General features: G+C 38.4%; 2 protein-coding genes and 2 long non-coding RNA genes across 9 annotated transcripts; 3 read left to right on the top strand and 1 right to left on the bottom strand.

Moving 5' to 3' along the window:
- The first annotated feature begins 8,072 nt into the window (after positions 1-8,072).
- On the top strand, positions 8,073-9,835 carry LOC149090849 (uncharacterized). The gene is made up of 2 exons (XR_016197461.1): positions 8,073-8,358; positions 9,755-9,835. It is a non-coding gene; the product is annotated as an uncharacterized LOC149090849 (long non-coding RNA).
- Positions 9,836-9,996: 161 nt separating this feature from the next.
- Positions 9,997-11,199, top strand: LOC149090848 (uncharacterized). The gene is made up of 2 exons (XR_016197469.1): positions 9,997-10,067; positions 10,820-11,199. It is a non-coding gene; the product is annotated as an uncharacterized LOC149090848 (long non-coding RNA).
- A 9,024-nt stretch (positions 11,200-20,223) lies between these two features.
- Positions 20,224-52,684, top strand: Nadsyn (NAD synthetase). Of its 2 annotated transcripts, XM_089264636.1 has the most exons (5): positions 20,224-20,346; positions 49,474-49,633; positions 49,703-49,792; positions 49,861-51,294; positions 51,371-52,684. In XM_089264636.1, exons 2-5 carry the CDS (start codon positions 49,488-49,490, stop codon positions 52,053-52,055), a joined length of 2,355 nt encoding a protein of 784 aa, XP_089120762.1. In that variant the 5' UTR covers positions 20,224-20,346; positions 49,474-49,487; the 3' UTR covers positions 52,056-52,684. The 2 variants fall into 2 exon arrangements, with proteins under 2 accessions (XP_089120762.1, XP_089120763.1); XM_089264637.1 differs by lacking the exons at positions 20,224-20,346; positions 51,371-52,684 and having other exon boundaries at positions 49,474-49,628; positions 49,861-49,961.
- Positions 20,532-48,719, bottom strand: Nna1 (Nna1 carboxypeptidase). 5 transcript variants are annotated; one of them, XM_089264585.1, is made up of 18 exons: positions 48,401-48,719; positions 30,002-30,183; positions 29,084-29,236; positions 28,101-28,923; positions 27,105-27,774; positions 26,916-27,048; positions 26,721-26,858; positions 26,383-26,663; positions 26,171-26,330; positions 25,945-26,103; positions 25,708-25,873; positions 24,859-24,976; positions 23,292-23,427; positions 22,739-23,215; positions 22,095-22,606; positions 21,672-22,037; positions 21,326-21,618; positions 20,532-21,265 (listed from the first exon to the last, which is right to left on the bottom strand). In XM_089264585.1, exons 1-18 carry the CDS (start codon positions 48,480-48,482, stop codon positions 20,904-20,906), a joined length of 5,211 nt encoding a protein of 1,736 aa, XP_089120711.1. In that variant the 5' UTR covers positions 48,483-48,719; the 3' UTR covers positions 20,532-20,903. The 5 variants fall into 5 exon arrangements, with proteins under 5 accessions (XP_089120711.1, XP_089120710.1, XP_089120714.1 ...); XM_089264584.1 differs by having other exon boundaries at positions 20,532-21,618; XM_089264588.1 differs by lacking the exon at positions 48,401-48,719 and adding an exon at positions 38,216-38,302 and having other exon boundaries at positions 20,532-21,618.
- Positions 52,685-54,589: the final 1,905 nt, after the last annotated feature.

The following is a 54,589-nucleotide window of genomic DNA, read 5'->3' as shown; positions in this document are numbered from 1 at the left end:
GGGCATCTTTTCCCATTATGCCCCCTTGACCTGATGGCCTGCCGCTGCCAATGCCCACGCCGGGCGCTGCTGCAAAACTCGCCTGTCGGTTTTGCAGCCCCCGGTGGCATTGGCGCATGTGCGCGCGGCCATGGCCATTTCACCCATTTGGCGCATGATGTTCCTCGCCGCTGGAGATGCTTTTCTGCTGGTTGCTGCTGCTCCTTGGACCCTTGGGGATGCTCCGGTGGGGCACTGCGGTCATTTCATGCGCTGCTGCTAGGAGATCGGGCCACAGACGTCGTTCGCAAATTGGACACCGGTATCGCGTCTTTGGTGTCGGTACGCTTGTTGGTCGATCCTCTTTCGCGCACAGCTCGCAGCGAAGTCGCTGGCCAGTGCGCGAGGACCGGTTGCCAAGCTTCGTCGACACCCAAAGTTCGGAGCCGGTGGAGCCAGTTGCGTGGCAGGCGTCTGCCGCCATGCTCTCCCAGCAAGCAGCCACATGCCCGACTGCATGCCCCGCGTCCATGATTTGCCGCCGCTGCCTCTGCCCACGCCGGGCGCTCCTACAAAACTCACCTGTTGAGCTGTAGTCCCCGGTGGCGTTGGCACTCGTGCGGCGGCCACCTGCCTTCCGACATCCCTCGCCGTCCTCTCCGTTGCTGAAGGCGTCCACAACAGCAGCTGCTTTTCCAAATTCGTACTGTGTCTCTCTGCGGCGCCGCCGACCCAATTGTGGATTGCTGTTGGGAGTTGGCCACATCGATGTCGTTCGCAACTACCCCCTGGTGTCGAACTTTGACGCCGGCTGGCATTTTGCGGCCACTCCTCATTCGCGCACAGCTCGCAGCAAAATCGCTGGCCAGTGCGCGAGGATTCGGCCAACAAAACGCGCCTACGCCCAAGCACGGACAACCGGATGACTTCGTCGCGTGGCAGGCATCGATGGTGGCCAGGACTCCCAACTGGCAACCCAACTTATGGCTGCGTGCTCCTCGTCTCCACTCGGACACTTGATGGCATGTGGACGGCGCACTCGAGCGCCGTCGGTCCTCTCTGGTAACTCATCCAAAAGAAAAAACCCCGGCCCGATGCCCACATGCCCATTTTATACCCTATGCTGCCGCGCGCCGCTGCTTAGGCGACAGCACATAACGGGTCCTGTATCCTATGCTCAGCCCACTCTAGGCTTCGCTGCCTTATGGCTGAATTCCAGGCAGGCTACGGTACTGCCCAGATACCGTTTTTCCCACACTCCCATTGGCACACGCATACATAGCCCTCCTAGCCGAACATCCAATGCAAGCTCTTCTGCCGCGTTGCATTGTTGTTGGCATCTCTTCGCTAGCGATCGTTTTATATGCCGCCGTGTGTTTTGTTGTTGGCGATTTCGTGCGCTAGCGATCGCTGAGCTTGCTCTCGCTCGCTCTCGCTCTCTCTCGCTCGCTCTCGCTTCGCTGTGGGTGTGGGTGTGCAATTTTCGCCTGGAATGCGTGCGGTTTGTTTTTGTTTTCCGCTTTTGCTTCGCTTAGAAATACATATAATTTCGGCTGCGCGCGCGCTGTTGCTAAGGGCGCCTACACTGCAGGTGGGTACTGCTTGCACTTGCACTGCTTTGTTGTTGTATCTGTGCATAGTGCATTGCACACGCACTGGCAGCTAAGTTTTTCAGTGCAGTACTGTACACTGCTTGCTGTCGTGCGCGCGCAGTTCAAACAAATTGTTGTTGCGCACCCAATCTACCGTAATTATCCCGATGGCAACTGTAGTTTTCCAGCCACAGATGCATTTCGCAGCCGAAATTATGCATTTTTAGCAAAATTTTTGCTGTGTTTTTTTTTCTTCTTCTTCTGCTCGCAAATTAGAAGCAATACACTTCGCTGTGTATTCACTCCCTTTTTTTTTTTGAAAAAAAAAAAAATAGCTTTAATGCTCACCCGTGTCTCCTCTCCACGGCTTGAGATCCGCCACATGCGCCGTACTGGTCCGCTTATCGGCCTCCGACCTGATCCGGCAGATTACAGGCGACACAAAACTGGCCACGATATAAGGGCCTCCATAGCGTGGTGCTAGTTTTGCTGCAAAACCCTCTGCGGCATTCGACAAGCGGCGTTCCTTTGCCCACACCTTGTCACCTATGGCCGGCTTCCACTGCCGCCTCCGTAGGTTGTAATGCCGCGCCTGATCCTGTCCAGCTCTCTCCAGGTTTCGACGCCCTATCTCAAACACAGCAGCTTGCAGCTGACTGGACTTATATCGCTGACACACTTCGCAGCGCTGTAGGTATGCTCTCGCATCACGGTACATACCTGGCCAGTAATACCGCGCTGCCACCCGAGCGATCGTTTTTCGGCTCCCAAGGTGGCTAGCGGTGGCTGCGTCGTGGTTCTCCTCCAGAACTTGTTTGCGCCGGTCCGCCGGCACGCACAACTTCCATGCAGCCACATCCTCGTGGCCGCCTTGATGCGGGATGTGCCGATATAAGTTTCCAGACTCTTCCATATAGTCTGGAAACTTATGTGGCGCCTTCTTGATGTCCTGCCGAAGCTTGGTGAGCCAGCGACATCCTGTCCCAGCTGGCATCTCCTTGCTCTTGACCAAACGGCACGCCTCCTCTCCCAGAGGCTGCCGTGAGAGCGCATCCGCTACCACATTCCGCTTGCCCTTCCTGTAGCGCTGCTTTATGGGCCTTATTGTCCTGCCTCCTGATTCGGTGCTCCGTGATCCTGGTGGTGCCTTTCACATGCTGGAACTTCTCCAGCTCATGCCTCAGAAAAGCATCCACCTCTGGGTCTTTGTGCATAGGCGTTGGCTGCTCCATGTTCGCCTCCACTGGCGTCTCTGGACTCGCCTCCACGCTGGCCACAGCCACAGACAGCTTCTCCTCTGACTGTCCGCTCGACTGTGGAATTCTTGGCTTGATCCTCAGCGTCAAGCCACCGCACTCCAGTGTGGTGCCCATGCTGGCCAAGAAATCCCAGCCCAGCACCAGATCGTCGATCACTCCTGGCAGAATCAGCAACGGGATTTGGCTCTGCTGATTCCCCAGGCTGATCGTCGTCTCCAGCTGCGAGTCCACATGACTGCAACTGCCGTCCGCTAAGCGTATGCGCCGCCGTGTTGCACGCACCACGCCCACTCCTCTGAGCCTGTCAGCAAGCTTTTCGCTTATAAAGCTGCTTGTGGCTCCAGTGTCGATTGTGGCTTTTTGTTGGGTGGCTCCAATGGCCACAATCGCTGTCATCTGGCTGCCGTCATTCTGAAGACGGCCTACTAGCGCCTGGGGGCTCCTGGCCGCTGCTCCCGCTCGCCCCTGGATGGCGGGTGCCGCTGCTCGTTTCCCGACTGGCAACAGGCAAACGTTCTCACTCCAATGCGCCCGCACTGCCAGCAGAATTCCAGTGCCTTGTTGCGGCACGTAAAAGCGCGGTGCCCCTCCTGGCCACACACTCGGCATGCCCTGGCTGGATTCGGGATGTGAGTCCTTGCTCCGGTGGCGCCTGTCCTTGGCGCAGGTGAAGGCTTCGCCTCATCCTCCATGCGGCGATACTCCACATCGCCTCCAGCGTCGTCCATGGCCATAAATCGAGTCCGGCCCGGCCGTGGCTGCTGCCGCAACCTCTCACGGTCTCTTTCCAGCTCCTCGAACTCGTCTGCGAGGTGCATCAATTCCACCAGACTATGGAACTGATACGGGCGGGCGTATGCACGCAGATCGGGCAGGCTGTTGTTGTAAATGAGCTTCATCTCGCGGTCTGCTCCATAGCGCAGAGGCCGCATGAGAGTCTGCATCTCAACCATGTAGACCTTGAAGCTCTCATCTACCATTTGCCTCCGGCGTTTGACGTCGTCCTCCAGCTTCTCCAGATAGCCTCTGGGCAAGAAGAACTCCTGGAAGCTGCGCACAAACGTCGCCCACGCCGTCCAGTGCCTGTTGTTGGCCACATACCACTTTAATGCCATGCCCTTCAGCAGCTCTGGCATTGCGCGCGGGATCATATCCAGATCCAGGCCATATGTGTCCGCCGACCACTCCACCTGCTCCAAGAACTCCAAAGGCTTTGTGGTGCCATCAAAGCGGAAGCTCCACTCTCGCACTTGTTTGGCCACCTTTGGATATTCTTGGGCTGTGCTGCCGAGTCCTGGTGGCCTGATTTCTGGTTGCGGGGTGGATGTGGCCCTTATCTCACCCTGTCGCGTGTCCTGCAGCCGTGCCGCTGCACTCGTAGAAGGCACACAGAGCCGCGCCACATGCGCCAGCTCTGTCTCCAAGTCGTCGTCAACTACGGCGGTCGTTGCCTCATCTCTCAGCGAGGCACGGCGTCCATGCAGTCGCCTCAGCTCGGCGATCCTCAGTGAGTAAGGAATGCTACCTTCATTCCTCTCAACCCACTCGCCAAACTGCCTCCGCATAGCGTCCAGTGTGCCTGACAAGCTCACTCCGACCTCGTCACCATAACTCAACACTTCATCCTTTTTCAAGTTATATACCCACGCTCGCAGTCACAAATTTCTAATTAAACTCTTATCGCAGGGCCCCACGTTGGGCGCCAGTTGTAACGAACCTTCGGTTTATCCCGAGTCTAAGCTGGGCTAGTTTCAGCTGACTGTGGATTCGTGCCAACAAATTTATTTGTTGAAGCCCCTGCGATAATAATTAGTCACTTGTGAATTTAGGTTTATAGCGTAAATATATATTCTCTTGAATAAGTTTAAAATGTACACGTCACTTAAAGTTATGCTGACTCGCTGGTTGGCTTTAGCGAAGCACACCTACCGAGCGCTGGTTCAACGCACTCCGGCTGCGAGAGTATTGTGCTAAAAACACGCTAGTTACCGGGACGATTCGGGAAACGCCAGGACTTCGGTCTGAACAAAACTCTGGCGGTTCGCTCAGATATGCAGGCCTCGCCTACTATCCCACTCGCTCACAGCACAACACTAGCTTCGTTTTCACTCACACACACTTCTCTAGCGCACGGCTACGTGAACTTACTCAGATGTGCAGGCCTCGCTTAAGCCGCTGATATGCACCGATGTCCTGATCGGTGCCGCTGATGCTGCTGATTGCCTCTTTTGTTGTCGCAAGGATTCCCACTGGATGTCCTTGCTGTTCCCACGATGTCCTTGCTGTCCTTTGAAGTCCTGGGAGTCCTGATTTACCACTCGCGCTGACTTTCACTAATCACTTTAATCACCAAACTTTTCATAAGCCTCTCACTTTTCTCAAACGTATCAGCCTCTCAAACATTTCAAGCCTTTCAAGCCCCGTATGGAGCCGCCGGTGGCCTTTTATAGCCCAGCCACAGGCCTTGTTTCGGGTGATAACGGGGCCCGTTCGGCTCTGGAGCGGGGCCTTTCAGCCGCTCGTGCCCATACAAACGGTAAAGTGGCGTGATCCGGGTGACGCCACTTTCCCGCCAAATTGCGTGGCAGCCTCCCATTGGCCGAAGTACCGTTGGTGCCCTGCGAGTGAAAGTGATCACTACTATCACCCGGCACGAACGGCACCTCGGCTCCACAGCAACGGTAAAGTGGCGTGATTCGGGTGACGCCACTTGCCCGCCAAATTGCGTGACCGCCTCCCATTGGCCGAAGTACCGTTGGTGCCCTGCGAGTGAAAGTGATCACTACTATCACCCGGCACGAACGGCACCTCGGCTAACGGTCCCCGATGATCGTCGTGCGTGCGACGCGAACCCATTGCTGAATCTGTAGGAGCGAAAGAGACCGCCTCTAACAGGACTTTGACCCCCCCTTTCCAGTGCGAGGGTCGCTCCTACAGTATTCGCGTCGCTGTGTGGAGCAACATATACATGCACGTATATGCATATAAACGCACAGCAAATACGTACGTTCATATACATTAATACGTGCATACCTATATTGCTCCTCACACAAAGATGGAGCTCTGATGGTTTAGATTTTATTTAGCTTTGAGGTTGAGTGTAAAGGGGGGCGCTAATCTGATGACGCGCAGTGTATAAAAGAGAGTTATGAAAAGCTTTCCAGCACTTATAGCTCGAGATCTGCTGGACAAATTTTCATGGTTTTGCATTTGTTGGATTTGTCTCTGCTACGAGTAAGATAGCAGATCTTACAAATACTGAAAACATTTCACGAATACTTGAAAAACGCGGTTTTTCCCTAAAGATTCAAATTTTCATTGATACTCAGTAGGCTTTTTAACAGTGACAGTTTTCGGTCCTGCTCTCATATTATACAATAGTATAGAAGTAAATAAATAAATGTAGTCAGTCAGTCGACGGCACAGCCTCAAGCGAACCTGACTATTCATAAAAAAAAGCACATTTGGTAAAAATAATACGCGTGCATACAGAAGCTAAATATCTCGAAAGTTCAGTTATTTGTTTGTCTCAAACCTAAATTTGTGTAAATTATTTATATTTATATTTCTCGATTGTTTTATGTGGTTTTGTGCGAGGGCATATTCAGTATTACTATTAATAAAAATGCCGCGTCCTAGAAGATCTAATCTTTCCCGGCGGACCCATGATGCAATTAGGCAACGGAATAACGCGAGTCAATTATCTGACGAAGAACGAGAAATCGCCTGAGAAAGGCGCCGCGTTAGTACCCAGCAGGGAAGGGCCTTAATTCGTGCTTCTTAAAGAGAGGCAACCCGTGAAACGGCAATAAGAAATGGTTCAAGGATTTTATTATCTGACGATTTCCGACAAACACTACCAGTAATTCCAAGATCTACTGCTGCCGACGAAATAAACGCTTGCCTCAAAACATCAAATGTAATCAAATGTAACCAAACTTCAACTGTCTGTAGATATGAGAGTTGCATTGTTGAAAGATCTATCTGCTGATGATTTCTCGAAGCAATTGCTGAATATCGGTAATAGCCGTATTCCTGTTGACGAATCGAGTGGCTTGATTTCATTTCCTCAAAATTTTTGCAATTTCGTCCCATTAAAATATGAGCTTATCAACAAAGTATTTCCGAATATCATTGCTTTCCACAAAAATACTAAATGGTTAAGTGAGCGAGCATTTGTGGCGGCTAAAAATAAAGGTGTGGATGACCTTAATTATATAATTCAAAATAAAATCGTTGGTACTCTGTATTCATTCAAATCTATCGACTGTGTAACAAAAGAAGAAGAAGCCACTAATTATCCAACTGAATTTTTGAACTCCTTGGATGTGCCTGGTTTACCACCGCACAATTTACAACTGAAGGTTGGCTCGGTAGTTATCATGCTTAGAAATTAAAACCAACCAAAACTGTGCAATGGAACGCGTTTGGTGATAACAAAGCTGATGAGCAATGTGATTAACGCGTCGATACTCAAAGGAAATTTTAAAGATGAAGTTCTTATTCCTAGGATTCCGATGATCCCAACAGATATGCTCTTTGAGTTTAAACGAATTCAATTCCCGACTCGTCTTGCCTTCGCCATGACGATCAACAAATCACAGGGCCAATCCTTGAATTTTTGTGGCCTCAATCTACAAAATGTGTGTTTTTCTCATGGTCAATTGTACGAGGCAAACCATCCGCATTATTTGTTCTTGCACCTGACCAAAAACCAAAGAATGTCGTTTACCACAAGGTGCTTGATGAAAATCCGATTAAATTAATCAGAATGTTTCCCAAGCTGAACAACATAGCTTTCAACAATTTTTTACCTAGAAATAATGGATGGGGCAATGCAACGTTTGCCGGGCCAACTAGTATATATATATATATATATATATATATATATATATATATATATATATATATATATATATATATATATATATATATATATATATATATATATATATATATATATATAGGAGATACCCTGAACCCTCCATTCTGCATGCATAAGCCCGCGCTCTGCTAACTGCGCAGTAAGCAGCGACTGCGCTTGGGCTGCGCTGAAGTGTGGGCAATGGTATGAGAATTTACTTGGTGAATAACTTCTTTTGTCAACACACGATCTTAATGAAATTTTGAGGGCGTAATTATATATATATATATATATATATATATATATATATATATATATATATATATATATGAGTGAGCATGAGTACATATAAGTTAAGGCTAAGGAGGCTGGAGAGTCCGGTCAGACATTCAAGGGGAGAACCCAATCATTAGAACTGATTTGGGCCAGTTTATATTCGGACCAGAGAGAGTTTAGATCTTTTGTTACTAAATTATATTAAATATATTATTTCATTGAACACAAAGTTGTTTATATTCACAAGAACCCACCACAGCGTCCACAATCACTAGTTTTCTAGTGTGGGAGAGCTTAACTGGCGCCCGAGCAGGGACCCAAATTCTTCACGGAAATAGAGGGAAAGGGAACGTGTCAATAATTTTATAAAAATAACTTATTAAAACAAGTAAGAAAACTCTAGTCTGACTGCTCGACTAGGAGATACCCTGAGCCCTCCAATTTGATATTCTACTCACTCTACACTTCTTTTAGGCACACATATCTACATACACACGCACGTATTAGAACACGCTCTGCTAACTGCGCAGTAAGCAGCGACTGCGCTTGGGCTGCGCTGCAGTGTGGGCAATATTTTGAGAATTTATTTGTTGAATAACTTAATTTCTAGACGTACGATCTTAATGAACGTAATCATAATGTTTAAATGTGTGTACATTCCAAAGAACAAGTCTCTAGTACTTGTAATACGCCTTTTAGAGGGTTAGGGGGTGAATTTAGGGATGGGGGGTAAATTTTAACAAAAATCGAAATTATATAAAATACACATAAGTCTACATCGATTTTTATCGATTGTTAATGATAAACTCGATATGCGCGTGATATACACGGACCTAGGAAAAACAAGTAAGAAGACTCTAGTGGAGACTGCTCGACTAGGAGATACCCTGAACCCTCCATTCTGCATGCATAAGCCCGCGCTCTGCTAACTGCGCAGTAAGCAGCGACTGCGCTTGGGCTGCGCTGAAGTGTGGGCAATGGTATGAGAATTTACTTGGTGAATAACTTCTTTTGTCAACACACGAACTTAATGAAATTTTGAGGGCGTAATTATATGGTCAAAATGTGTGTATATTCCAAAGCACAAGTCTCTAGTACTTCAAATACGTTTTTTACAAATTGGGGGCGAAGGGGGCGTGGTATCTAAAATCTGTTGATTACAAAATGTTTGTATTCATCATATGTATATACACAGTAAATCTGAAGTCTCCACGTCTAATAGTACTCTGATGAGGCTCAAAAAACAAAATCAATTTTTCGATTATTTTCGATAAAAAAGTTATCGGATGAGTTATCGAAAAAATAAAGCAAACTCGTACTGCGTATGGTATACACGAGTATGCACTCAAAATTTCAGCTCTCTAGCTCTTATATCTTCTGAGATCTCGGCGTTCATACGGACGGACGGACGGACAGACGGACTATATCGACTCAGCTCGTCGTGCTGATCAAGAAAAAAAAGTATATATTTTGTGGGGTCTGCGGTGATTCCTTCTGCCTGTTACATACTTTTACACAAAAACATTATACCCTGATTTCCCATTTTCAATGGGTTCAGGGTATAAAAATTTCAAGTCTCTAGCTCTTATATCTTCTGAGATCGACGCGTTCATACATACGGACGGACAGACAGACGGACAGGGCTAAATCGACTCAGCTCGTCGCCCTGAACAAGAATATATATACTTTGTGCGGTCTGCCACGCCTCCTTCTGCTTGTTACATAGTTTTAACAAAACCATTATACCCTGATTTCCCATTTTCATGGGTTCAGGGTATAAAAAGCAAGTACAAATAAATTGTTCCAATCCAATTGGGCAATGGTTGGCAAAATTACGAAGTACTTCTGCGATTTGCAAAGTAATGGGGTGAAAATCCTTGCCATAACATAATGCAATAAATAATAACATAATTTCTAGCAAGTGTTGGTGAACTAGACAATTCTATAAGATAAAAGAAATCATGGCTAAATGTTGGTACCTAGGTTCAAATACCAAATTCAATAAAATAATATAATTTATAAATCGCAATGTGACAATCAAAACAAAAACTGAAAATTTTTTTCATAAATCACAGTTAAGAAAATAGAAATAAACAAGTAAGAAAGCTCTCGTCGAGACTGCTCGACTACGAGATCCCCTGAACCCTACAAGCAACTGATATTTCAATAATAGTTAGCACACACACACGCACGCATACAAACAAATACACGCACACACATACACATACAATTAAACACATGCATACCCACACACACACGCATATTCAGGCGATTGCGCTTGGGTTGCGCTGCAGTGTTGGCAATATTAGGAGAACTTATTTGTTGAATAATTTAATTTCTAGACGTACGATCGTAATGAAACTTTCAAAACGTAATCATAGTGTTAAAATGTATGTGTATACCGAAGCACAAGTCTCTAGTATTTGATATATGACTTTTACAAAGATTAGGGTGAGAGGGTGGATTAAGGGGTGTGGGGTAAGTTTTAACAAAAACCGAAATTGTATAAAATTCATCTTAATATACATTTTAAATTTGGAGACTCTAGCTTGAAAGATGTAAAAGATATAATTTTTCAAGTGAGCTTCGATAAGGTTTTTTATCGATAAAAAAGTATCGGAATGAGTTATCGTTTTTTAGTGATAAACTCGATATGCGCGTAATATATACGGACATTTTAAAAAAAAGTTGAAGTCTCTAGCTCTTATATCTTCTGAATTCGACGCGTTCAAACATACGGACAGACAGACGGACAGGGCTAAATTGACTCAGCTCGTCGCCCTGATCAAGAATATATATACTTTGTGGGGTCTCCCATTTTCAATGGGTTCAGGGTATAAAAAAAGAAGGAAAATGCTCACTTAATTATATTGTAATAATCCTCTTTTAACTTCCTTAACTTTCTTAGCACCCGTAGCATCCACAGCATTTTACACGTGGTATATCCTTCCTAGCTTCGATCATTCATGGTAATAGGGATTTCCGAGATGCCAGAGGGAATGAAATAAATGCGCAACAATGTTGGATGTATCGTCATAACCACAAATGAATACTAAATGTATGGAACTATGAATGCTTTGAGTTAACTTGAAGGTGGATATTGATGGCCCTCTTTATGCTAATTTATGGACTCCGGAACTATCGACTATGGATAATAAATTTATATTGGATAAATATAATTATATTGGGCAATTTATATTGGATAAATATCATTATATTGGACAATTTATATGAATGAATATCATTATAATGAACATATGCACCCTGATCTGCGGGACGCAGATATTTAGATGGGGAAGAGTTAAGACTATCGACAATCTAAGGAGGCTGGAGAGTCCAGTCAGACATTCAAGGGGAGAACCCAATCATTAGAACCGATTTGGGACAGTTTATATTCGGACTAGAGAGAGTTTAAATCTTTTGTTACTAAATTATATAAAATATATTATTTCATCACTAACCAGAGAACACATAGACTAGACAACTAGTGGAAAGCTTTTTGCACGCTTTTTCTGGGACTTTAGCGCCCCAGACTGCTTTGAATTCGCTCGGCGAATTACTTTTAGGCTCGAGCAACGAAAATATACGAAAGCACAATCATTTCGCTTCACGCGCTCGACCTAGATGTGTGTATGCATGTGAACACAAGCAGCAGCTCACGAAAATTGAAATTTCTTCGCAGCAAGAACCCATGCCTTCCCTTCTGTGTGAAGAGTATACCGAACTCTTTAAACCGTTTGCCAAGCTCGTACAAAATATGTATATGTGTCTTCGATATTACTTGTGGGAAGGGTATGAAAGCGTTGGTGCTCATAGTGAAAATGCTTTCGCGACGAGCGTGCACACACACAGTCTCCGTTACTATATTGTATTATGAGCATTTGTGTGCCTGTGTGCGTAGCTTTTGCTGCCTGTAGCGATTTCAGAGCCCCGAATTCGCATTTGGTAGATCTTGTGAACTACTCACACATGCATACATACATATGTTTGATTGTGTGTACGCAGAAGCCGCGATGCTCACATATGATGGGGTGATCATTGTAGAAGCCTTTGACTGCCTTTGTGCCTTTATATGTGCGTGTGTGCCTACCTCAACTTAAAATTGTGCGAACGATTTTGGGTTTTGAATTGAAGAGGCGCGCTTATATTTCAGTAGCTGACTGACTACACTGACAAGTGCACTTGCATTTTTTACACTTTTTTTTACTTGCATGCACCTGTAAATGTATGTACATACAAATATGCAAGGCATCGATAATCGCATCCCATTTTGCCCACTGATCAGATACTACATTTTTATACCCTGAACCCATTGAAAATGGGAAATCAGGGTATAATGTTTTTGTGTAAAAGTATGTAACAGGCAGAAGGAATCATCGCAGACCCCATAAAGTATATATATTCTTGATCAGCACGACGAGCTGAGTCGATATAGCCCTGTCCGTCTGCCCGTCCATCCGTCCGTCCGTCCGTCTGTCCGTCCGTACGTCTGTCTGTATAAACGCCGGGATCTCAGAAGATATAAGAGCTAGAGAGCTGAAATTTTGTGTGCATACTCGTGTATACCATACGCAGTACGAGTTTGCTTTATTTTTTCGATAACTCATCCGATAACTTTTTTTATCGAGAATAATCGAAAAATGGATTTTGTTTTTTGAGTCTCATCGGAGTACTATTAGACGTGGAAACTTCAGATTTACTGTGTATATACATATGATGAATACAAACATTTTGTAATCAACAGATTTTGGATACCACGCCCCCTTCGCCCCCAACTTGTAAAAAACGTATTTCAAGTACTAGAGACTTGTGCTTTGGAATGTACACACATTTTGACCATATAGTTACGCCCTGAAAATTTCATTAAGATCGTATGCTTACAAACGAAGTGATTCACCAAGTAAATTCTCATACCATTGCCCACACTTCAGCGCAGCCCAAGCGCAGTCGCTGCTTACTGCGCAGTTAGCAGAGCGCGGGCTTATGCATGCAGAATGGAGGGTTCAGGGTATCTCCTAGTCGAGCAGTCTCGACTAGAGTCTTCTTACTTGTTTAAAAATGCATTCTGATAGGCTAACTCACGATCATTTAAATCAGGTGCTTAAATACATATATACCGCGAGTAACTTGGCTGTCCCTATACCACACACATATATGTACATACATACATACACATGTGCGTGAGTTACTCTTCGGTCACAGTGCCACAAAGTATTGGGATGTGACAAGTGACAAGTGCACTTTAGCCAGTCAGCTACTGATATATGAGCGCGCCTCTTCAATTCAAAACCCAAAATCGTTCGCACAATTTTAAGTTGAGGTAGGCACACGCCAATGCTAATGTCCCATGCTTACACACATGCACATACACACACGCACATATAAAGGCACAAAGGCAGTCAAAGGCTTCTACAATGATCACCCCATCATATGTGAGCATCGCGGCTTCTGCGTACACACAATCAAACATATGTATGTATGCATGTGTGAGTAGTTCACAAGATCTACCAAATGCGAATTCGGGGCTCTGAAATCGCTACAGGCACACAAATGCTCATAATACATATAGTAACGGAGACTGTGTGTGTGCACGCTCGTCGCGAAAGCATTTTCACTATGAGCACCAACGCTTTCATACCCTTCCCACAAGTAATATCGAAGACACATATACATATTTTGTACGAGCTTGGCAAACGGTTTAAAGAGTTCGGTATACTCTTCACACAGAAGGGAAGGCATGGGTTCTTGCTGCGAAGAAATTTCAATTTTCGTGAGCTGCTGCTTGTGTTCGCATGCATACACACATCTACACATTTGAGAGAGCATAGAGCATCGAGAGAGAGAGCAAGGGAAAGATTGAGCATAGAAGGATCTTTGGTTCAACATTAGACCATCTCGGTCGAGCGCGTGAAGCGAAATGATTGTGCTTTCGTATATTTTCGTTGCTCGAGCCTAAAAGTAATTCGCCGAGCGAATTCAAAGCAGCCTGGGGCGCTAAAGTCCCAGAAAAAGCGTGCAAAAAGCTTTCCACTAGTTGTCTAGTCTATGTGTTCTCTGGTTAGTGATTTCATTGAACATAAAGTTGTTTGTGTTCACAAGAATCCACCACAGCGTCCACAATCACTAGTGCTCTAGTGTGGGAGAGCATAACTTATATATACATATACATATATAGTAAGGTGTATATGAGAACAGATATACATATATACATATATGGGTGCACATGAACATATATGTATATGTATATGAGGGAATGTATGTATGCACGAGTAAATATACGAGAATATCTTTATATGTATGTGCGAGCAGTAGTTTATTTTTTAGTACCTGATATTTTCTCTGAGTGACAAGTCGTGTGAGCTAGAAAAGCTAGAAAAAAATAAAATTAAATTAAAACAAATATAAATATATGAAAATATAAAATAAAATAATAAATAAAATAAGTAAAAACAATAATTGAATAAAAATAATAATTGAATAAAAATAATAATTGCATAAAAATAATTAAATAAAATGATAATTTAATAAAAACTAATATATAATAACAAGTAAGAAAGCTTTACTCGAGACTGCTCGACTACGGGATCCCCTGAACCCTTCGAGCAACTAATATTTCAATAGTAATTCGCATAAACACAGGCACATACACACATACGCAGGCACACAAACAAACACAAGCATACACACACGCACACACATACAAACAATCACAATAACACACATACACACACGCATACAAACAAACACAAGCACACACACACGCACATATACAGGCGCTTGGGTTGCGCTGCAGTGTTGGCAATATTTTGAGAATTTATTTGTTGAATAATTTAATTTCTAGACGTACGATCTTAATGAAGAACTTTCAGAACGTAATCATATTGTTTAAATGTGTGTATGTTACGAAGCACAAGTCTCTAGTATTTGAAATACGCATTTAACAAATATGAGGATGAGGGGGTAGATATAGGGGTGGAGATAAATTTTAACAAAAACCGAAATTGTATAAAATACATCTTAGTATACATTTTTAATTTGGAGACTCTACCTTTAAAGATGTGGGAGATATAATTTTATAACTGATCTTCGATAAGGTTTTTTATAGATAAGCAAGTAAGAAAACTCTAGTCGAGACTGCTCGACTAGATACTACCACTGACCAAACAACACATAGACTAGACTTGTAGGGCAACGTTTTTCCACGCCGCAACATCTGTCTAGCAAGTCCCGGCCAACTTCGTATTCGCTCGGCTTGGTATTGGATGGCTCGGATAATGAAAGATAGCACGACGAAACACACAGAATATATATATTCTTGATCAGCACGACGAGCTGAGTCGATATAGCCCTGTCCGTCTGTCCGTATGAACGCCGAGATCTCAGAAGATATAAGAAATTTTGTGTGCACACTCGTGTATACCATACGCAGTACGAGTTTGCTTTATTTTTTCGATCTCATCCGATAACTTTTTTATCGAGAATAATCGAAAAATTGATTTTGTTTTTTGAGCCTCATCGGAGTACTATTAGACGCGGAGACTTCAGATTTACTGTGTATATACATATGATGAATACAAACATTTTGTAATCAACAGATTTTGGATACCACGCCCCCTTCGCCCCCAACTTGTAAAAAACGTATTTCAAGTACTAGAGACTTGTGCTTTGGAATGTACACACATTTTGACCATATAATTACGCCCTGAAAATGTCATTAAGATCGTGTGTTTACAAAAGAAGTTATTCACCAAGTAAATTCTCATACCATTGCCCACACTGCAGCGCAGCCCAAGCGCCGTCACTGCTCTTTGCGCAGTTAGCAGAGCGTGGGCGCGTGAGGGTGGATGCATATATATGTATGTGTGCGTGCATAAAAGAAGTGCAGAATGATAAGAATATCAGCTTGTAGGGTTCAGGGTATCTCCTAGTCGAGCAGTCTCGACTAGAGTCTTCTTACTTAATACTGAATATGCCCTCGCACAAAACCTCATAAAACAATCGAGAAAACACCTGAACTTTCGAGATATTTAGCTTCTGTATGCACGCGTGCTATTTTTATCAAAGGAGCTTTTTTTATGAATAGTCAGGTTCGCCTGAGGCTGTGCCGTAGACTGACTGACTACATTTGTTTATTTAATTCTATACTATTGTATAATATGAGAGCAGGACCGAAAACTGTCACTGTTAAAAAGCCTACTGAGTATCAATGGAAATTTGAATCCTTAGGGAAAAAACCGTGTTTTTCAAGTATTCGTAAAATTTTTTCAGTATATTTAAGATCTACTATCCTACTCGTAGCAGACACAAATCCAACAAATCAAAAACCATAAAAATTGGTCCAGCAGATCTCGAGTTATAAGTTATACACTTTTACACAACTTTCTTTTATATATACATACATATATAGATTATTGCTAATCATGTTTATAAATGTGTTTATATCCGTAAATAATTATATATAATTAAAATTATTTTATACACATTTTCAACCGAAAAAATTATCGTAAAACACTACTAACTTTATTAAATGCTTTGCAATATATGAAATACACATGTCATATAATACTCAAGCCTTACTCATTATTGTCAAAAATTTCTAATTAAGTCATAATGGCCTATTTGATAGTCACCCTACGATTCAAATCATACAAAATTTATAAACTACTAAATCCAGAGACAATTAGCTTGCCATCCCATATAAGCATACACATATGTACATATGTACACAAATGTATGTATGCATGTGCTCACTTCACAAGGCAGACCAACGGCAAATACCAAGCCGAGCGAATACGAAGTTGGCCGGGACTTGCTAGACAGATGTTGCAGCGTGGAATAACGTTGCTCTACATGTCTAGTCTATGTGTTGTTTGGTCAGTGATACTACCCTGAACCAAACTAATAAAAACGCACATTTGGGATGCACTATGGGTAAAAAGTCGATTTTTTTGGCATTTATTCAAAAAAAATTTTGTTTACAATTTAAAATTTTCTTTTATTTATTGAAAATATATACTTCAACTAGATTGAATAGTATTTTTTTAAAAATTTAGCGACTACCATTAATATTTTACACATACTCAAAGTCAGCTGTTGCATAGTTGCGTTTGATATATAAAAAGCGCGGGAAATTTTGTTCAACTTGCAATTAAAGTGGAGCTTTTGTGTAAACATAAACAAAAAAAAGTGTATAATGGAAAACGTACCTAATGGTATGTACAATAAGTTATTGCTATTACTTTTTGATTGTAATTGTGTTATTGTCCAGTTGTCCAGTGTGTTGTCTGTGTGTATTTTTAGCTAAAAATTAACAAATGTACTTGTGTTCCGTGGAGTATTACTTTTGTGCAGCACACCACTTCACAGAGGTTTGATATAACAGTTGTTGTGTATTATGTCCAGGTTCGGAATCTATTAACCTCGTTTGCTCCTTTTTGTTCCTTTTGGAAAAAAATTAGTTTTTGCAGTTAAAAACGAGCTTTTTCGTGCAGAGCTTGTGGAGGTATGGACCAACAACAACCGCCAAGAAGGCGCGGTAAAAACTTTATTATTGAAAAAATTAACAATTATATTAGCGAAAATATTAATAATCTAATTGATAAAAGAGTAAAGCAATTTGTATAGTATATAAAAAAGCATCTGCCAAAGTGCAACCGGAATTTGGAAAGGTTTAAAATGCATCATGCTAGGTGGCTTGAAGGCAGGGTGATAATTGATTGTGAAGGTACTTTGGAAAGTACTTCGGAAATTTTTAGAACTTCTTCTACGAATTTGCAATATGGAATTAGCCCTCTGCATGCTTGGATTCGATTCCTTGAGTTTGTATTGAAAATATCGTACAGAATCGAAATTAAAAAATGGCGTGTTAAGGATGTCGACAAACAAAAGGTATCATTGCGTAAACAAGAAATTAAGCGGAGGCTGTGGGATGAAATGGGTCTTCACGTGGATAAACCCAGGCCTAATGGAAGTGGAAATATCAATGATGTTTACAAAATTTTGGTGTATGGATACCAAATTATGGGTACTTGCATAATTCCTGTTGGCATATTAGGAGAAAACGCGTCTGAATCCCGGAACAAGCTGTATAGAAATGATAGGAAATCTCACGCCAGGAAATGTAGCCGATTAGAGAATTTAACTGATATATTTAATAGGGCTTTAGACTCATCTGATCCACTTCTCTCTTCACTCAGTTTAAAAGAACGCGAAAAGAAAAACAAGAAAAATAATTCCCAAAAGAAGTTATTGAACTTTAGGAAGATCCCAATTTTGAATTACCAGCAACATTTGAAGGCTTAATGGAGCCAACCTTAGTTGAAGAAGAAAATGAAGACGAAAATGAGGATGAAGATGAGGAAAATGAAGCTCAAAACAAAGATGATAAAAATTTAGAGTTAAATTTTGAATTAAGAGTCTTCAAATATTAATATTTGCTTGCAGTTGAATGAAATATAATAAAAATATAATTTAAAATTGCTAAAAGTGTACAAAAAAGTTATTAAAAATAATTTGAGCCCACAGGTAATGATTTTTAATTAAATATAATATGTAAAAGGGGCGGAAAATTTGAATGCCACGCCCAATTGTAAAAAAAAAAAATCCGAATTTCCTTTTTAATATTAATAATATATTCCTAAAATTTCAAGTTCCTAGCTCTTCATTTACAATTAATGCCAAAAAAATCGACTTTTTACCCATAGTGGGATGGTTAAAATTTCAATTTCGATGTACATATTTAAATATATAAATGAAATAGAAAACCCATTTAATTAAATATGTTAACATTTTGAAAAAATTAAGACAGAATCACGACGCGGCCTGGGTTTGAACCCTAGACCTATCTATCTCGCGATCAAGCGCCGCGCCTTTTACCACGACGCCACCCTACTGAACAAATTTTTAATGGCAAAACTGAAATAGATTCACTGATGCAACGCCATCTAGCAGAAATAAACGAAACTAACTGCTGATGTGATTCTAAGAATATGCTAGATGTTTGAGTGTATGTGTGCACACGTATAGGAAAACTGCTGTTGCTGCAGCACGTGCGTTTGTTAATTGGCCAAACATTTTGTTATTTTTTAACGTCGATTGACTAAACCGAATTTAATGAAACTTTCAGCATATGATCTACATATTCTATTGAATAATTGACAAATTTGAAAAAATTAAAAATCATTCGCAATTAGATACAGTGGCATCTGCCTTAATTGATAATAATTTTAATCGATAATTAAATATCGGGAATAGTTATCGATTTTTAAAGATAAACTCAACATCCGGCATATACGGTCATTTAAAAAAAAACCAAGTCTCTAGCTCTTATACCTTCTGAGATTCACACGCTCATACATAAGGACAGACGGACGGACAGACAGACAGATGGACAGGGCCAAATAGACTCAGCTCCTCGCCCTGATCAAGAATATATATACTTTGTGGGGTCCGTCAAGCCTCTTTCTGCCTGTTACATACATTTCCACAAAACCATTATACCCTGAGATCCCATTTTCAATTGGTCCAGTGTATAACAAGTAAGAAAGCTCTAGTCGAGACTGCTCGACTAGGAGATACCCTGAACCCTCCAGTCTGATATTCTAATCACTCTGCACTTTTTTAGTCACGCAATATACATACGCACGCATTAGAATGCGCTCTGCTAACTGCGCAGTGCGCAGCGACTGCGCTTGGGCTGCGCTGCAGTGTGAGCAATATTAAACGAATTTATTTGTTGAATAATATAATTTCTAGAGGTCCAATCTTAAAGAAAGTCAACTGTTTTTTATTGAAATAAATTAATGAAAAGGTTTTTATGTGACCAAATATATAATTTAAAAGATCGCATAAACACTTTTGTTTTTTGTTTTTTTTCGTTTCATTTAACCACTTTTTTATACAGTTATGTTGAAAAATCGTTGTGTACCTAAACTTATTTTGCCGACTGTATGTAAATATTCAAATTATATTTATTGTATTACTTTTGTTTTAAATAAATGTTTGTAAAGGATAAATGCATATCGTTAGTCTATTTGGATACATTTGTTTCTTTATATTATTACCGAAGGTACTTACATATACACATATGTATGTACATACATGTATGTATGTATTTAGAGCATAGAAACAACCATATGGTTAGTGATAGAACACATGCTTAGTGCTGAAAGCAATTAGTCTGGCAATGTACATATATCATATATCGATATACATCGCTTCAATTGAATAACCCTTGTTTATAAAACTTAAGGGTACTGTCATCTTTAGAGGTCACACTTAGAAAACGTTTTGTTTACTTTTACATCATATTTAAGCAGGCTTTATTCGAGGAATATTGCACAAAAATCCAGTGTAATACTCAACAAAGACGCTTAAGGTATGTTAATATACTCAATGTCTTGTTTCTCATACACTAATTCTGTATTCGTTTGTTGGATTACATTCATTGAATATAACCTCATATGGCATGTGTATATAAGTTAGCTTTCTAGATTTAGTGTCGATTCTTGTTAATGGCTAAAGCAGTGCTTTAGAGTTGCTACTAACAACATACATATGCAGTTAGTTCATAACATGAATTTTTATTGGTAATTTTAATTGAAATGACGTCCTAAAGTTTATTTCCAGATTATAAATACTATATACATACATATGTGGTCCTAGTGAATATTCAAATATATGTACGTTATACGCAAACTTTGGGGTAGTATAGTACCCCATCAATTTTGCTACATCAGTGTGCTCACATTTTGCTAATTGCTTATAATCCTTAATGCCATTTTGGCGCTTTTTTTTTTATAACTAATTCAACTAAAATTTGGCTTAATAATAAATTCACATACAAGTACAAAGAGTTCGAGAAAGGAAACTATCGATCAGGGCGTCGAGGGATGTCCGGGGATCTTAGTGTTTCGGCTTAATTACTGATAGATTTTATTTAGCTGATGTAGCGGCATCATTCGCAAGCGTGCGGGACTTCCTTTTTTTCAACTTTGTCTTAACCTTGCGTACCAGGTTGACCGTGTCTAGGGAAATTCCTGCCACTGATTTATCTTCGGTGCGGCATTGAAACATGTTTTGACTATCAGAGGCGACACTGTTGCTGCATTTCTTTATGGGCTGACCACCAGCATGGCGAATACGTGTTGAAAGATTAACACCCCCTGCATAACTGCCCACCGATTGTTGGACCGCTGTTACGACTATGCCACTAGTCTTAAACTTGCTAGCAATGCGTCCACCAGGGTTTTGAATGCCACTGACAGGGGCGTTTTGTGTGCGTTCTGACCCGCTGCCTGATTGAGTTTTTAAAATTAGCCGTTGCATTTGAGTCATTTGATGTTGCTGTAAATCACCAGTGGCAGAACCTCCAGTACTTGCATGCATTCGTGAAAAACGGGTTACAAACTGCGTCGTCTCAGCAAGTTTAATTATACTTGTCTTTCGTTTCCCCTTTCCAGTTACTCCGGCCATGTTGGAATGGGCATCATTTCCGCCGGCTGTTCTGATGACCTTTTTTGGCTTGCGACCGCGTAAAAAGATCTGCGGATTTTCTAGCTTAGTAGTCGTTCCGCCCATAAGGCGTGTACTTGACGTCTGTGCTTTTTTATGGTCTTGCTGCCACAATAACAGCTTTTCTGAACAGGCGCTACAAATGGTATGTTTACAAATCTCCTAAGATTTTGGATTTCTCAAACTTACTTAAATAAATCCACTTGCTCCAATTTGCGGGATCTACGTGGTGCACCTACATAAGCAGGTGGCAAGGTTGCTGAACCTATTGTTGACTCTACTGCCGATATCAATGGTTCCTTGTGACTAGCGGCGTTATACATGTTTCGAGCTTGTGATCCTTCAGCGCTTCGGAGAGCAGCTGTTGCCATCACGCTAGCCATGTGTGCATGTGCCTGGGATTGGTCTTTGTACCAACCCAGTGGTCGAGCATCTGAATCGCCGTGAGCTCCCGTCCAAATTTTTTTCTTAATGGATAGTTTCACATTTAGGTCTTCAGCATGACTTGAATGGACATGTCTTTGCTGATTTAGTGGGATGAAATTGTTTGGTACACTGCGGACGTAAAGATAAGACTAGAAAATTATATGTACTAACCGGCTCAAAACTTACCGCCTCGGTGGAGTTTTTTGAACCTTTATGGCTGGCTTTGATTCGTTCATGAAGAAACTATGCTTAGCACGGCCGTTATCTTGGTTGAGATTGTGCCAGGAATACGTGCGTCGAGCACCAGTACCGTTTGTCTGGGCTTGCATCTGAGCTTGTTGCTCGGGTGCTGTGCTAGGTATAAGTTTGTATACTTCCAATTTTTTAACTCCACCTGGGCCGCAGTTTTTTGAGGGTGCTGTCACGATTAATTCTGGTGGCATATTAGCCGGCTTGGGCTTTTGCACTACCAAGTCGCCAATTTCTTCAATATATCGCCGCTGCAACTCGCTCTGCAGTAGAGTGTGACGAAGTGGTGCCACTGCTCCAAATGTGGCGTTACCAGCTGGAAAAAGGTCTTCATCATCTGTGGAAAAATGTAAATCGGAGCCAGGATCGGTGGTAGGCAAGTCGAGTGGCGTTCTAATCACTTCGCCCCGTTTCTTAAGCGGCTTATTTCGGATACGTTGTCGGCGGTTCTAAATTATACAAAAAATGTAAAAGGGTATTTTAATATTTGAATATAGCAGTATGGTGTTTAAATGAGTTATTTATTTCTTTGTTGATTTATCGTTTATCTAAATATTTTTTGCGTTTATAGTTAAATGTACCTTTTTGCGACGAAAAATAAAAATGCGTCGGTTAGCCAGCCAAAGTCGCAAGTTCCGGTCAATACGCATTTTTCTGTTAGTTGCTTTAATTTTGCATTTTTCTGTAGGCATGTGCTTCTTTCTTTTGTTACGCTTACGATTTAACTGTTTTCCAGTCTGATTTATTTCGTTACTTGCATCGGTCAATAAGTCTGACGACTGAGACCCATTGCTTTCGGAGCTTTCGGATTCAGGCGACTGGCGTGTGGCTTTGATTGTTATCTGGGGGCTTTCGCTGTTTCGCTCACTGGCATTGCCATTTGGTGAACTTGGTCCACCTCCACCACCAGTGGCACGCTTTGAGCCAACCGCCTTACAACCCAATTTATGGCGGCGGCGCTTAAGACGCGCAAGAGCCTTGAATTTTCGTTGTAGAACCGGTGAAAAGTATATTTGATCCAAAACATGCATCACCTTGTGCATTCGACGTACTCGAAACTATTGGTGGCGAGTGAATATAATCGTGATGTGCTCAATGTGCTTTGAAAGGAAACAATTTGACATCCAAACCTACCTTACGAATCTCATGCAGAATCTCAGGAGAACTGGGTGGTGCTCGAATAGGCGCACAGCAAGGACCTTCAAGATCAGACGCTGTAATCGAATGTTTGCCTTCATTGTCAGAGCTAGAGCTGCAATTACCATCATCGCTAAAACAGAAAATAATAAAGGGAAATTGTGTTTTTCGATTAGGTTTGAAATTCTTAGGGGCATGTCTTTGAGTATATATTGAAAAGATCGTAAGCAGCTTCTAATTGGTTAGGGCTGGTGTATTGTTTCGCATTGTTCTGTATTGCACAAGTGATCAAAGTTTTGATCTTGTCTTCAAAATTACGTTTAAGTTTAATGGTTATAAGTTTACTGCCTTTATGGCTACATCTTGAAATGATTTACATCATGTATGTAACCACAGTTTAGAGATAGATATTTGCAAGCACGTTGTTTGTCTGTCGATCTTTATCAAGTCAAATAATTTCACCGCAACTTAATGAATATCTATATAAATTATTTATTTTAAAATTATAAACATTCCTTAAGATGCGATGAAATTACTTGGCTTAATACAGATCTAATACAATCTACCTCTAAATACATAATTGTTTACGAAACGAATAATGCTGGCATAGTCATATATTATAAACAAATTATTATATAATATATATTATTTTCGTACTGGCTCACAGATTAATCATACCTTTTAAATAGCGAACGGTAAATGTATTTAGTTTATATAGAGGTTAAATGGTTTTCGTTCATATAAAGTCAGCATTATGCAGATGTGTGGGAAAACTATTAAGTGTTTTTACATGCATTAGTACAAATAACAGTTGGTCAAGTAAATCCGGTCTTTTAATGTAATGTAACCTGAACCCATTGAAATTGGGAAATTAGGAAATAATGGTTTTGTTTGTAATGTATGTAGCAGGCAGAAGGAGATCATAAAATATATATATATTCCTGATCTGGGCGACGAGCTGAGTCGTTATAGCCTTTCCATCCGTCTGTCGCTATTAGGGCTAAATTCAGAAGATACATGTGTACTCGTATATAAAACACGCAGTACGAGTTTATCATATATTTTCGATAACCCATTTTATATCTAGAATAATCGATCAATTTATTTCGTTTTTCAGCCCAATTTGAACAGTATTATATCTATATATAGGAGTATTTTGTAAATTACAGATTTCGGATACCACGCCCCCGATTTGTAAAAAACATATCTTAAATACTAGTGACCTGTGCTTCGAAAAGTTGTTGAACAGCTTTCACATTTGAACATTATGATCACGTTCATAAAGTTTCATGAAGATCGTCCCACTACAAGAGAAATTATTCAAGAAATAAATTCCTATAATATTACCCTCTGCAGCCCAAGCGCAGGAGCTGCCAATCACGTAGTTAGCAGGGCGCTTACTTAAGCGTGCGTTTGGATGCATGCGTGTGTAGGTGTATATTTGTTTGCATATAAGAGAAGCTTAGAATCTGTTCTTTGCAGTGTTCAAGGTATCGCCAGGGACACTCTTGTTTTTTTTTTTTTTTCTTTGATACAAAGTTTAGATTAAGGTAACGAAACCTACCTGGAGTAATCGGAAAGTGGTATGTTCAATGGCTCATCAGCGCTCGATCCTTCGCGCATCAGTCTTTCGATTATTTTAGAGCGGAGTCTTTCCTGTTGTTTGAGTAAATTTAAAATCTATTGTAAATGTTAATGCATTAGGATTAGTGAAAAATTATGATAAATGCAAAATGAAAATCTTTGTGACAGTATGCATAGAGTATGAATTAAGAAGAGAATGATTACGATTTTGTTGTAAAGCTGGTTATCTATAAATATAATATACCATCTAACTGTAATAATCGTTTTATTGAGATAACAAAAAATTGTACACTGTGCTCAAAGTAATTTGCAATCTATTGCTACAAGTTCTACAATAAAAATCGTAATTGATATGTATATACTTATGTGCCATTTGGTGCTGTGTGCTTATAATAAATATATATAAATAGAAATAAATAAATAAATAAATAAATAAATAAATATATATATAGTGTATATATATATATATATATATATATATATATATATATATATATATATATATATATACGGCGATTAGCGATAGATAGCATTCAAATTCATAACTTTGGCATATTGACACATATATTTTCATTATTCGATGGTATGAGCCACCGCTTTTAAAGCATTATGATTTTAACTTTTAAAATATATTAATGAGTAATCAGCGAAACAGCAACAGAGACAACAATACAACATTTACATGTATTAAACCATTTCGAGAAAGCGGTTTACTGGCTGTATGTTTGGGGATGTGTGTCACAATATACGTGTAATGTACAAAAACATTCCTAGGAGACGGTTCTCTCCACAGAACGTTTTACTCTTAATTTTTCAGTTATACATCCCTGATCGGCCATTTTTTGTAATTTCAATGCTTTCTGTTCGCGTTTCTCGCGTTTTCTTATCTTTTTGATTTGCTTAAATAATTTAGCATGTCGCTTTACTTTGTTCGGATTTTCATCACAATAGTCCAATAAAGTTTCACAAAACGCACGTCCCATGTGCTCATAATCCTATAAATTTAATAATAAGTATTAAATTTCTTCGAACGTATGTGGAATTTAATGACCGAAATCTATTTTACCTGAATGTTGAAATGTGTGCCTTTGCGTGACCCCAGTGAAGAGCCGCCAAAAGATGCTTCAATAGTATAGCTGTTTGTAATGCCCAGCATCCAAACAACAATACGTCCTGTGCCTTCCTTGCTCCGTTGTATTTTAAACTTACAGCTCTCAAATGAGAACTGCCAATAAACAATAAAAATATTTGTTTTAAAGTAAAAGAACGTCAACTGAGAGCATATGACATACTCGATCGGCGCTGTTTTTGTGCAGCATTAACGGAAAGACTTGCTCAGTAAGCCGCTTTTCGGGATTGCGTTTGTTTTCACAGCCATAAATAAATATGTTATGCTTGCGTGAATGAGCGTGCATATCACAGTACATGGCCACTCCACATTCTTCTATCAGTCTAAGGATGGGATGAACTAAATATCAACATTTTTTGAGGGTAAGCTAGCTACCTTCTTATCATCGCTTTTGTATACCAAATAGATGGATAAGTTTCTCTAATAACAGTTCGATACTGTCGATTTAAGTCCTTTCCAGTTAAAGAGTTCCGAGTGTTACCAACTATTACACCATCTGGATTTAGCATCGGTACTAGTTTAAATATAAATTTGTGACGTAGACGCTTTGCTACTGTTGAATCTCCTGTTATGAAATCCATCAGACCCTTCATCATCCATGATGATGGCGTCTCGCTGGGATGTACGCGTGCCGATACAACAATAGATTTTTTTCGCTGCTTTAAAAATAAATTTGAGCCTTTTAGCTAGCTTAGCTATTTATAACCGTTTACCCGCATTGTATCCTCATTATTAGATGGCGCAGTAACAGTCAGATAATACACATTATTGCCTGCTAGTGTGCGGCAGAGTAGTCGCAGCTTACAAAATTTTGATTTGACAGGGTGACGCTGTATTTCCATCAAATAATCCTACAAGGAATTTTATGTTGATTTTTAATACTACTACAAATAATTTTTGTTACATACCTGCAAGTCACTATATGTGTACGGGTAGCTATGTGCAAAGAATACTGTATCATTATCATGCTCAAACTCAATGGTAAAAGTCAAGGTGTAGCTCGAATTATCGTCGTCCTCTTCATTTGTATTATTGTTGCTTCTGCGTAGAGATCTTAATAGTACAGTTTGAAATTTATAACTAGAATATATACTTACTCATCATCATTACGATAATAGGATATGTTGTTACCACATCTTCTCCAACCTTCGTGTTTTTCCTTTGCTCCTAAAGTAGAGTACATAACTGGTTGCATGCCATCGTTATAAAGGCTATCTGACTTCACTAAGTTTACAATAGAGAACCGGTAGAGCATGTTACGACGGGTGTGTCGAACGCGAAAATAAAACCACTGTTTCGATCGGCTTGTATAGAGATCGGGGCGTAGATAAAGCTCATAATAAGTGGGTGTAATCTGCACTGCTTTAGCCAAATTTCCTGATTCGAAGCGGGATTCAAATTCTAGACTTTCGTACTCCTCGGCGTTCATAGGATGACAGTTGGACACATATTTAGCGCCCCCCACTGATGAGCGACTGAACTGCATTTGGGGAATATCATATGAAATATGTTGAGATTGAAAGGTTGTCCGATCATTAACATTATTAAACTCAGGATTATGTCTATCGTTAGCTTGATCATAAGTGCTAGTGTTAATGGTAGTACTCATATGAGGTACCCCAATATTGCTGCCCAGAATCGGAATAGATTCAAAACCTCGACGACGACCCCTTGCCACAGCTGCTACTGCTGCAGCCATGGTCACGGCTCGCGTACAAAGCGGTGCTGAACCCAAAGGCAAATCCATAGGCATTTTATCCGGTGCTGCTGTGGGCAAAAAGTATGTTTCAATTTCCGCTTCAGTTAAATGGAGTTAGATTCCAGCACGAGCTTAATCTTCAGACTCAAGCAATACATGATATTATATATCCATGTGACTACATATATTATTAAATTTACTATTGCATTTTTTGACAGTGAAAACAACAGAATCGAAGGACATATTAGATATTAGAAGCTAGAAATAGTTAAAAAGTATGCGTACTAATAATGTTTGAAGCTCTATCCCTATTAATTAAAAATTTATGGATTGAGATTGAGATTTCGACTCGTACTGATGTCTAATTTGTACTTTAATATTGATTGATTATTACATGCAAGCCTGCACATGCTTTCTTCCCCAACTAGCGTTTCTGTATCCGATACAGAGCTCGAGCTAGTAGGGGGGCACCTATCAGCGCCACCGGTTAAACGACCAACTTTCCCATCGCAGCCACTTATTACGTCGTCCTTCACAATGTCATTCATTTCTATGCTGCAGTCATCACTGATGTTTATGTCTTCGTCCGTGTCACTCATCATGCTACTTTTGCGTGAATGTGAAACTTTTTGAAATGATTGCTGTGAATCGCCTTGAAAAGCAACTTCCAAGCGCGAAATATTGGTTTTGGGAAGCTTGAAGGGGGTAACTGCATATTTATTCTGTACCTTTTCTGGGGTTAGGCTGCTAGTACCAATCGATGGCTTTTCGTCGTAATCGATAATTTTTTTAATAATCGCTTTAGATACTTTTTTGCCAAACTGACTGAGAACGTAATGCGGCGAAGCGGGTTTATACTCAGAACTATTGCTCTTCCAAATATCTTCGCCCTTAACCATTCCATCTGCGTTATGCTGCAGTGTTGTAGTATCGAACCGTTTTTTCTTCGCATCACTGAGACTCTGAATAACGGGTTTCTCACGAATCTCCTGACCATCCACACTTCCATGGTAGTCATCATTATCTTCATCCTGAGAATTGCTCGTAGAGCGATCATCCAATCTATTAAATAATTTAGACACACTGTTTAGCTGTGTTTTCCCCGATTGTAGCGTCATTCTCCGATTGACAGACATGAATTCATTCCTAGAATCCGAAGAGTCATCTGAATCTTCACTTGACTTATCCTCTGTCTTGATATTTGTACGTGTGCTTTCCTGTATTATTGTTAAAATTCAATACAATATGAAAATATCCCAACAAAAAAATTTTCGTTGAAATCACCATCTTATGTCTGCCCTCCCAAGTTTGTTAAATGTGAGTGTGCTAGCTGTGCATATTTATTGTTATCACAAAAAGTAAAATTGTAGTACTCACATAGTTTACAGCACTTATAGGACAGTATGAAAAAACAACAATGCCGTTTTCCTCACCAACTGGGCGCGGCTTTAGCTCATTGCCCGTTGGCACATTAAGTGGTTCGGGTTGCACTGGCACATAAGGAATGTGTATAATTCGCTCTCCAATGACCTGAGAAATAAGTTAAATGATTTAAACCTCTCACTGTGTTATGTTTGCCTACTAGTATTCGATATATAAAGAAGTTTGCCTATGAAGGCAGCGATAATCTAATTGGAAAATACGTTTTCTGGATATCAGCAATGTAGGCATATTTGGTGCTGATGACTCCTTTGTTTGACTCAAATTTCCTCTTGTCTAGTGCTTGTCAAATTTCAAAACAAAACAAGTGAGAAAGCTCTAGTGGAGACTGCTCGACTACGAGATCGCCTGAATGCTTCGAGCAACTGATGTTTCAGTAAACATTACACATGCATACACGCACTCACACATACACACTTTCAGATTATGATTAAATATGCATGCATACAGCACATGTCTGTAGTATTCGAAAAACGCCTTTTACAAATATACAAATATGAGGGTGTGTGGGTTGATATATGGGTGGGGGTATCTCTTAACAAAAACATAAATTGTATAAAATGCATCTTAATATAAATTTAAAATTTGGAGATTATAGCTTCAAAGATGTAGGAGATAAAATTTTCTAACTGATTTTCGATATGGGTTTATCGATAACAATGAGCTATCGATATTTTGAAATAAACTCGATATCCACGCTATATATACGGACATTTAAAAACAAATTCTCAGATCGACTCCTTCACACATACGGACATATATAGAAATACAATTAATTAATTGCAGTACATGTATATTATATATACTATATTATATTATATGTATATAAATACATATATATATATATTTTCTCACCTGGCATTCTACCGGCCATCTGGGGGCCTGCTGTGAGCAATCATTGTCCTTATCCTTAGGCAGCGCGAATAAATCCCGAGGTTCCTTCAATCGTGCGATTGGCTTTAATGTTTTTTCATCCGTATTAACAATTAATTGATTTGATTTAAGACCCTTCGAAAGAAAGTTACCTAGAAAACCTACTAAAAGGGCAGATAAATAAATAACAATATTCATTTTTTCTCTTATTTCGAAATTGGCATAAATAGACACGAGCATCTAAATCAACCTAATTGTAAAGCCTATGTACCGAAAGTTATTACAAAAGTATCATCAACTCGTCGGCTGTATTGTTACCAGATCCCTTGAACTCTGCAAAGAACTGTTATTCATTGCTATCATACATAAGCAAGTGCTCTGCTGTCTGAGTCAGCAGCAACTGCGCTTGGGCTGCAGGAATATAATAAGAATTGTTTTTGTTGAATAAATCCTCTTTTAATGACAGTATGTTAACCGAACTTTTATAAAGTAATAATAATAATGAATACATATTTTCATATGTCCGTCTGTTTGAACAACTCGATCTCAGAAGATCTAAGATGTGTATATTATACATACATAATTAAGATTTTTGTTATAATTCACCCTCACCCCTATATTATTCCACCTCTCACTGCTAAATTTTTAAAAAGCATATTTGAAATACTACACCCTAACGCTTTGGCCACAATTTTGATAAAAATCGAAATTGCATTAAATATATTTCTTTATATATAAAAGAGAGTTGTGAAAAGTGTTCCTACACTTATAACTCGAGATCTGCTGGACTAATTTTAATGGTTTTTGATTTGTTGGATTTGTCTCTGCTACGAGTAGGATAGCAGATCTTAAAAATACTGAAAAAATTTCACGAATACTTGAAAACCGCGGTTTTTCCCTGAAGATTCAAAGTTCCATTTATACTCAGTAGGCTTGATAACAGTGACAGTTTTCGGTCCTGCTCTCATATCATACAATAGTATAGAAGTAAATAAAGAAATGTAGTCAGTCAGTCTACGGCACAGCCTCAGGCGAACCTGACTATTCATAAAAAAAGCTCCTTTGATAAAAATAACACGCGTGCATACAGAAGCTAAATATCTCGAAAGTTCAGGTATTTGTTTTCTCGATTTTTTTAATGAGGTTTTGTACGAGGGCATATTCAGTATTACTATTAATAAAAATGCCGCGTCCTAGGAGATCTAATCTTTCCCGGCGGATATGATTGCACCATTGACTACAGCTTGCATCGTTTAGTTTGCATTGGTCCAATGGACGTTGTTTGCGAGCATTGTGGCGCATTGAAGTTTGCTGGTGAAACGCCCGGTTTGTGCTACCTTAGTGGTAAAGTGACATTGCCATTAGTGGTCCCGCCACCAGAGCCATTGAGTTCCCTGCTTTATGGCAAAACTCTAGAATCGCGACATTTTCTAGCGAACACTCAAAAATACAATGCCTGTTTCCAAATGAAATTATTATTTAATTATTCAATTTACAACTGAAGGTTGGCTCGGTAGTTATCATGCTAAGAAATTTAAACCAACCAAAACTGTGCAATGGAAGGGCCTTAATTGGCGATAAGAAAACAGATGAGCAATGTGATTCACGCGTGGATATTCAAAGGAAAATTTAAAGATGAAGTTCTTATTCCTAGGATTCCGATGATCCAAACAGATATGCCCTTTGAGTTTAAACGAATTCAATTTCCGATTCGTCTTGCCTTCGCCATGACGATCAACAAATCACAGGGCTAATCTTTGACTATTTGTGGCCTCAATCTAGAAAAAGCGTGTTTTTCTCATGGTCAATTTTACGTGGCATGCTCATGTTGGCAAACCATCCGCATTATTTGTTCTTGCACCTGACCAAAAAACAAAGAATGTCGTTTACCACAAGGTGCTTGAATGAAAATCCGATTAATAAATTAATCAGTGTATCCCAACCTGAACAACATAGCTTTCAACAATTTTTTACCTCGGCAATGCAACGTTTGCCGGGCCAGCTAGTCTAAATATATATATAAAATTTTGAGATTATAGTTTTAAAGATGTTGGAATATAATTTTATAACTGATTTTCGATAAGGGTTTTAATCGATAAAAAATAACGGGATGAGTTATCGAGTTTGAGATAAACTCGATGTCCGCGCTATATATACGGACATTAAAAAAATGTTAAGTCTCTAGCTCTTAGTCTTCTGAGATCGACGCACTCAAACATACTAACGGACAGACAGACGGAAGGGCTAAATCGCTTCAGCTCGTCGCCCTGATCAAGAATATATATTCTTTGTGGGGTCTGCCACGGCTGTTTCTGCCTGTTACATACATTTCAGCAAAACCATTATACTCTGATTTCCCATTTTCAATGAGTTCTGTGCAGAAAAAAAGAGAATAGTTATATATATATAGTTAATAGTTAGTGCAAATCGACCAGAAAGCTCAAAACTTGTCGAACTGGAGCGGAAAAATGTCTGTTTACTTCATGTTTTTCGTTGCCATGGCAAAGCATAGGTTTGGGAAGCTAATAATATAATAGGATTAAAAAATCAATATGGAGAAGCAAGAAAGCTCTACTCGAGACTACTCGATACGAGATCGAGCAACTGCTTTTTCAACAATTCTTACGCGTCTTTCTGCTTACACGAGAAAGAACGCAAGCACATACACAGGCATACGCACGCACGCATAAACACGCATTGGCCGCATTGACATACTACGGGAAATTCATTGTTTAAGAAGTTTTCTTGTGGATGGACTATCTTCATACCATTTTCCGAACTTGCCAAAGCCCAGGTCTATATTATTTGTAAAAAGCCTCTTACAAATTTTGGGTGTGGGGTATAAGTTTGACCGAAAATCGAAAAGTACATATGAGAGTTAAAAGTTAATGACTAGCTTGTAAGATGTCGCACATATTAATTAATAATGTTTTGATTTTTTTATTTTTGAAGAAAAACTCGATATGTGCGTGGTATTCACGGACCTAGGAAACAATTTCAAGTCTACAGCTGTTATATCTTCTGAGATCGTCGCGCTCAAACATACGGTCAGACCGACACGACTATATAGACTCAGCTCGTCGGCCTGATCAAGAATAGATATACTTTATGGAGGTCTGCCTCGCCTCCTTCTGCCTCTTACATAAATTTAACATTTAATAATAACTATTATACCCGATCTCATTTAATGATAACCTTTATACCCGATTTATAATTTTCAATGTGTTCAGGGTATCAAAATACTCAGCTCTTTGATTTTTAATGTTTATACCCTTTAACCGTTGAAAATGCAATTTCAAAGTTTAATAGTTTTAAGTTAAGCAAAAGGAGACATGTCAGAAACGAATGGTACGTCAGCCAGTATGTAAATAACTTGTAATCCATAAAAGCTAGAGACATAACAAGTAAGAGTGATATGGTCGAGAATGTTTGGTCAATGTGTGTATGTTCCATAGCACAAGTCTATTGTAATTTTTCAAATTGCAAGCAAAGGTGCGTGGAATATCGAAATTCTGTAAATTCCAAAATCTGTTGTATTCTTCAGAGGTATGTAAATCTGAAGTCCCCAGACGGACGGACAGGGCTATATCGATTATATTTTACAGCGTCTGCCATATAATTTTTTACCTGATATACCATTTTCATTGGATTCAGGGAATGTATGTACATTCTGAATTTGACAGATTTTGGATATCGCGTCTTTTTTGCCACTAAAAAAACATTTATTTTAAGTACTCAGGACTTGTGCTTTAGATATACACACAAAAGAACATTATGATCACATTTAAAAGTTTGAAGATAATCCTACTACTAGATAATAGTTGTTAGCTGCGCAGTTAGCAGAGCGCGTGTTTACAAGTACGAAAAGTTGTTGGACGTATGTGTTTTTGTATACGTGTATAAAAGTGCATAACGAACGAAATATCAGTTCTTTGCAGGGTATCTCAAAGTTGAGCGTTCTCGACTAGAGCAGTCTTACTTGTTACTTTTTATACCCTGAACCCATTGAAAATGGGAAATCAGGGTATAATGGTTTTGTTAAAATGTATGTGACAGGCAGAAGGAGGCGTGGCAGACCCCACAAAGTATATATATTCTTGATCAGGGCGACGAGCTGAGTCGATTTGGCCCTGTCCGTCTGTCTGTCCGTCCGTCCCTCCGTCCGTCTGTCTGTCCGTCCGTCCGTCCGTCCGTATGTATGAACGCGTCGATTTCAGAAGATATAAAAGCTAGAGACTTCAACTTTTTTTTAAAATGTCCGTATATATCACGCGCATATCGAGTTTATCACTAAAAAACGATAACTCATTCCGATACTTTTTAATCGATAAAAAACCTTATCGAAGATCACTTAAAAAATTATATCTCCTACATCTTTCAAGCTAGAGTCTCCAAATTTAAAATGTATATTAAGATATATTTTAGACAGTTTCGGTTTTTGTTAAAATTCACCTCCCACCCCTAAATTCACCCCCTCACCCTCATCTTTGTAAAAGTCGTATATCAAATACTTGTGCTTCGGTATACACATACATTTCAACATTATGATTACTTTCTGAAAGTTTTATTACGATCGTACGTCTAGAAATGAAATTATTCAACAAATAAGTTCTCCTAATATTGCCAACACTGCAACGCAACCCAAGCGCAATCGCCTGTATATGTGAGTGTGTTTGTATGCGTGTGTTTCTTTGTATGCGTGTGTGTGTACATGTGTTTGTGTGCGTGTATTTGTTTGTATGCGTGTGTGTGTGTGTTATTATTGAAATATCAGTTGCTTGTAGGGTTCAGGGGATCTCGTACTCGAGCAGTCTCGACTAGAGCTTTGTTAGTTGTTATACTCATTCACGAAAGAAAATGCTTTTTCCGATATGTCAGAAATCATATTATTTGAAGAGCCAGAAAGTTGAAACTTGGAATACACATCCACATCGACCACCCAAGATCACGGTCTATAGCGGATATATCTACGCCCATTAGGGGCGTGGCAAATCGGATAAAACTGTACCTCCTAGAGTTTTTAAGATAGAAGTTTCAAATTTTGCACGTGAGATAATGTTATGATTCTATGAAGATTGCCGAAAAAAGTATATGTCTACGCCTTTTAGTGGCGTGGAAAATTGGACCTAACGATATAGTGATTTTTCAAATTCTACTATATTTTGGCCACTATTGATGCTAGAGACTTCAAATTTGGTATATATACTCGGGCTGACCTCCCAAGACCAAAAAAGTCTTGGAGGATATATGTCCGCCCACAAAGGGTGTGGCAAACTGCAAAAGTTTATATTACTTAAAGTATAAGAGCTAAAAGCTTCAAATTTTGATAGCTAAGTTACTAGCGCTCTCCTCTATCAATTCCCCAAATAATATTGTGACGCCTTATTAGGGGTGTGGCATATCAAAAAATACATACAGCAAAAAAATTCATTTTAGGAGCATAAGCATCCAAATTTTGCAGCTAGGTTAGGTTAGCTTGTTCCATGAGCTGGCCAAAAATGAAATGTCTACGCCCAGTAGGGGCGTGGCAAATGGAGAAAAACTGAACTTTCTATAGTATTATAGTTAAACTTAGCTACTAAATTGCATATGGGGTGTGAATAACGCCCAACTGCAATGTTCTTACTTGTTATGTTCTATACTTTTACGCACTTGTGTTTTCGATTCGTGAGTGGCAAACCTATCAGCTTGAATTTTATTTACCCTGAAGACGCTAAAAGTATGAAGGTCAAACAATTGCTTGACAAATGTACATATATATATATATATATATATATATATATATATATACATATATATATATATTATATATATATAGTGCAAGTCTGCATTTTCTACATCTCGTATATATATATGGCATATATATATATATATATATATATATATATATATATATATATATATATATATATATATATATATATATATATATATATATATATATATATATATATATTTATGTATACATCCGAAAACATTTTTCTTGATTCAACACAGTGAAATCTCACCCAAAGATGAATAAAAATCTATTTTTACATTTTGTTTATTTGTTTTGAAACACATAAGTACCAAGAGATTTTTATTTCTTTGGTCAAATTTTGTGAAATTTAATTTGAATTATATATTGGTGTAATTTAACTATCGTTACCAAGATAGACTAGCCTCAAATAGTATAAGAAGCATTAGTTGTTATGCCATTTAGTCACAGCTATTCTTTTAATAATTATTTTAGCGGCTCTCTATTCATGAAAGTCGAGTTTCTTCGTATGATTATCCGATAAACTTTATTATTACAGTCGTGGCCCGTCGTAGCTACTCGCACAATTTGTTTTTGACTAAAACCAATGACCAATTAGACTAAGTCTTTTATTGGGCCACAGTCGACGCCAATAGCTGACCGCTAGCCACTCGGCACCCAAACATAGCATGGGCAACACCAGTGAATATTATTTTTTGCACCAAAAACAGAAGCAACAATATAGACTGCAAAGCTTTTATATAGTATTCAGCCTCCCAAACAATCGTATATTGCGAAGCTTTGCGTTTTCCGCGGCAGAAACTTTTGGCTCGCAATTAAAAAAAGACATTGAATACAATAAAAATATTTGTAATAACAAGTAGAAGTGTTTTTAGCCTTGGGTATCCGACTCAACTATACCCTATTCTGTAAATCCTTTTAATGAACAAGTAAAAACTCTCTAGTTTAAGTGCCTGACTAGAAACAGCAGTGCGGCTGAGCACTATATTTGTTAGAAATTATTTTCAGAATATTGAGTTTACCGAACAGCACTACTACTAGTATGGTGTATGTGCTTATATGAACTTGTATTTAATAACAAAAAAAAAAATATATATATATTAGTGATCCCGTTTCAGTAATATCAGCATTTTTAAGATCAACAGCATGCTCGTCGATTATAAACAACATTAAAATCTGCATATTTCATTGAATATACTTAAATTTAATAAATATGTTAAAGAATTTAACATATTGCCTAATAATACAAATCAGAATTGTATATAATGCACACAACACGTCGGCCTAAAGACGAAAGAAGTAGAATATTCGAAGTGAATTTTTATTTCAATCGATAACATTAAAAACAAATCGATTTGATCGAAATTAACTAAGTCTATGTGTGCTATATAGGGAGACCAACAAAATTTCAAGTCTACAGGAGAAATAGTCTAGTGCGCTTATGATCTTCATAAAATTATTTGAAAATATCAAGTACTTCGCAAAAGGTAGCTTTACCGTATGTAATCGATTAAGGAGCTTAAGATCGACATATTAATAATAATGTAGCACAGCAACGGTTAGAGTTGCAAGTAGTCAAATATAAATTATACGAAATTACTAAACAAGCGTAAAAACGTGTTGTCATAACAACCATAGTGTCAACGACAGCGTTGACAACTAAGAAAGCTCTAGCAAAGACTGCTCGACTACGAGATCCCCTTAACTCTTCAAAGATCTAGTATTGTCAATAATTTTTACTTTCTTTTCTCCTTGTGCAAGAAACACCACATGCACACAGACGATACGCACGTATGTAGTGTATGGTGTGGGCTTACCATGGGAACTTAATTGTTAAATAACATAATGTTCAGAAAATATTTCTATATCATTCTTTCTATCTGTCCGTATGTGTGAATACATTTTCACAAAAACATATCCTTATTTCACACCTTCAATGGGTTGAAGTATGTAGAAATACCCTAGCCACATTTAATTGCTTAGGTAATCCCTACAGATTAGCAATTATAAAACGCGAAAGCTTTCATGCTCAGCGAAGATGCTCTTGAATACTAAAACGGAACAATTCAAAAATGGCTAACATTGGTTCATAGCATCTTTCAATGTTCAATTTTATAATGCTGATGACAGAACTTTTTGATGACTCTTTTAATGAAAGTCGTATTTGTATTATTATACCTATTTCAAAAATAGTACTTTTATACATAATTCCACGGCACGGCCTTCGACTGTTTCAGTATTAAATATCACAACAATAAACAGAGTAATTAAAACTATAAATCAAATATATAATTAATTAATTATTATATTTGATCATAAATCAGCGAATATTGCAAAGCAACAAAAATAGTTTAACTTTGAAACTCGAGTATTTACCTGATATCTTTGATTTATAGTTTTATATATATTTACATATATATATTTGTATACATTTTTACCTCCACTGGATGTTGTTAGTGTGCAAATTGGAAATAACTGAGCTTGCAAATACTGCACGCGACCAGCGTTGAAGTCCATAGTAACGCTCACTCTATATATATATATCTATACACATATGTATATATGGAAGAATAGGTCCAGTATTGCTGCTTCAAATTACTCAAAACATTCACTTATGTACGTGTATGAAACGTAAAGAAATATATATTTCATATTGAAATAGTTTATTTTGGTACTTAGTCAATTACACTCAGACTAAGAACTGCTTGGACTATACAATTTATTTGCTATTGTTCTTTTACAACTGCCTCATCTGCTCAGTCGCTTTTTGCGGTGTTAACACTCTTTTGCGGCGTTTCGCCACGTTGCTGAAAATAAAATGAGCCCTTTTGTGTTGTTGACGTCGCATAACAGCTAATACGGTAACGAAAAAAAAAAAAAGAAAGAAAAAACAAAGACAAAAAATAGCAAGTCGCTATCGTTTTTCGTAGCGGGTAGCAAGGTAACTTGCCACCAATTTACGGTACAATTCAAACGATACCAAATAAACTGTAGTCGTCATTATATTGAGTTTGTCATACACCGCTAAAAAATTAAACTGTTGACCCAGTTAGGAATAGAAAGAAGTTATGCGGTACATTCTTATAACGGAATGTAGAGTTGTTCACCATTTGCATTTTTGTTGTCATTTGAAAACATGAGTTGAATTTTCGAATTGACTGCAAGAACAGCGAAGAATCTAGATCAGTACCTTAGGAAGCCGTGCAATGGTTCCGGCGGTGTTTTAATTTCTGGGAGTTTTACTTTTCTTTACAATTTGAAGTTCAAGGGCATGGCAGTGCGGGCATTCCTTGTCCAATGTACCAATGGCCACTTTGGGATGAGCGTAATATTCAATACCAGGCTCATACTGCGCCATTCTCCTTTCTTTGTGATGATCTTTGTGATCTGCTATCTTGGATGCCTCTAGGTTTGTGTGTTCGAAGACTCAAATTAGCCCTCTCGCGTTTTCGTGGCATTGTTGTCTTTTAATCAAACGTAAAAATATCAAGGTGAACAAGTAAAAAACCTCTAGTCGAGACTGCTCGACTACGAAATCCCCGTGAGCAGAAAAACACGGGGATGCAAGCATAAACACGCATTGGCTTCAGTGTGGGCTCAATATGGAAATTTAATTGCTTAATAACTCTTCTTGTTGATGGACTATCTTCATGAAACTTACAGGTCGTTATTATAACATTAATGCGTGTATATGCCAAAGCAAGCACTAAGGTGATGGGATTGGATATAGGGGTGGGGGTAAATTACAACAAAAATTTTACATTTAAAATTTGGGAGCTCTGGAATAGATATCGATTTTTAGGGAAAAATTGGATATTCGCGTGATGTACACGAACCTAGGAAAAAAATTTCACGTCTCTAGCTCTTATATCATCTGAGATCGACGCGTTCATACATACGGACGGACGGACGGGGGTTCAGGGCTTAGGAGACAAACAGCAAGTAAGAGAGGTTTAGTCGAGAACGGCATTTTTGTCGAAAATACTTTAACGTTTCCATTAGTTCTACATTTTTATAAACATATACATAAATGAATGTCGGGCACTCCATCAAAAATCGGAATACAAGAATATTTTTGTACCATAGCATGTGGCGTAGCTCATCCCTTATATAAATGTTTGATTATAACGACGAACTGAGTCGTCTTAGCGCTTAGCGCTCTTAATGCGACTTAACATTTTTGTAGATCCGTGTAGCGTTTTCGAATGATAGCTCTCTTTGCATAAATTTTATCGATTTAAAGTCTAATCGAAATTATAATTAATATCTTCTGTTATAATATATACTGTTATAATAAATAGCTTTTTCGTCTTTAGAGTTGAAGTCTTAAGTTCGTAATTTATGTAATGTATACATACACACGCACGTATAAGAACGCGCCTGCTAACTGCGCAGTAAGCAGCGACTGCGCTTGGGCTGCGCGGCAGTGTGGGCTATATTATACGAAATTATTTGTTGAATGATTTAATTTCTAGATTACGATTAGGGGCGAAGGGTACGTGGTATCCAAAATCTGTTCATTACAAAATGTTTGTATTTATCATTTATATATATACACAGTAAATCTTAACTTTCCAGGACAAAAATTGTTCAATTGAGGCTGAAAAGACAAAGCAATTTTCCGACTGTTCTCGATAAAAAAGTTATTGGATGATTTATCGAAAAAATAAGTCAAACTCGTACTGCGTATGGTATACACGAGTGTGCATGCCTAATTTCAGCTCTCTAGCTTTTATATCTTCTGAGATCGACGCACATCAGGGTACAATGGTTTTGTTAAAAGTATGTAACAGGCAGAAGGAGGCGTGGCAGACCCCACAAAGTATATATATTCTTGACGAGGGCAACAAACTGAGTCAATTTGGCCCTGTCCGTCTGTCTGTCCGTCCGTCCGTCCGTATGTATGAACGCGTCGATTTCAGAAGATATAAGAGCTAGAGACTTCAACTTTTTTTTTAAAATGTCCGTATATAGCGCGCGCATATCGAGTTTATCACTTAAAAACGAGAAATCATTCCGATACTTTTTTATCGATAAAAAACCTTATTGAAAATCAATTAAAAAAATATATCTCCTACATCTTTCAAGCTAGAGTCAGAAATTCAAAATGTATATTAAGATGCATTTTATACAATTTCGGTTTTTGTTAAAATTTACTCCCACCCCTAAATCCACTCCCTCACCCTCATCTTTGTAAAAGTCGTATATCAAATACTAGAGACTTGTGCTTCGGTATACACATCAATTCAATCATTATGATTACGTTCTGAAAGTTTCATTACGATCGTACGTCTAGAAATTAAATTATTCAACAAATAAGTTCTCAAAATATCGCCAACACTGCAGCGCAACCCAAGCGCAATCGCCTGTATATGCGTGTGTGTGTGTGTGTGTTTGTTGGTATGCATGTGTGTGTGCGTGTATTTGTTTGTATGCGTGTGTGTGTGTGTTATTATTGAAATATCAGTTGCTTGTAGGGTTCAGGGGATCTCGTACTCGAGCAGTCTCGACTAGAGCTTTCTTACTTTTTTTGTACCCTGAACCCATTGAAAATGGGAAATCAGGGTATAATGTTTTTGTGTAAAAGTATGTAACAGGCAGAAGGAATCATCGCAGACCCCATAAAGTATATATATTCTTGATCAGCACGACGAGCTGAGTCGATATAGCCCTGTCAGTCTGTCCGTCCGTCCGTCCGTATGAACGCCGAGATCTCAGAAGATATAAGAGCTAGAGAGCTGAAATTTTGTGTGTATATCGTGTATACCATACGCAGTACGAGTTTGCTTTATTTTTTCGATAACTCATCCGATAACTTTTTTATTGAGAATAATCGAAAAATTGATTTTGTTTTTTGAGCCCCATCGGAGTACTATTAGACGTGGAGACTTCAGATTTACTGTGTATATACATAGGATGAATACAACATACATACATTTTGTAATCAACGGATTTTGGATACCACGCCCCCTTCGCCCCCAATTTGTAAAAAACGTATATCAAGTACTAGAGACTTGTGCTTTGGAATGTACACACATTTTGACCATATAATTACGCCCTGAAAATGTCATTAAGATCGTGTGTTTACAAAAGAAGTTATTCACCAAGTAAATTCTCATACCATTGCCCACACTGCAGCGCAGCCCAAGCGCCGTCACTGCTCTTTGCGCAGTTAGCAGAGCGTGGGCGCGTGAGGGTGGATGCATATATATGTATGTGTGTGTGCATAAAAAAAGGGCAGAATGATAAGAATATCAGCTTGGAGGGTTCAGGTTATCTCCTAGTCGAGCAGTCTCGACTAGAGTCTTCTTACTTGTTTTTTTTGTGTACGTGTTTGTGTATGGAAAAGAGGTGAAGAATAATTGCAACTTTAGTTCTTCAAATGGTACAGGGATTTCGATTTGAGTAGTTTGGACTAGAGCATTCCCTGATTTGCCATTTTCAATAGGTTCAGGTAATGGAAGGAGGCGTGGCAGACCCCACAAAGTATATATATTCTTGATGAGAGCAACGAGCTGAGTTTATTCAGCCCTGACCGTTTGTCTGTCTGTCCGTCTGCCAGTATGCTTGAACGCGTCGATCTCAGAAGATATAAAAGCTAGAGACTTGAAATTTGTTTTTCTAGGTCCGATAACTGATCCCGTAATTTGTTTATCAATTAAAAACTTTATCGAAAATCAGATATAAAATTATATCTCCGAAATCTTTAAAGCTAGAGTCTCCATATATATAATATAGATTGAGATGATCTTTACATAATTTCGATTTTCGTTATATTTTGGATACCGACTCCAAATTCAAAATCCCCTGTGAAGGCTAGATGCCAGTATAGTTGAGTGATTTTTTTTTTTTTTTTTTTTTTTTTTTTTTTTTTTATATATATATATATTTGTCAAATATTCAATAGAATATGTAGATGCTGAAAATTTAAATAGATTTCGTTTTGTGCCATTAGACTTCCGAAAAGAAAAGTTGTGGTGATAGCAGCACGACACTCGATCGAGGAGTCTCGGGTTCGACTCCAAAACACGCAATTTATGTTTGCTTACTTTACAAGAGTTGATAAGCTCGCATACCGATACAAAAATGATTATACATGTAGCACTCATTCACTTTATGTGAATGAATAATAAATACATACATATGTATGTATATTAGCACTATGACCTTTGAGGCAATTTACAGTTACCACAGTAGTATTTTGATGAATATTCAGGACAAGAAATTAAATATAATTATATCATTTATATTTTTAAACATATCGAAATTTAAATTTTGAGCTGTACTAAATGTGATTATGTTACTAGTAACTTCCTCTATTAATTTCCCAAAAAATTTTGTTACCCCTCTTTAGGGGCATAGTGGCATATCGAAAAATACCCTGTAATTTTCTCGTTTTTGGAGCGTATGCATCCAAGTTTTGCAGTTAGGTTATCGTTAGCTTGTTTTATAAACTGGCCAAAAATGAATTTTCTACAGTGCACTATGGGTAAAAAGTCGATTTTTTTGGCATTTATTCAAAAAAAATTTTGTTTACAATTTAAAATTTTCTTTTATTTATTGAATATATATACTTCAACTAGATTGAATAGTATTTTTTTTTAAATTTAGCGACTACCATTAATATTTTACACATACTCAAAGTCAGCTGTTGCATAGTTGCGTTTGATATATAAAAAGCGCGGGAAATTTTGTTCAACTTGCAATTAAAGTGGAGCTTTTGTGTAAACATAAACAAAAAAAAGTGTATAATGGAAAACGTACCTAATGGTATGTACAATAAGTTATTGCTATTACTTTTTGATTGTAATTGTGTTATTGTCCAGTTGTCCAGTGTGTTGTCTGTGTGTATTTTTAGCTAAAAATTAACAAATGTACTTGTGTTCCGTGGAGTATTACTTTTGTGCAGCACACCACTTCACAGAGGTTTGATATAACAGTTGTTGTGTATTATGTCCAGGTTCGGAATCTATTAACCTCGTTTGCTCCTTTTTGTTCCTTTTGGAAAAAAATTAGTTTTTGCAGTTAAAAACGAGTTTTGTCGTGCAGAGCTTGTGGAGGTATGGACCAACAACAACCGCCAAGAAGGCGCGGTAAAAACTTTATTATTGAAAAAATTAACAATAATATTAGCGAAAATATTAATAATCTAATTGATAAAAGAGTAAAGCAATTTGTAGAGTATATAAAGAAGCATCTGCCAAAGTGCAACCGGAATTTGGAAAGGTTTAAAATGCATCATGCTAGGTGGCTTGAAGGCAGGGTGATAATTGATTGTGAAGGTACTTTGGAAAGTACTTCGGTACTTCGGAAATTTTTAGAACTTCTTCTACAAATTTGCAATATGGAGTTAGCCCTCTGCATGCTTGGATTCGATTCCTTAAGTTTGTATTGAAAATATCGTACAGAATCCAAATTAAAAAATGGCGTGTTAAGGATGTCGACAAACAAAAGGTATCATTGCGTAAACAAGAAATTAAGCGGAGGCTGTGGGATGAAATGGGTCTTCATGTGGATAAACCCAGGCCTAATGGAAGTGGAAATATCAATGATGTTCACAAAATTTTGGTGCATGGATACCAAATTATGGGTACTTGCATAATTCCTGTTGGCATATTAGGAGAAAACGCGTCTGAATCCCGGAACAAGCTGTATAGAAATGATAGGAAATCTCACGCCAGGAAATGTAGCCGATTAGAGAATTTAACTGATATATTTAATAGGGCTTTAGACTCATCTGATCCACTTCTCTCTTCACTCAGTTTAAAAGAACGCGAAAAGAAAAACAAGAAAAAAAAAATCCCAAAAGAAGTTATTGAACTTTTGGAAGATCCCAATTTTCAATTACCAGCAACATTTGAAGGCTTCATGGAGCCAACCTTAGTTGAAGAAGAAAATGAAGACGAAAATGAGGATGAGGATGAGGAAAATGAAGATCAAAACATAGATGATAAAAATTTAGAGTTAAATTTTGAATTAGATGAAGAAAATGAAGACTATTCAGTTTAAAATTATATCGCATATATTTTATATATCCCTAAGAGTCTTCAAATATTAATATTTGCTTGCAGTTGAATGAAATATAATAAAAATATAATTTAAAGTTGCTAAAAGTGTACAAAAAAGTTATTAAAAATAATTTGAGCCCACAGGTAATGATTTTTAATTTAATATAATATGTAAAAGGGGCGCAAAATTTGAATGCCACGCCCAATTGTAAAAAAAAAAAATCCGAATTTCCTTTTTAATATTAATAATATATTCCTAAAATTTCAAGTTCCTAGCTCTTCATTTACAATTAATGCCAAAAAAATCGACTTTTTACCCATAGTGCAGTGTGAGAGAAAAACTTAGCTACTAAATTGCTGATGGGATGTGTATGAGTATTCCGCAGTCGTTAACGCTCGATTTCAACGTTCTTACTTATTATACCCTGAAACCATTGAAAATGGGAAATCAGGGTATATTGGTTTGAAATGTATATAACAGGCAGAAGGAGGCGATACAGTCCCCATAAAGTGTATATATTCTTGATCAGGGTGCCGAGCTGAGTTGATTGGGCCCTGTCCGTCTGTCCGTATTTATAGCATTCATATCGATTTAATTTCAACAAATCGATAACTTTTCCCATTATTTTGTTATCGAACAAAAACATTATCGAAAATTAGTTATAAAACTATTCTCCTACGTCTTTTAACCTAGAGTCTCAAAATTTTAATTATATATTAAGATACATATTACACAATTTCGATATTTCTATGTCCACCCCCTCACCGTCATATTTGTAAAGGTAGTATTTCAAATACTAGCGACTTCGGCACGTAAACGCACTTTAATGTTACAATCACGATCTGAATATTTCATGGGCATAGTCCATCAACAAATTAATGTATGAAACAATTAAGTTCCCATAGCACGCCCACATTACCATGTGTGAATAATTATTACAAATATCAGTTGCTCAAAGGGTTCAGGTTACCTCGTAGTCGAGCAGTCTCGACTAGAGTCGTCTTACTTGTTTTGTGTGTAATCAGTGTAATAAGATCTTATATAGTTTTTAATAATAATGATAATATGAAGAATTGAGGAAAATATAGAGTAACTAGTGTACGTGTACTAGAACTTGTTTCCGCTGTTGGACACATTCCAAGCATGTGTCATTAAATTTGTCAGCGGCAACAAATCGTTCGAGCATTGCATTATGTCACCAAGCAGCAATGATCACAAAATCTATGTATTTTCTAATTTGGCAAGTTGCCGTGACAGCCAAGGTAACATGTAGTCAGTAAACGCTATATATCCGTCAATGTTCACTTTTCATTGGCATTGCTTATATGTTCGTTATTTTATCTGCAGAAAAGCAAGTAAAAATACTGTGATGGAATGTTTGGCCAGAAGGCACGATGTAAATTTGATTTATACCATATTTCTATTTATACACAGCCGCACATATTCCTATAAAAAGGCACGCACTTCGTGTGTTGTACGTTATTAATAACACAACTAGTCCAAACCGAAGGCCTAAGCAGCCAGCGCTTCACTTGTTAAGCTAGCTCATAATTATACTCATTCAAGAAAGTGAATTAGCATATTGGTTTTGTGCACTGTCCGTCTTGTCCGTCCGTCTGTCCGTATGAACGCAAACTTTTAGTTGGAAAGCTAGAAATCGGAAATTTGGAATGTAGATCTGCATTGACCACCCAAGATCACGAGCTATGGCGGATATATATACGCCCATGGGGGGCGTGGCAACCCGGATATAACTGTATCTCCAAGACTTTTACAGCCACGGCTGATATTCGATAGTTCACTGAAAATTTCAATTTCTAGAACAGCTGTCGTTCACAATTTTTTACGTCTAGGTTTAATTTCGAAGCTTGACATATGGGCTCGCCATTTTCTTACTGAATGAAATTTTTTTGTTGCATTAACAATTATGATTCTCTTATCAAACGTGAAGGAAATGATGCATTCTTTATGGGCATTGTTACTGGCAATAAAAAGTGAGTTGTTTAAAACAGTGAAAAGCGAAAGAGATCATGGTCTAAAAAAAAAATGAACTAGCTTAAACGACTTTAAAGACTGATACTCATAAATAAAAAAAGGATCTCACAGTGATCAGCTGGACAAACAGAAGAGGTCCGAAATGATTGAAAAGCTGTAGTCTTTTACCAGAATAATGCGAGATCTCATCATACATGTTTAAAAAAGCTTTTGCAGTCGAGACTGCTCGACTACGAAATCTCTTAAACCCTTCAAAGAATTCATATTTCCCAAAAATTGTTCGAGTCTTTCTGCTTACACAAGAAACACACACAATCATACACAAACAAGTAAGAAGACTCTAGTCGAGACTGCTCGACTAGGAGATACCCTGAACCCTCCAAGCTGATATTCTTATCAATCTGCACTTTTTTTATGCACGCACACATACATTTTATGCATCCACCCTCACGCGCCCGCGCTCTGCTAACTGCGCAAAAAGCAGTGACGGCGCTTGGGCTGCGCTGCAGTGTGGGCAATGGTATGAGAATTTACTTGGTGAATAACTTCTTTTGTAAACACACGATCTTAATGACATTTTCAGGGCGTAATTATATGGCTAATATGTGTACATTCCAAAGCACAAGTCTCTAGTACTTGAAATACGTTTTTTACAAATTGGGGGCGAAGGGGGCGTGGTATCCAAAATCTGTTGATTACAAAATGTTTGTATTCATCATATGTATATACACAATAAATCTGAAGTCTCCACGTCTAATAGTACTCCGATGAGGCTCAAAAAACAAAATCAATTTTTCGATTATTCTCGATAAAAAAGTTATCGGATGAGTTATCGAAAAAATAAAGCAAACTCGTACTGCGTATGGTAGACACGAGTACGCACACAAAATTTCAAAATTTCTATCTAGCTGTTATATCTTCTGAGATCTCGGCGTTCATACGGACGGACGGACGGACAGACGGACAGGGCTATATCGCCTCAGCTCGTCGTGCTGATCAAGAATATATATTCTTTATGGGGTCTGCGATGATTCCTTCTGCCTGTTACATACTTTTTCACAAAAACATTATACCCTGATTTCCCATTTTCAATGGGTTCAGGGTATAAAAAACGTAGGGATGCAAAAAACCCGCATTGGCTGCAATGTGGGCTTACTATGGAAACTTAATTCCTTAACAACTTTTCTTGTTGATGAACTATGCTCATGAAACTTTCAGGTCGTTATTATAACATCAAAGTGCGTGCGATATGCCAAAGCACAAGTCTCTAGTATTTGAAATACGCATTTTACAAAGGTGACGGTGAGGGGGTGGATGTAGGGGTGGGGGTGAATTACAACAAAAACCAATTGTATAAAATACATATATCTTTCTGCCTGTGAGATAATTTTAATAAAACCATTATACTCTGATTTCCCATTTTCAATGGGTTAAGTCTCTTGTTTTAATAGCAACGAAATGGTTTGAGCTCATACGGCAATATAATCTTTTCACTTCAAGCTATTGTATGTTATAAACTCCGATTGATATTCGAAATCACCAAAAGATTATAATGAACGCTTTTAATATTTACTGTCGACTATCGATGTCATGATTTTAATGCTGAAAATCGGACTTACCATCACATTGTTTCTGATGTTGGGTTTCAATGTTTTCATGCGCTTCCCTTGCCACCCAATTGTCCCTGGCGAACTTCTGCATGCTGCACTATTTGCGCCTAGAATCCACAGTGATTGCCTAATAATCAATACGCTTCCTGTATGTGAATGTTAGATGTAAGTGAAAAATGTTAAACGCTTTGCGCACAAATTTTGTTTAACGTTTAAATAAGTGATAATTTCAACCAGATTTTCTCGTGCTCAAATCAAACTATGCTGTCTGCTTCTGTATTGTGTATATGTACTGAACGAAATTAACGTCTCGGCCTGCTCAAAAAAAAAAAAAAAATGAAAATAAATAAATAAATAAAAAAAAAAAAGAAAAACATACAAAAAGGAAAAGCAAACTTGATTCATTATTGAAATTACAATTTTTTTTAGAAAAATTTATACAGTGACGAGTTTAATTATTGGCACACCAAGCTTTTTTAACAATAACAACTTAGGTTTTTGAAGTTCTTTTGATAAAAAAAAGTAAGCACATAGAATAGGGTATCTATCTATAAACAGACTCTATTTTTTTGTCAATACCATCGAAACAGAGCGCGTTATCGAATATTTAAAAGAAATTAGATCTATGTGTCATATTGGACCTAAGGATTTAAGGTTATGTGTGTAGATATAATGTATATATTTTTTTGTATGCCGTTACATATATACAATTTCAATATTACTACAATTTAACTTTTACTTGTGTTTTATGTAGTTTCTGGATATTTGATGTAAAGTCATATGTGCATATTGGTAGATATGAATGAAAATAAATTATATAAAAGGTACTATAGAGTTCTCAGTTGGAATGCAAAAAAGTTTGCTTCTAGCTTTGCCGCAATTGTGCACAGTGAAATGGCTTATATATTAAAAATTTTCGGTTTCGTCAACCCTTACTTATGTGACGTCAACACCTGACTTTGTTTAATCAATAACTTGAACAGAATCAATGGCAACACAAATAGCAATAACAAATAGATTTTATAACTCTGTGAATTTATTTGAAAATCAATTAAAGGAATTACATCTGTCTTTGGTTGCAGTATTTCGACAAAAAATGGGACGCAAAATAACTGTGGCGGTAACTACGCTGAACCAATGGGCTCTGGACTTCGAGGGTAACATGGCTAGAATTTTGCAGTCCATACTGGAGGCTAAGGATATGGGCGCCAGTTATCGAACTGGTCCAGAACTGGAGGTATGGTAGGTACATAGGAAAGAACTTTTGGCATTATAAAATATATTATATAATATTTTATTAACTCTTGACAGTGGGTACAGCTGCGAAGATCATTTTCGTGAACCAGATACTTTTCTCCACTCCTGGGAGACATTCCTAGAAATCATGATGTCCCCGTTTTGGTTAGCGTTAACAATTCACATCTCTAATTTCTTTGCGGATGTTGTTGATTTTTTTGTTTGATTTACAGCGAAAATATGCTAGTGGATGTGGGCATGCCAGTGATGCATCAGAATGTTGCTTACAATTGCCGGATCGCATTTTTTAATCGTAAACTTTTGTTAATCCGTCCTAAGATGGCAATGTGCGACGATGGCAACTATCGCGAGTCCCGCTGGTTTACTGCCTGGACGAAAGCGCAGAAAACGGAGGAATACTTGCTGCCTCACCTTATTAAAGAACACACTGGTCAAGAAACGGTGCCTTTTGGTGATGCAGTAATTGCTACCCCCGAAACGTGTATCGGGTATGAGATATGTGAAGAGCTATGGAATGTTCGTAGCAAACATATAGAGATGTCACTTTCGGGTGTTGAGATAATAGTTAACGGCTCTGGAAGCTATATGGAGCTTCGTAAAGCACACATAACCAACGATCTCATTTGCAACGCAAGCTTTAAGGCAGGAGGTGCCTATCTTTTCAGTAACTTACGGGGCTGCGATGGCCAAAGAGTTTATTTTAATGGTTGCTCTGCCATAGCACTTAATGGTGAAATTTTGGCGCGGGGAAAGCAATTTGCACTACAAGATGTTGAAGTAACCTTGGCCACCATTGATCTGGAGGAAATTCGTGCCTACCGTGTTAGTCTCAGGTCACGCTGTTCGTCAGCGGCTGGAGCAGTAGTCTATCCTCGAATACGCTGCGACTTTGAGATGTCTACACATAACGATATATTTAAGACACCAACGCCAGCATTGCACTTTACGTATTCCTCGCCAGAGGAAGAAATCGCATTGGGGCCAGCTTGTTGGCTTTGGGATTATCTACGACGTTCGGGTCAGGGTGGTTTTTTTTTACCACTTAGTGGAGGTGTTGACTCCAGTAGTTCAGCAACAATAGTTTATTCCATGTGCAGGCAAATAGTACAGGCGGTTCAACATGGCGATGCGCAAGTGCTCTATGATATACGCAAAATACTTGCTGATTCTGATTATACCCCCATTAATGCAGCAGCGCTATGTAATAGACTTTTAGTCACATGTTACATGGGAAGTGTCAACAGTAGCAAGGAAACGCGACGTCGTGCTGCTCAACTGGCTAACCAAATTGGCAGCTATCATATTGAGATAAGCATCGATTTGGCAGTAAACGCGCTGCTGGGGATTTTTAATGCAGTAACAGGATTGACACCAGTTTTTCGCACGCAAGGCGGTTGCGCTCGGCAAAATCTGGCCTTACAAAATATTCAGTCCCGTATACGCATGGTGTTGGCTTATATATTTGCTCAATTAATGCTTTGGGTTCGCAACAGACCTGGTGGTTTGCTTGTTCTAGGCTCATCTAATGTTGATGAATCGTTGCGTGGCTATCTAACAAAATATGATTGTTCCTCAGCGGATATTAATCCCATTGGTGGCATATCCAAGACAGATCTATTAAGATTTCTGTCTTATGCAAAAAAAAAGTAAGCACATTTATATAAAGTAAATAACTTCAAATTATTGCAATATTAACAACCACATTTGATTGATTTATTAAAGATACAGTCTTACTGCGCTGGAATCTATAATTGACGCTCCGCCGACAGCCGAGTTGGAACCGTTGTTGGAGAATGGGCAGCTATTGCAAACAGATGAAGAAGATATGGGAATGAGCTATTCCGAATTGAGCGAATATGGTCGTTTGCGCAAACAATTTTTTTGCGGTCCCTACAGCATGTTCTGCAGGCTAGTGTCTACATGGAAAAGCGATTTAACACCTAAAGAAGTAGCTGAAAAAGTAAAACACTTTTTCCGCTGCTACGCAATAAACCGACATAAAATGACTGTACTGACACCTTCAGTACATGCCGAAATCTATAGTCCCGATGACAATCGATTCGATCATCGGCCATTCCTTTATCGTGCAAATTGGAGTTGGCAGTTTAAAGCTATTGATGATGAGATCGATAAGTTGCAGTCTGCCTACGCTCCTTCATCCACTCAAATAAGGCCGAACAGCGATGATCTGGTGCCCTCACTTGACACCAGTACTCAGCAATCTTTGCATATGGATGACTCAAAGCACTCGTCACCAATGTCCTCTGCATCTTTCGATGGTGTGTCTGCTGCAGGCCACCTGCTTATTGACAATGTCGAAACGCAAGGTGCAAAATCTAGCGGATTTTCAAAAGTACATGTGAATGTTCTTGGCAAGCTTAAGGATCGCACTGGTATACCAGTCTAATTAAGTCATATGTGGAACTTTTATATCTTAGTAATTACCAAGTCATTTAACGTTAAGACGATTGCCTATGGTCAAAAAGTTCGCTTTTATTTAATTTAACTTTTCAATTGTTCTGTGGGCGATTCAATAGAAATATACAAAATTGTGAATATGGAAAATGAATGAATTGAAACCAATGTTAAATACTAGATTGTGAATGTGTGAGTGTAATTGTTGGTACCTTTTTACAGAAAGCATTTAACAATTGCTATTCAGGCATAAACATATGAGGATCGTATACATGCCTCCGACGCACTCAACGACTTGCAGATAGTGCGCTGTGAAAAAATAAGGGTCACATGTACGGACTCTATAAATAGACAAATGAAGACTAACCTTTGCAACCCCAGAGTCAGATTAGACGACCGCTGAGCCTTGCAAATTTAGCGATAGGATAAGAATATAAATTAGACCACCACGGAGTCTTAAAAACTCAGCGATAAGATAAGAATATGTAATAGCCCTATGCTGAGCCTTACACACTCAGCAACAGACACACTAGACTTAAGGGTTAAAAATATGCATCAGTCTGGGTTTATAAACCCAGGCTCAGAAGAATAAAGACCAATTCAAAACTAAACACCATCAAAGTCAAGTGTATTCGTTCAAATGCATATTTATTTTTGTAGGCATGTTAGAGCAATCAACTTAAAACTATATTTTCTGTGTGATCTAATAAGTTTCGCTTGCTCCTTTTTGCTTCAACAATAATAATAATAATAATAAATAATAATAAAGTGGACACACTAGAAAATTAATAAAACTGCTTCCATGGGCTCACAGGGACAAATGATCAAATCATTTAAAAAAATATATTACACTTTTAATAACCACATTAAAAAATACTTGACGAAGTTCACACGTTGCTTTCAAAGATTTAAAGTGACACTCAAGGAGTCTGTTGCAGCCAATTATTATTTTTTGTGATGGGGGGTATAAATCTATAATGGACAAACCGACACTTATCTGCTTAGAAGCGAGAGCGCGACTGAAAGGAAATTTAGCATCTGTCCTTTCATCAAAAAAAAAACTAAACGCAAAATGACTTGATGAAGGTATTAAAAGATACTAGGGAAAATATCAAAATAAGTTTGACTCAACAAATCATTGATCTCCGATGATCTACTAATTATCTAACAAATTAGCAGTCAGTCAACATTCACAATCTAAATAAAGTTTGGGCATGCGAAATACTTCCACCATATTCAGCGACTATGATAATGATAGGCTATTTGAAATTGTGTTAAGCAATGAGGAAGAATAAATATGTAATTCAATTTTTAAAAAGGTGTTGCCCAAAACCAAAATGAAAACGTCGGATATTTTATAATTTATTTTAATTCATATGTGAGAGCTTGAAAATTAAGTTTGATGTCAGAAAAATCGGTCTTTTTGAACATACGCGATTGTCTGTATCTTTGTATGAAATCTATAGTCAGTAGGAGCGCTTGAATCCTACTTCCTTGCCTAAGTTTCATCAATAATTACTCTAAATTGTAGACAAAATACTGATCATAAAAATATCTTGTTCTATTACTGAAATGCTACATTAAACTAAGAACATTTTATAACAGCAGTTCTCTGGCCACGACTGTTAGACTCTACCTTCAGTATTGCAAATTACAGTCAAATCCCGATAATTTGTACCCCGCTAAAAAAATTCGATCTGCTTCAACAAATTCGTGTATTTGTAAAAATTCCATTCATTTTGGTCCCCTCGTAAATTCTTAGTCTTTTTCACAACTTATACAATATTAAGCGTCTTATAAATTAGAATTTTGTTTTCGTAAGATCTTATAATTTGTATTGTACTTTTAACTGCTTTGTCGTTAAATTACCGCTGCATTTTGCAAACGGCTATGTCGCCTGAATGTCATTGTGCATGTTGTATATAGCGCTTCTCACACTGCTTTCGCTTGGTATGTCGAGTTTTATTCGAAGCTTACCAACATGTCTTAAACAAATAGACTTACGCATAAGACCTTATCAATCGCGCAAAACAAGAGATTATTTTAGCCATTGACAATGGAACAACACAAGTAGGCTCTAGTCGAGCCTACTCGACTAGAAGATATATTAAGTTTTCATTCTTTTTAAGTAATATTAGTAGTGCGTAGTGCCGCCATTGTTTGAAATTACCTACAAAATTCGATTAGGAATGGAACTATAAAGTTCTTCAATATAATTCAAGGATATGGTTGATCAAGCGTTTTCAATACTTTAGATTATCTCTGATTTGGTTTCATACTGCTTTCCGCACTCATTCAGTTTCCCGACCAACTATCCTCAGACGTTTTTAATGATATTAAGGTCGGGTGAGTATGGTGGCCACTCCATGAGGTAAACTTTTTGGCCCTGAATTCAGGACTTCATGGATCGGGCGATGCGAATTGGAGCATTATCGTGCTGGAAAGTCCTCTGCAGGTTTTGAACGTTTTGGAAATGTGGAAAAGCAGTTTTTAAAACGATGTTATAGGTCTGAGCGTTCATACGTG

Source organism: Drosophila navojoa, chromosome X, assembly GCF_054131105.1.
Source record: "Drosophila navojoa isolate 15081-1374.11 chromosome X, UAZ_NAV_1.0, whole genome shotgun sequence".
NCBI classification, from domain to species: domain Eukaryota; kingdom Metazoa; phylum Arthropoda; class Insecta; order Diptera; family Drosophilidae; genus Drosophila; species Drosophila navojoa.
Note: the sequence above shows the minus strand (reverse complement) of the source record. Positions and strands in the feature narration are given on the sequence as shown.

Bases quoted from the DNA above. Each gene is read 5' to 3' on its own strand.
- Nna1 (XM_089264584.1), bottom strand. From the start codon at position 48,482: ATGCAGAAGTTCGCCAGGGACAATTGGGTGGCAAGGGAAGCGCATGAA. The intron at 24,977-25,707 runs AGGGATGTATAA...AACATTTACAAT, and splicing joins ATTACAAAAAATGGCCGATC to AGATTTTAAATTTACTCAAA. The intron at 23,428-24,858 runs GTAGGTTTCGTT...TTTCTGTTTTAG, and splicing joins CCACTTTCCGATTACTCCAG to CGATGATGGTAATTGCAGCT.
- Nadsyn (XM_089264636.1), top strand. From the start codon at position 49,488: ATGGGACGCAAAATAACTGTGGCGGTAACTACGCTGAACCAATGGGCT. The intron at 49,634-49,702 runs GTAGGTACATAG...AACTCTTGACAG, and splicing joins GGTCCAGAACTGGAGGTATG to TGGGTACAGCTGCGAAGATC. The intron at 51,295-51,370 runs GTAAGCACATTT...GATTTATTAAAG, and splicing joins CTGTCTTATGCAAAAAAAAA to ATACAGTCTTACTGCGCTGG.